The sequence below is a fragment of the Antechinus flavipes genome, chromosome 1, assembly GCF_016432865.1.
Source record: "Antechinus flavipes isolate AdamAnt ecotype Samford, QLD, Australia chromosome 1, AdamAnt_v2, whole genome shotgun sequence".
NCBI lineage: Eukaryota > Metazoa > Chordata > Mammalia > Dasyuromorphia > Dasyuridae > Antechinus > Antechinus flavipes.
This window is the reverse complement of record NC_067398.1, coordinates 138,470,620-138,542,708: the sequence shown is the minus strand read 5'-3', so window position 1 is coordinate 138,542,708 and position 72,089 is coordinate 138,470,620. Positions and strand designations below refer to the sequence as shown.

The 72,089-nt window shown below is 35.4% G+C and overlaps 1 protein-coding gene across 1 annotated transcript; it reads right to left on the bottom strand.

Annotated features, from left to right (window-relative positions):
• Window positions 1–25,950: 25,950 nt before the first annotated feature.
• IL31RA (interleukin 31 receptor A) lies at window positions 25,951–71,751 on the bottom strand. The gene is made up of 15 exons (XM_051990841.1): window positions 71,673–71,751; window positions 70,327–70,398; window positions 69,929–70,046; window positions 60,055–60,221; window positions 56,859–57,010; window positions 54,584–54,740; window positions 53,244–53,326; window positions 50,210–50,426; window positions 46,652–46,834; window positions 43,292–43,393; window positions 39,260–39,406; window positions 35,945–36,082; window positions 32,733–32,826; window positions 29,981–30,059; window positions 25,951–26,715 (listed from the first exon to the last, which is right to left on the bottom strand). Exons 1-15 carry the CDS (start codon window positions 71,731–71,733, stop codon window positions 26,230–26,232), a joined length of 2,256 nt encoding a protein of 751 aa, XP_051846801.1. The 5' UTR covers window positions 71,734–71,751; the 3' UTR covers window positions 25,951–26,229.
• Between the last annotated feature and the right edge of the window lie 338 nt (window positions 71,752–72,089).

The following is a 72,089-nucleotide window of genomic DNA, read 5'->3' as shown; positions in this document are numbered from 1 at the left end:
TAAAATTAAGAAAGTAGTAATCAGGAGGGGACAGTTAAAAAGTGTGAGACATAATTTCTGGGTAATTATTAACACAAGAGGTCAGTGACACTTTCACATGTCAAAGATCATCATGGTGGGGAGCCCACTCTGCCCTTGGAAAAATGGATGTTCCAGAGATTGGCAATCAACTTTAATTGATTAATAATAAGAATGGACATTACAATGAGGGCCTGGACCTAGTCTAATGAACTCTGATTATTTGGTTTACTTCTAAATTACCTGGCCTTGTACAATCTATTCAAAGAATTTATCCCCTCCCCAACCTGTGTAGGGTACAGTAGATTTCCCTATCCTGGATTAAGTTCCTTGTAAGGTTTGGTGGGGTTTGACCACATTTGAGAAGAAAATTAATTCCAACTTTAGAGACTGATCTTAGAAATGAAAACTTAGGAAAGGAGGGAGCTCTGGATCTCCCCAAATCATTATTAATAATCACTTCTCTCCCCTTTCTTACCTGACCTTATGTCACTGCCCATTGAACCCTCTCTGTTAAGAAAGCCATTTCTGCAAAACAACCAAGATTGTTACTCTTTTCTGACAACACATAGCAGATTCCACATTCTATATCCCATATTCATGGCCTGTCTTTCTACTGTCACTATTTCATCACTTCTCGGACCAAGAATGGTCACTTAAGTCCATTGATTTTATTGCCTTTTAATGCTTATGTTTGCATTGCTGTAATTATTATATTCATTGTTCTACTTCATGCTGTTTTTCTTCCTATGTTTTCAATTCTCCAGATTCTTATTTCTTATGGTATAATAATATCCATAATATTCATATGCCACAATTTGTTTAGAAATGTTTTCTTTAATGTGTGGGTATCCACATTATTTCCGGTTATCTTTTCTACAATAAAAAGTATTGTTATGAGTATTTTTGTATTTGTGGGAGATTGACTTCTGACTTCCTTGAGGGTAGAGACCCAGAAATATGATCCTGGAAACGTGGTGAAGCTATTCTCTTTTATCCCTTCCTATCCTCACCATATCCCTTGAGATTCTTAATTTTTTGTTTCTCCAAATGAATTTTTATTACTTTGTCTAATTCTATAAAGTAACTCTTTGACAGTTTAATGTTTCATTAACATCTCCAAATTCCCCTACACACACACACACACACACACACACACACACACACACACACACACACACACACACATACACACACACACATATATATTCTACTTCAAAGTTATCACCCCTTTCACTGTGTTTCCTCAAATGCCTGCTTCATAGGTAATACATTTGTTTTCATCTGAATTTCTTTCCTTCCTTGTGCTATAAAAGATGATGAATTCAATGATTTTAGAAAACATGAAAAAACTTGCATGAAATAATGAAGACTAAAATAAACAGAACCAAGAAAACATTGCATATAGTAACAGCAACATTTTGAGTTGAGCAAATAAACTATTTTGTCTATTATAAATACTCAATGATAAATAACATATGAAGAAAGATCCTATCTGCATCCAAAGAAAGAACTGATAAACAGATGGATATATAGAATAATTTTATATATACATGTTGTATGTTTGTGTATACACACACACACACACACACACACACACATAGGAGTGGGGAAAGGGAAGGGGAAAAAATTTACATGCTAATTTTGTTGTATATTTGAAAGGAATAGGAATTTGTGTGTGATAGATTTACAGTTTCATATATAGTCATCTTTTTTATTGTACTGTATCATGGAAATGCATGTTCTCTTCCATAAATTTAAAAATTTATTTTAAAAAATTTGGTAGGAAGGGGAATATGGATAATTGGAAGGTAGGTAGTGATGGTAACAAAAAAAAGAAAAAGAAAGAAAGAAAGAAAAACTTTTCAAGTATTTTTAAAATATCTCAAAGAGAATGACGGAGAGTTCAGAAGACAAACAGGATAGCTTCTGAAGATGTATAGTCTCAAACTCATAAAAAATATTATGATAATTATGTTACTGTAGTATATGTTAAGTGTCAAGATGTGTTGTGAGTTTTTGTGTTTTTAGCATTACTTTTGTCGGCAAGAGATAAATATCTGTCCTATGTCTGAAAAAAAATCCTCACTCTTCTCAACTTCTGGCTCCCTCCTTATGACATAGCCTCCCTGGCCTCCCTTTTCAGAAGTAATTACATTTTTAATTACATTTTCACTTATTTCCCCTGACTAACTAGTTGAGGTGAAGAGAATTGGAACATCCCTCGCCCCCTCCCCATGTGCCAGTTCCAGGTTCTTCTATCATCATCACTCATTCCAGATCTATTACTGATAACTAATGTCTACTGACTTCAGGACACCTCTTTTCCACACTGAATTCAGTGGCTGCCTACTCACTGCCTTGTCCTTCAACTCAACTCCTACCCCATCTAGGGACTTCTAACATACTTTCATTGATATTCCCTCCAAACAAGTTCAAATCCCATCCTTCAGCTTTCTTATTCCCCAGGACCCCCTCCATCACTCTTTATCGACACACAGAGTTGGTCGTGCCCTTGATCTTGTCATCACCCACAAATACACCACTTCCATATTTTTGGACTCTGAAACTCCTTTATCTGGTATATGGTGGTTTTAGAGCTATTTGTAGCTAGAGAAAGACGAGGCAGAGACAGAAATAAATACAGAGACAGAGAAATATATATATGTATATGTATGAGTGTATATTTATGAATATATAATAAATTATACATATTATTTTCAGAATTGTCTTGCTTCTGAAATTTATTCTGTTCTTTTCCATGCATTTTTAATGTTACAACTGATCGTGCTATTTTATTTTGTTTTATAGAAGTAATATTATGCTGCTTTTGCCAAACATGCTACTCCTGACTTTTATTGTTTTGCTTTGTCAGTGTGATCGATATATTGTTTTATTACTGCAATTTGATTGCAGTAATCTTACTGCAGCTTTAGTTGCTTTATTGTTATAATAGGAGAAACTAAATAGTAAATTTATGAGATGAGTGATAACATAAGATAGCCTTTTGATTGGAAGGTGTCCTGCTTCAAGTTCTTCTCTTCTCCAATCCATTCTCTGCAGTGGCCAAAGTGATTTCTCTAAAGTCCCAAGTCTGACCATATTGCTCTTTTCCTTAATAGATTCCATGGCTCCCAACAGCCTCTAGGAACAAGTATAAGCAGCCTCCCTTGAGATCTTAAAGTCCTCACAATCTGGCCCCCAAATGCCTTTTCAGGCTTAATATACATTCTCCTCTTTCCACATATAATTCATGAAATAAATTAATATATAATTTATATATAAAATATATATATTATCATAAATATGTATATTATATATTATGCTATATATTAATATATTATATATGTTATTATATAAGTTGTATAAATTCAATAAATAAATATGCAGGGTCCCCCTCCTCTCATTGAATATACAGTCCCTGAGGGCAAAAATTATTTTATTTTTGTCTTTGTATCTCCAGTACCTAGAATAGAGTTGGCTGGCTACATATCCCCTTTGGAGGTCTAATATACTGCTGAGATATTGGGGCTGTTTTTCACTAATCTAAGAACTCAAACACTCTGTTCTAATATGTTTCCCCCATTGTCAACTACCAATGATTAGGATCATAGTTGATTTTAACCAGTAATATCTATTAGCTTTTATGAATGGATATTTGCTCCCAAGATATAGTAAGAAAGGAATAACTTTCCCCACCCAACACATAAGGATCTCACTCTTAATTATACCCCCTCAATCCTAAGGAAAAGGGGACAAAGACTTAAATCATTGCATTGTCCCTATCAAGTTCAAGTGTCTAGGACAGAATATGAGTTCAGATCTTCCTAGCTTCCTTGCTCTGAGGCAGCTAGGTTATTGTTGTTTATCCTTCATTTTTGAAGAAAACCAATAAAGAAGACCATTCACTAGGCCATGTCTTGATTAGTGCATAAATTGGATTTAAGTGAGATAAAGATACCCAAAGTCATCTCTCTTCCAGAGTCATCAAAGTCTAGTGACAAAAGTTAAGAAAACTGGTGATGGCCTTTCTACTCTCAATGTCTCACCAAATTCTAAGTGCTCCACAGCGACTGCTTTTATGGAAGAAATTATTTTTATCTCTATGGAGAGAAGTCTTCACATACTTGAGATACTGCCCCTTCCAACTCACTTAACGGTTTTGAGGACTATTGCTTACTCTCAATCTGGTTTAGCCCATCTGCCAAGATTCTTTTATCTGTGGCCACTGTACCTGCTGCAGCTTCTGGTAGCCACAGGTGAGAGCTGAATGTCAGGTGATCACCAGTGGCGGATGAGCTGCACTGAAAGTCTTGGCAAGCCCTCACACCAGAAGTGCTGGTCCCCCCTGAACACCTCATACAATAGGAACCATTTTATTTTTGTCTTTGTTTCACCAGTGTCTAACACAGGGCTCAGTGCATAGTAGGTGCTTGTTGAATTGATAAAGTAAAAGGTATTCAGAAGAAAGTGACCTAGCATGAGAGGACAGGAAAGCATGATATATCAGTTCAATGACAAGATGTAGGGGAAGTCATGCTAGTTGTCTACAAGTATTTGAAGGGTCACAATTTTGAAAATAGATTGGATTTTTTTTGCCTTTTTGGACCTATATAGAAGAAGCAAGAACAAAGGGCAAAAATTGTAGAGAGGCAGATTTGAGCTCAAAGTAAAGAAAAGCTTACTAACACTTAAAAAGGCCAAAAATAGAATCGATTGCCTCAGGTGATAGTAAGCTTCTCATCATTGGAGGTCTTCAGGAGGAAGTTGGTTGATCCCTGGTCCAGAATCTAGTAGAAGAGGGTTTGGGTTTGGTTGTAGATCTTTGTAAAATTGACATTTCTATGATTCTATGATTTCAACTTCAGGGAATAACTAACAAAAATTCCAGATCTATTTCTGGGCAATCTTGGGCAAGTGACAACCTGTCTGGGACCCAATGTCTCCATTTGTAAAGTGAGGGAGGCAGAGTAGATCTCTTCCAACTCCTATGACATAGTAAACCATGGCCTAGGCAGTTGGGGAGCTTTACTATAAGCTGGCTGTTTGAGGTTGTTTCCAGCAATTTTGACTACAGACACAAGAAATCTGTTGGCAGCTTTTAAATCAATTTATATTGCTCCTTTTAATTTCCTGGATTTGGCACAATGGTGCAAAAACCTTACTGGTCAGGTGAAAGCCCAAGGGAAGGAATATATACATAGAAACTCTTAAAGCCAACTTTCTGACTCAAAATTTGAAAGATGGATTGTTTTATATTCCCATTAAAAAAAGACCAATGCTTCTCTCCCTCAACTATTGGTTTCTGTTTTGTACTTATGCCCCTTTGTCCCAGAACAAATAGAACCCCACGTCTTTTGCACTGCTAGAGAGTCTTTTGTTCGAAAGATAATCTGAGAAAGAAGAAATGCATATGGTACCTGGAAAAAAACCCTTAAAAAGCACCCCAAACTAGAGAGACAAGAAAACAAAGATAAGCCCTGTTCTTGGCTGAAGCTTACTTAGTCTTTTCAATGGAACATTAAGAGTATTGGTTATTTCCAATTCTAAATCTATAAGGCTCTGGCACATGCAAATTTCAATAAGAAGCTATTATTAGCTTTGATGTGCAAAAGAACTGGAGGCTCAACTTAGTTCTGGGACCAATTAACAGATCCAGCAGGAAAGTTCCTAAATAATATGGCCACCTCAGGCCTTTTAGAAGTGATTACCTTTATGTAGAAATGGCTCCTGTATCAAGGGTGCCCCCTAGAATATCCCAGTCTTATATTGTCCTCCAGCTTCCACCATTGTCTCTTTCAAATGGTACATTTCAAGGAAAAACTTCATTCTATATTAATTTTGTCATATTTAGCTTTTGAATTGACCATACATTTTTAGAATATCAGCTGCATCCCTAGTCTAAAAAGAAAGCCCCACACCTTAAGAGGAATATAAAATATGACATAATATGATATAACATAACATAATATGATATGATATATCAAATATAAAATTACAATGTAATATACAAAATATACATAATTATAGATCACATTCCAGTATTTTTGCCATTTGATCAGGAATCCAGTGAGCTATTATAGTGAGGTCTGGATTCTCTGTCCCTGCTGCCTCCTCTTTTTACTTCTCACCCCTCATCTTCAAACTACTTCTGCCCACTGAGGTTCCAGCTCCATGAGCTGCTACTATCTCAAATACCCACCCACTCTGCTGGAGCTTGGGCTCTGGTCCATATTCCAGATGCGGGGGAAGCTCCTGAGGGCAAACTTCACTGGCTCAGCTCCAAACTGATTTTCTCATTCCTCTTCTGCCTCAGCATCCAGTGTCTGTCTGTTGATCTTTCAGTGGAGGAAATAAAAAGCTTTCCTATACCTGTTCTCCCTTATCACTGAATATTTTTGTGATCCCTTTGTAAGGAGACCCCAGGTATGAACCAAGATAATTAAGATAATTTTCTATGGGGCTCCAGAAGGGGGATATATAGAGCCAGCAAGTGTGAGAAATAAGAGCCTGACCCTTCTCTTTAGAGTAGGCTCTCTTAGGACTGGGACCAGTCTTTGTTTGAGCCTCTTATTTCCTCCCAGCCTCCAAGGCTCAGTGGGATCTATTATTACATAGGATTGAAGCAAGGCACAGGGAAGGGGTCAACGTGCCCCATACACTATGGCTAGACTTTAGTTAAAATAAGAGACATATACTCTTCAACCTCTCCTATTTCTCTGACCCTGGAATTTGTTGGAGGAGAGGGATTACTTTCTTCTGAGAAACTTTAAAAAGTCCCTTTTGAAAAATCTCAGTCTCATCCCAGCTGAAATTAAGAAGGATGAGGTATACCGGGAGAGGTAACATGGACAAGTACAAAAATCACTAGACCTGGATTACTGCACATACAACTAACTATGAGACCAAGAGAAAGTTATTTCATCTCTCTCATCTAGGCAGCTGGAAGGGAGGGGCGGGGAAGGTTAGGATGGAAATACATAGTGAATAGAGTTTGCACCTGGAGTTAAGAGTTGAGTTTAAGTTTTGACTACAGACACTCTTTACCTCTGTCTACCTCAGTTTTCTTGACTATAAAATCAGCATCATAATAATAATACCTACATTCCAAGTTTATTGTGAAGATCAAATGAGATATTATGTATAAAGTACTAAACTGGTGCTAAATAAATGTTTCCTTCTCTCTTTTCTTCCTTCTCATCTGCAAAATGCATAATAACATTTGTCTTATTTCCTTCACAGGCTTGTGAAGAAAATGTTTTGTAAGGATTATAGAAAGTTTAGCTCTTAATCAAAGTGTTTTGTACTTACCTGGGTTAAGAAAGAATAGATCAGTGTTAGGGCCACTCCAATGTGATGGTATATATCAACAATTGGTTCAGATTCCCATCATGCAATTGAGCACCTAGGGCTTCTAGAAGATTTAAAAATTTAGGATAGGAATGGTGAAGTGTAATATTCTCTCATATTAGGAATAAGAAAAATAAAAGTAATAGTCCTTTTTCTCCAAGAAATTACATTCTACTACTGATGACCAAAGGAAGTTTCCAGCAAGGACAAATTTTCTAGAATTTAAATATTTCAACCTATCTATTCTTCCATTGGTGCCAATTACAATCCTTCAAAATCTTTTCATCTAGTATGATTCTTGTTCATATTCCCCCATAGATTCTACCCAGGAGATGTCCTCATGCTAGAAGTCTTCCTTTAGGCCTTTTTATATTCTGTGGGTTTCTATCTGTTGCATCATTCTGTATGACTCAGGCTGCCCATCCATTAGCTTTCCCTAAACAAATGGCCCACTTTTCTTTCCCAATCATACATTTTTTGAATGATACCCTTTATTCTAACTACTTTGGTTACATAGGTCATCATTGAAAATACATTGCAGCCTGTTTGCTCCATGCATGTGACTGACTGTCCACTAATTTGGGGGCAATCTCCAAGATTCTTTCTTTAAATACTGTGGTACTCTGAATGAATATCATACGGTATCAATAAGGGAACCTTTGTGCTAAAATTGTGAGCTTTTTGCCAGGGAACAGGCTGGGATTATTAAAAGGATGGCTCAGTCTCCCAAATGCAACTCAGCCCACACTTTTCCTCCTATTCAATCTTAAATCCATCTCTTCATCCATCACAAAGCCTGTTTCAGATCCATGTAATGATGTATTTATTCAGAATCTGGTTAAAAGGACATTTTTTCCATCCATTTAATTTTTACTGAATGGATACTTTTGAGAAATCATGGCTTTCAAAGACCTAGCAAACAGCACATAATCATGTACATGTGAGAGCATGTGGAGAACTCACCATTGAGATTAAGCAAGAAAATCAATCTCCAGTTGTCGTTTCCTCCCATGTCTATATGAGGATTTTTTCATCTTCTTCTTGTTGTTCAATTGTTATAGTTTTCTGATCCTTCGTGACCCAATTTGGAGTTTTCTTGCCTAAGATACTAAGTAGATTACCATCTTCTTCTCCAGTCCATTGTACAGATGAGGAAACTGAGGCAACCAGTGTGACATGACTTGCTCAGGATCACACAGTAAGTGTCTGAGGCCAGATTTGAAACTAAAATGAGTTTTCCTAATTCCAGGCCTGGCGTTCTATCCACTGAACCATCTAACTTTAGCAATTCACAAAAAATAAGACTAAGTGAAGTTTTCCCTTTGTAATTGTTAGTAATAACTCTACATTTTTTCCAAGTCCCTTATGCTTCCTTTAAGTGTTTTTATTTTTGCATTCAGAGTCTATTCCTATAATAAAAAAGTCTTCTTCATATCCCAATACCTATTGCTATTTTTGTATCAGTAGTTATCAGAGGGTGGTATGAGGAGCCCATGAAATCAAAGATTTTTTCATAATATTGCTAAAATGATTCCTGTTCTAGTACAGAAAAAAATATCAAAAAAACATAATTCATATAAGAAAAGATCTCCTCACAAGAGACCCTGAGATTCAAAAGTTTGAGAACTATTGCTCTATATAATTTTTCTAGAATCTCCACTTCAAGCTCATCTTCAAGTTAAAAATTCATTTGGCAATATTGTAATGTCAATGCAAGTATACAAATGTTTAGTAACATGATAGTAACTTTTGTTGATGTTATTCATCCATTGTATATAACAACCAATGATATCACGATGTTGGGGTCAAATTAGAGCATTCCGACTGTGGCTGATCAGTTCAATACAAGCTCAGAAAGCTCTACCGCAGGTCAGGCACAAACATTCTATTTGAATACTTGAGAGTGAAAATAATAAGCAATAAAGAATGGAGCAAAATATGTATACCATACACCAACAATAAAACATACAATCACATGCAATAGTAATGAAAAATCAAATAAGTCACTACCTAAGTGCAATTGTGTAATCAATAACACAGTATGTTATTATATTAATACAAAGATGTCAAGGTATTAATCATTGCTACTGTGTTAGCTACAAGTGGCAATGATTAATACTTTGACATCTTTGTATTAGCTACAGTAGACAATAGACCTTAAATTATTACCAGTTGTAGCAACATCCTGGCAATCAAAATCACCATGCATTTGAAAGTCTATATTATACAATCTATTATATTATACAATGGATTAACCATGATAACAAAGGAAAATCCCAAGGGAATTTTCAGAGGGCAGCATCAAAATCTATAATGAAAAGAAATAATTTTAATGAGGAAACAATATCAAATTTAAATTAAATAATAAGTAAATAATATAAATATATGACTGAATAAAAATAATAAAAATTTCTAAAAGAAATTTTTTAAGCATTCTCAAAATGAAAATTGGAAAAAAAATTCATTTTTCAAGGACTTTCCAACTCTATTCAACCGAAAGGGAAACATGTTTTGGTCAAACTTTCAAAAACTTCAAAAATAGTTATGAGCATCTGACTCACTTAATTCTCACTTGATCCTTTTTAAATAGTGTTATAAAGAGAACTAGCTCAATGATTGTTTTTTGAGGTTTGTAGTAACTCATCCCTGTAATATTTCTTCTGGACACCAGATGGCACCCAAAAAGAGGTTACAAATTACTTATTTGGCTAAAGACTTTTTTTTTTTTTTTTTAACAATATCTTCTAGTGAAGAGGGAATTAATATAACCACAGCACAGTATTTTTCTAATAAAGAAATCTGGGAAAAATGCTTCTCATGTAGTCTCTTTTTGGTTGGGCCCCTGGAAGAGTCAAAAGGCAGAGAGAGAGAGAAATAATCTTCCCCAAATCACAGAAATCCACAAATCAATATCTCCCCTTAAAAAAAAAAATAAATTGTCCTTTTAAGGCATTAGCAACTTGTTTGAATAAATCATGTTGAAAATTAATTGATTGTAAAACATGTGTTCTATTCATCATTATCCTTCCTTCTAAATCAGATGCTTTGACCTTTACTCTCATTAGTTGGTAGTATGAGTATACAGTGGATTGTCATCCAACGGATACAACTCCCACAGCAGTAGTGAATCTTATCCTAGCCAATGTCCTTATCACTCTCTCTTTAAAGATAGTAGCCATGATATAGAGTCCAGAGGCTTCTGAGTCATCTATAAGCATTTGGCCTTTTTCTCAATTCTAAATCATATTTTCCACTGTTTTTCTTTTTTTCCCTTCTTTCCTTTGATTGTAATAGGTCTTTTGCACCTCTTCATGTGAATTAATTGTCCCATTGTACCTTCCCTTTTCTCTTTTTCCGATACAGACTTTTTTTCCACCTCTTAATATCTTTTTCTTTAATGTCATCACATCAGAGTCCATTCACAACCACACTTTCAGGCCATGTGATGACCTCTCTGCCTGCCTCAGTGACAGATATAGCTCTCAAGAGTTACAGATATCATTTTCCCATCTAGGGATGTAAACAGTTTAATCTTTAAATAATATATTTTCCCCCTGTTTACCTTTCTATGCTTCTCTTAGTCCTGTGTTTATAGATTAAATTTTCTGTTTAGTTCTGGATTTTTCAACAGGAATGATTGAAAGTCTCTTAATTCATTGAAGCTCCATTGCCTCACTTGAAAGATGATGCTGAATTTCTCTGAGTAGTTAATTCTTAATTGCAACCCCTAGGTCCTTTGTCTTCCAGAATATGGTATTCCAGGTCCTCCAATCCTTTATTATAGAAGGTGCCAGATCCTGGGTAATCCTGACTATTGCTCCTTGATATTTGAATTGTTTTCATCTGCCATCTTGCAGTATTTTTCCCTTGATATTATAGTTCAGGAGTTTCCCAATAATGTTCCATAGGGTTTTGCTTGTGGGATCTCTTTCTAAAGTTGATCAATAGAATCTTTTAATGATTATTTCCATGAATATTTCACCCTCTGTGTCTAGGATATTGAGGTAGTTTTCCTTAATGATCGCTTGAAGAATGTTATCCAGGCTTTTATTTTGGTTATGGCCTTCAGGTAGGCCAATAATTTTTAAATTGTCTCTTCTGGATGTATTTTCCAGGTTGGCTGTTATTCTGATGAGATATTTCACATTTTATTCTTTTTTTTTTCATTCTTTTTAGTTTGTTTGACTGATTCTTTCTGTCTTACCAAGTGATTATCTTCTATTTGCCCTGTTCTAGTTTTTAATGTGTGATTTTCTTCAGTTAGCTTTTGTGTCTCTTTTTCCATTTAGTTAATTCTACTTTTTAAGGAGTTGTTTTCTTCAGACAATTTTTTCCTTTCTTTTCCAAGTTGTTGACTCATGTATACCTCTCATTTCCTTTCTTATTTTTTCTTCTCTTGTATTTGCCTTTTAAAGTCTTTTATAAGCACTTCCAAGAAGCCTCTTTGGGGTTCAGACCAATGTATATCACTTTTTGAGATTTCTTCTGTGGACATTTTGTCTTCAACTGAGTTTATATTTTGGCCTGCCCTGTCATCATAGTAGCTTTCTATGGTCAAGGTTCTTTTCTGTTTCTTGCTCATTTTCTTTTGGTATTACCTCTTTTTTTTACTTTTAAGATACAACTCTACTCCTGGGATAAAGGGGGCACTGTTCCAAGCTTCCTGTGCAGCTCTGAGCCTTGGTTTTGAGCACAGGGACCCCTTTTGTTTTCAGGGGTTAGCTTTGCCTGTTCTTTTCAGGAAAAGCCTGTTCCCAGAGTTTGCCTTCTGAGCAGGGACTAGAAGCTACTCCACTGATTTTCTCCTCTACTGAGCCAGGACTCGAGGGGCTTAGTTGCTGATTTGCTGTGATTAAGACCCTCTCACCAGCTTTACTGGAATCTTCTCATTTGGGCTGAGCAACCTTTTACCCCAGTGAGATTGACCTTTCTTGAAGTTTTTCCAGTCTGGCTTGAACTGGAGAGTGGTTTCATTCTATCAAACTGTTCAGAGACTTGGTTTCATACAGTTTTTGAGGGAAACTCTCACAATGAAGTTATCAAGCATAAAAATATATTGGGAACTTCTTAACAATTCCTTTGGAGAAAGTCTCTATCTTTTCACTCTTTATATCATATATTAGTATATAAATCACACCCTTTGCTTATAATGATTTTGATCACTGCAATGCAAGGTGACAGAATACCTTATAAAAAATGTTTCATTTTATCTTTGGGCACCAGCTCTGCCAGGTTTGTTCAGTAGCTCAGATTTGGAACCTAAATATAATAAAACATTTGAGAACCATAAAATTAAGTAAAAACATATTGACTTACAAGATTTAATCTCTAATTCAAATTCAAATCAACCATACAGGTCTTTGCAAAGTAGGAGGAAGTGAGCAACAAGGCCCTCTCCCCAACCTCATCCCTGACCAAGTTGGATTATAAAAACAATTTCCACTACAGTATAAGTTTCATTAAACCTTGAGCATATCATCTCCAAGGGAATTGGGCTTTCTATATCTGAGGTAATAAAGATAAGACAAGAATTCAGACTCTGGTCTTCGGGACCAAATGAATCCCACCAAGTCTATATGAAATAGATGTCACTCTTTCAAGAGGGCACAGGATGAAACCAATATGCCTATTCCTCTGTTTGCCTTTCCTAGGAGAACCTATGAGTCATCCTTCCATTAAGCTACATTTTCCTTTTGTTCTCTGGTTTCATTTACTGCAAGAATGTCCTAGTGCTATTCTTCTTGTTGCAATAAACTTCCCATACTTTCCCAGGAGCTCTTCTGAAGAGCTACATCATGTCTAAGGCATGTTTTCAGTCAGTTTTCACTAAAATCAGAATTTATGACTAACCAGAATTTATCAGAACAACCAATCACAGGACTTTGTTGTTCGGTGATTCAATCATTCAACTATTTGGGACCCCATTCAGAATTTTCTTGGTAAAAATACTGGAATGGTTTGCCATTTCCTTCTCCAGTTCATTTTAAAGATGAGCAAACTGAGACAAAAGGGTTAAATGACCTGCCTAGGGTCATGCAGCTGTATGTGTTTGAGGCTGGAGTTGAAGTCTTCCTGACTCCAGACCCAGCACTGTATTCACTGAGCTTCATAGCTGCCAGAGCACACAATTGGTCAGTTACTAACAAAAAGTTAAATCAGATAGGTATGTTTCCCAGATCTCTGACTCTCCTAAATTCACAAGGTTCAGAAGACTTGTTTACCTTGTATTTTTTAATATCAGGAAAGAATAAACACAGCTCAGATACATGTTGAGAGAACCAAACTGAGTTCATTTAGTATCATCTTGTAATTTCAGGAAAACCATTCATTACTGAATCAATAAATATATTTCAGGATGCAGACAGATGCAATTCTTGGAAAAACACCTTAATCTAAAAATAATAATTGTATTTTATTATAAAAAATCTTTGTAAAATCCTTCAAAGTCCTTGTGTCTGCTGAGGGGCCTTGGATTCAATTTGTTCTAAGATTGTATGCATTGTAAAGAATGATATTATAAATAAATTAGAAGAACATAGGATAGTTAACTCTCAGACCTGTGGAAGAGGAAGGAATTTGTGACCAAAGAAGAACTAGACATCATTATTGATCACAAAATAGATAATTTTGATTATATTAAGTTAAAAAATTTTTGTACAAACAAATCTAATACAGACAAGATTAGAAGGAAAGCAATAAACTGGGAAAACATCTTTATATTCTGATAAATTCCAAAATATATAGAGAATTGACTGAAATTTATAAGAAATCAAGCCATTCTCCAATTGATAAATAGTCAAAGGATATGAACAATTTTCAGATGAAGAAATTGAAACTATTTCATATGAAAAGGTGCTCCCAATCACTATTGATCAAACAAATGCAAATTAAGACAACTCTGAGATACTACTACATACCTCTCAGATTAGCTAAAAAAGATAATGGTGAATGTTGGAGGGGATGTGGGAAAACTGGGACACTGATACATTTCTGGTGGAACTGTGAACAAAGCCAACCATTCTGGAGAGCAATTTGGAACTATGCTCAAAAAGTTAGCCAACTGTGCATATCCTTTGACCCAGCAGTGTTTCTATTGGGCCTATATCCCAAGAGATCTTAAAGGAGGGAAAGGGACCCACATGTGCAAAAATGTTTGGCAGTCCTTTTCGTAATGGCTAGAAACTGGAAACTGAGTGGATGTCCATCAATTGGAGAATGGCTGAATAAATTATGGCTTATGAATATTATCCATTATCCAATTATCCAGCAGGATGATTTCAGAGAGACCTGGAGAGACTTACATGAACTGATGCTAAGTGAAATGAGCAGAACCAGGAGATCATTACACAGCAATAAGAAGATTATATGCTGATCAATTCTGATGGATGTGGCTCTTTTCAACAATGAGATGATTCAGACCAGTTCCAATTGTCTAGTAATGAAGAAAGCCATCTACCCCCAGAGAGAGGACTGTGGGAACTGAGTGTGGACCACAACATAGCATTTTCACTCTTTCTGTTTTTGTTTTCTTGCATTTTTGTTTTCCTTCTCAGTTTTTTTTCTTTCTAGATCCTATTTTTCTTGTGCAACAAGATAACTGTATAGATATGTATACATATATTGGATTGAACATATTTAACATGTTTTGGACTACTGCCATCTAGGGGAGGGGTTGAGAGGAAGGAGGGGAAAATTTGGAACAGAAGATTTTGCAAAGGTCAATATTGAAAAAATTATCCATGCATATGTTTTGTAAATTAAAAGATATAATAATTTTTTTAATTTTAAAGATTGTATGCTTTGCTAGTAAATTACATAACTCTAATTTTGTTTCCTAATTATTGTAAAACTGTTCATGACAATGCTAAGTTGGGAAATTCAGGCAGATATGTCACATCTACCCAGCAGCTCAAAGTAACTTCTCTCAAAAACCTGAAATAATATCACACTGTATGCCTGCTCATTTCTGACTTATCTGATCCATTGTTTTTTTCTGTTTTCACAACCGATTAGAAGGCTTTTTCTTCTTCACATGATAACAATGACTCTGAATCATCCTAGCCAGAAATTAGCATGCAAAATTCAACACAGACAGATAGCAGGCAGAAGAAATCTACTTAAGTTTCAAAGACTGAATCTTCCATAAGCAGACAAATTACTCCTATTGTAAAAGTAATGTATGATGACTTTTGGACACAATGAAAAACTCAGGCAAGTAAGAAACCTGTTTTATTGGCACAAGATTGTAACAGATGTCACTAAGAAATGTGACATATGCATGCTGTGTACAAAGAGAAGGGTCATCAATTTGTACTTCATATTTAGAGAATATAAGCATTAGCACATGCTTGAAAATTACCTATATTCATCTTTTTCTTTAGGAGATAATGTAAGATTTGTTCAATGTATTTTTCTGATGCTTGATTATTTAAATATTGTTTTCTTTTTAATTTGGACTTTTTATATTTTTATTAATATTTTTCCATTTCTTCTAAGTCATCAATTTGGACAAATATTTGGGCAAAATATTTTCTGATAGTTTTCTTTATTTCATCTTCAATTGTTATGAATTATATTTATTTTAAATACAATTCAATCTCTTGCTTTTAAAAAAATCAAACCAGATATTTATCTATTTTACTAGGTTTTATTTTTTAATCTCCTAGTTTTATTTAACAACTCAATGGGTCTTTTCTTTTTTTTAATTTTATCAATCTCTTGACTTTTCAGGATTTTTATTTAGTATCTTGGTAAATTTGTTAATTTTTTGTTTTTCTAGGTTTGCTTGTTTTTAATTGTTTGTTCAATTCACTAATCTGTTTTCTTTGTTAATGAAAGCATAAAATTTCCTCAAAGAATGGATTTAGCTGAATCTCGTGAGTCTTATTTCTAAATTATTGGTTATATTAAACTTAATTTTCAATGAACAAGTATGTACTTTTCCTCTCATCTTGTCTCCCCACTAAAAAAACAAAACAAAACAAAACATAACCAATGTAACAAACATAAATAGTAAAGCAAAATAAAACAAAACATTGATAATGTCCAAAAATATCTCTTATTCTATGTATTTCTTTTTTTTTCTCTATCAAGAGGTGCCTAGAATTCATCATCATTGGTCCTCTGAAATTATGATTGGTCATTGTGTTGGTCATAGTTCTAAATCTTTCATTTCTACCATATTTTTATAGTATAATTTGTTCTCCTAGTCCTGATTATTTTCCTCTGTATCAATTCACTTATCCCATAATTTTTTGGTATGTTGTCTTATTGTCATTTTCTTTGTTGAAATTCTGTATTGCTTCTTGGAATTGTTTTTATACTCACCAATTCTTTAGAATTATTTTGTCCAAAATTAATTCTTGTTATAGCATTGTCAGAAAAGGATTTCTTCATTCTCTTCCTTTGTTTTTATTCCCTCAATATATGGTCAATTTTGGTAGTTACCACTCACAGTTGAGCAATTTGTAAATATGTTTCTGGTCCCATTTGATAATTACCAGAGATCTACTTCCTCTAATTTTCTCATTCAGATCCTTAACTTCTTTGTAGTGTATCTTTTTTCTTAAGATTTGTATCATTCTGAAAGTTTGAGGTCTCAAGTACTATAATTTTATTGTCTACTTCTTTCCATAATTTGACAAACTTCCTTTAGGTACCAGAACATATATGTATATTAAGAATAAAATTTTTACACCTAATAGTTTCCCTTCTTAAATCTTTTTATTTAAACTATGTCTAGGCTTATTGTTGTCTTAAATGAAATAATTATTGGTATTCCTCTCTTTAGGCTTGTAAACAAGATTTATAATTCTGCTTTCTAATACAATCTGTTATTCTCTTCCATTTTATGAGTGAGTTCACTCCATTGACATTGTTATGATTATTAATTGTTCATTTGCATCTATCTTATTTTCTTGTACTTTTTCCTTGCTTTACCTTCCATTTTTACAAGAAAGAAAGTGATATAAAAGAAAGAATATACTTAATTCTAGTGATCTATAATTTAAGTCTTATGGTTTTTTATTCTTCTCTTCTCCTCCCCTTCCCTTGCCCCCATCACAGATTTGTACTCTTTCTTTTATTTTAATTCCTCCTCCTTCATATCCTACCTTTCAGCAGTGGAGTTTGTTCTGCTTATAAATACTGTCTAACCTATCCTGCTCTTCCCCTCATCCCTTTTTGCCTACATATTAATGTATTTCTACAACACTCTCTTTGAATACTTTTTGAATGTGTGTATCTGTATGAGTGTATTCAAGCTTCCTTTATCCAGTTCAAGTAAAAGTCAGGTTTTTGGGATATCCACTTTTTCTATTGTTTCATCCTTGTTCACAAGCTTAATCTCATACGTCCATATTACTTCCCCTTCCTTTTTATACTTCCCCATTATTGTCCCTTTTTTTCCTATTTCCTTCTTCTTAGATCATAAAAATAGAAGTGGGTTACTCTCAGGCTTCTACCTGTCTTGTTTAACTCTCTCTAAACTGTTGAAAATAATAGGGTTCTAAGAAGACACTTGTTTTTCCTCATATTATTGTTATATGAACAATTCATTGTCATGTAGTTGGGTAGTTTTGTTCTGTGCATAATATGGTATCCAAGAATGCCAATATAAGAATAGATTTTATGGAGAGGCCAAGAATCCAGGCACTATGCCATACCATAATCACATCCATCTGCAATCTTGAATTCTTTATGCCATATTTTAGGAAGAATATTGATGAACTAGAGAGCATCCAGGAGGTGCTTTGAGATCTTACCATGTACAAATTGACTGAAGGAATTATGTATGGTTATAGAAGAAAAGACTTAAAGAAGGACATGACAGTGGTATAGATAGAGGGATTTGATTTTTTTTCTGCTTGGCTCTAAAGGACAGAATTAGGTGAAGTAGTTGGAAGTTAAGAGAGTTAAAATTTGGGCTTGATATATGGCAAAACTTTCTACCATTTAGAGTTATTAAAAGTTGAAATAGGATGCCATAGAGGCATAGAGGCAATGTCCCATTGGACATATTCAAGTAAAAAATGGATGATCATTGGTATAATGTGTATTTAGTACTTCCCCATTAGAATGTAAGCTTCTTATGAAGCTTTACTCTTAGTATTTGTATTCCAAAACTTAGCACAGTTTCTGACACATAGTAAGTGCTTTTTGATTTTAAGGGATAGATGCTGAGGTCCCTGACAATTTTAAAATTTTAGACTCCTAGGATTCCCTACTACTCATTAAAGGAATTAGATATTCAATTTCTTTAGCATCACTTTGAATATTCATTTTTCAGTCATGTTTAAATCTCAGTGATCCCATTAGAAAATTTTTGGCAGAGATACTGGAATGGTTTGCTATTTCCTTCTCCAGGTTATTTTACACATGGAGAAACTGAGGCAAATAGAGTTAAGTAACGTGCCCAAAGTCACATAGTAAGTATCTGAGTCTAGATTTGAAATAATCAAAATGAATCTTCCTGACTCCAGGCCCAATACTCTAACTACACCTGGCTACCTCACTCAAGTGTTGGAAATAAATATATATACATATTATTATAAGAAATAAAAGTCACGCTAAAATCTATTTATAACTTTATTAAAGAAATCATAAAGCAAGAACTAAATAGGATTACTTCCATTGTAATAACATCTAGTAGCATACATGATTGCATGAGTATTAGGCTTACATGAAGAAGAGTATTTTCAGCAAAATGTTCATGTTCAGTCTTCTGGCTTATTAATGAAGTCAGTGATTTTTTTCATATTTATTGTATTTAACACATCATAATTGTGGTTCCATTAAGGCTCCATTCCAAAACATTCCAGAAAGAATCCTGGACAAAGGTGACATTACTCTACAATTAATTATGAATTCACAATAAGCAATGGCCCCAAATGCTTGAAAATACTAATTTGATCTACTTAAATAACATTTTAATTCTACTCACTGCTAGTTCCCTCCTTTACTCCTTCCTTTTATGGAACCTGGATTACTGGAACAAAGAATTTATGATGTGAAAAGTAGAAGTTTCATTTACTGTGCACTTGGTAAACCCAAACATAAAACTTCAACGTAAGTGTGTGTCTCTAGGCTAGTCAATGCAAATCAAAGGCACTGATTCTAATTCTAATAAATTCTAATAATAATAATAAATTCAAATAAAATACTAATGTCTATGGTAGCTGATTCCCTTTTATAACTCTTTGTCTTTGAACTCCTAGAACATACCTGTAAAATAAATTAATTTGGAATCAGCAAGTGTTAGGGAAAGGAATTTAGAAAATTAAGCTCCTTTTCTGTAGGGATCCTATTTTATAGATGAAGAAACTGAGATACAGAATAGTAATGTGACCTGCACAACATCCAGAAAAATGCTGGTAAATGTTTAACAGCCAGCTAACTGGGGAAGAGAGAAGTTATATTCACAACACACTTTAAGTTTCATTTGCATTATTAATGCTTTCTCTGCCACTTCTTAAGCCTAGACAATCAACAAAATGATAAATCAAACCCTGATTTGTAGCATATGGAAATTACCTAAAACCCAATAATTATCACTCCTCGTCTGAGGATCTTTCTCCTGTGCCAGATTTCTTCTCCACTTCTGTATACTCTGTCATTTGGTCATCTTATCAGCTTCTATTGGTTCAATTAGCATTTCTATGAAGTGATTTCCACATCTATATATCCATCCTTAGTCTTTCTTTTGCGTTCCAGGACCCTATTGAAAATTTCTAACTACAAGTACCACTGACAACTCACAAAATCATCATTTTCAAAACTGAACTCATTCTTTAGCTTCAAAATCTATACCTCCCCCCAAATATTTTATTTCTGTTGAGAATACTACCGTATTCCAGTCACTCATGTTCACAATCTCAACATTATCCCAATGTTTCACTTTTCCTCATCCCACATATTCATCAGTTGCCAAATCTTAGCATTTCTACTCCTCACAACACCATACAACCTGTTCTTTTTCCTCCCAAGGCCATCACTATAATTCAAGTCCTCATCACTCCTTATTGATCATTGCAATGGCTTCTTAATTATTTTCCTGCCTCAAGTCTTTGCCTACTGAAAACCAAAAATTTTTACACTGTAGTTCATGACCCTATCTGGGGTCTCACACCTGAATTGGGGATTGTGAAATTATGATTTATCAGCAAATGTTTTATTTCTATACCTATTTTATACACCTATATGCCCTGGCTTTCATAAAAATTTCTTAGGGAAAAGTAGTCTTGAGTTGCAAAAGAAGGGTTAAGAAACCCTGCTCTAAACTATCTTCCATACAACTGCCAAATTATGTCACCTCTCTCTTTAGTAAACTCTATGGGCTTTTTATTATGTCTAAAATAACCAAAAAGTATTAAAGCTCTTTACAACTTAGTCTCTCCCTGTCTTTCCTGTCTTCCTATGTTTTGCTCTCTTCCATTCCAATCACTTTGTGATTCACCCATATTGGCCTTCTTTCTATTCCTCACACATAATGCTCCATCTTTCCTTTTTGGGTCTTTGCGCTTCCTTCTGAGCTTTCCTGGCTCAGTTCTAACATCACTTTCGCGTAAGTCCTTTCCTCTTCTCCCCAGTACTCAGAGCCTAACTTCTGAAGGATGCAATATTTTTCATGTGTTTGCCTGTACTTATTTACATATGTGTATATGTATGCATATATTTATATATATGTAGTGCATGTGTACATGCAATTGAATAGCTATAGGTGGTAGCTATAGGTATATAATAATAATAAAATTTATATTGGGCATAAATATTGCCTCTCTTATTAGAATATGGGCTGCTTAAGAATAAAGATTACCATGGTCCATGACACATAATAAGTGCTTGATAAATGCTTATCAGTTAATGGCTATTTATACAGATAAGCAAAACATATGCTTATGAGTCAGTTATTCAGAATTATTTATATCAACTTCTAGAAAACAACCTACAAATAATAACTTTTTAAAAATACCAAACTTAAAAAGTACATTGAAAGACCAGTTCTGATTCTACTGAGCCTCTTGGCCTCTAGTAGTTCAGTCACTCAAAAGTCACAGCTCCCTGAAAGTTAAAGATTTTGCACTTCTAGATGTCTGAATCACTTCAGAATTTAAACCCAGGCCCAATTTAACCTCTTCTTCAGAATCAAGAAAAAAAGGGGGAAAAAGTGCTCCAACTTGATTCCAAGGTCAGAATGCACAAAACAACCTAGGGGAAAAAAAAAAAGAAAAGAAAAAAAAACAATTTAAGAGAATTAGGACTTAAGGTAATATTCATCCAAAAGTCTCTTTGAGATCTGTAATATGACAGACACAAAGATGTACTCATGGAAGCAGAGCCCCATCTTGGGTGCCATGATTGCTGATTATCTGTCGATGTATATGTATATATGTATATTCATATATACATGCATAAATATATACTTATGTGCATATATGAACAGGAAGCCAGCTAGCAGAGAAAGTGGGGCCTGAGCTCTCCTCCCCTTCCTTTTTCCCTCCCCTGCCTTCACCCACCAGAATCGTCATTTCCTATACAACACATCAGGACTTGTACAAAGAGTGGGCGGGGGCCATTCTTTCTCCAAGATTATATATTAATAGAGTATGGTCCAATTACTATTTAGCCTCAGTGCATCAACTCAAGCCTCAGCCCATTACATATATGCATGCACAAATATTTACGCACATGTGTGTATGTGTGTGCATATATAGCCATATAGCTATAGATCCTGGTATATAGATATAAATGTATATATAGATATAGATATAAATATAAATATAGATATGTAGATATATCTGGACAGCAGTAATGGAAATTATTTGGGCTATCTGGAGAAAGCTACCTAGGGACAGAAAATTGCTCATTTCCACACATTTGCTAGTAAAGAGGAAACAAGTAATTGACAGTTATACCCCATTTCGGTGTACTAGAAAAAGCCTTCGAGTTGGAATGAGAGACCTTGCCTCAAACTCTGGCTCTGCTACTTGTCTAACTTAAACATGTCACTTCCCCAATCTAGAACTCAGTTTTCTCTTGTAAAATTTTGTGGCAGGGGCAGATAGATAGCACAGTGGATTGAGCACTGGTCTTGGAATCAGGAGGTCCTGACAGCTTCAGAGACTTACTAATGGTGTGACCCAGGGCTATACTTTTCTACCTTTTTCTACCACAGGCATGAGGAAAGTTGATCTGAAAGCCAGAGATAAATCTGTATTCGAGTTTGCTTCTGACACATACTCTGGACAAGAGGCCATCTCTCTGTGCTCCAGGCAATTCTCAAAGATTATAAATTGCAGAAAAGGTGCCAGATTACACTAACAGAGCTTCTCTCCAGGAACTTTCTGGCCTAAATTTCTACTCCTACTTCATTCTTGCTTTGCAATTCTTCTGTCTGGCATTGTTACAACATGGAGGTTCTCTGCTTAGTGTCCATGAAACCCAAAGGAGTTTCTTGATAGATAGATTTCAAGGGGTCCATGCACTCAGACAGAAAAAAAAATTACATCTTTATTTTTGATTCATCTCTAAATGAACTTTAGCATTTCCTTCAATTATTTAAAAACAGGATTCTGAGAAAGGACCCACATACTTCCCTGACTGACAATGTAAAGACAAAAAAAGATTAGGACTTTATGCTATAAAAGAACAGCAAGTTCTTCCCAAGCCTAGTTGTTTGCATTGCTCCGGATGTCCCCATTTATCTCAGAGTCTCTTCCTTTAACCAGAATTCTATGAAAATATGTATTTCAAAAGTTCTTGTTAGACCTAGAGACTTCCTGCTCTGTGTCTTCCTAATCTCTTTGAAAACAAATACGAAGAAAACACAGATAACATATAACAGAGCCTTAATCTCTGAGCTGGCCATTGTCAGCAGGGAGACAGGCAGATGGATAGATTTTCTCCCTCACTAGCTCAGGCTACCCCTTGGTACATGGACATTTTATTTCACTCAGGGACTTATGGGAGCTCCAAAGCTTAAAAAGCAAAAGTCTCTCTATAGGAAGGAGACAGTCACTCCAAAGAAGCTATCTGACCCTGATCTTAGGCAAACATCAGAATGGAGTCCTGAATCTCCTACCAAATTATTTTTTAAAAAACAAAGAAAGTTAACACTATAAGTAATGAAAAAAACAGGAAAAAAGTATAGGAAAGAAGAGGGAAACTAAGAAGATAGGAGAAGAACAAGGAGAGAGAAGGGAGGACAAGCAAGAAATATGTGTACTTAAGAAGGAAAGGAAATAGGCATTTGTTAGGTACCTATTATATGTCAGAAAATGTATTAAGTACTTTACATATATTATCTCATTTTATCCTCACAACCTCCATGGGAAATAGGTACTATTATTATCTTCATTTTACAGACAAGGAAATTGAGGCACACAGGATTAAGTGACTTACCCAGAGTCACACAGCTAGTAAGTATCAGACTGAATTTAAATGTTCATCTTCCCAATTCCAGACTTAGCACACTACCCACTGGCCACTTAGCTTTTTGTATGTAAGGTGTTAGTATTCTACTTCTCAATTGAAATAAAAATTGAATTCTCAATGGCTAAAATATGGTTACTATTAGAATCACTTCTCCTCTCCCCAGGCTAAGGAAGGAATATTCCAACTACCACCAGATTCCTTTCTGTCTCAAATTTTAAAATACTACATCTGTAACCCAGAGAAATTTCCCATATTCCCTTCTCCTACTTGACATCAGGACTGAGTTTGTAAATATTTCCTAGAAAAGAAACTATCTGTCCTTCTGACTCCTCATTTCCGGATATAGAAAGAAAGCTTCCAAGAGACAACTTTACTTTTATTCCCCTCCCTTAACTCTTCTGAACTTCTCCTGGGTCAGCCAAGGACCAAATAGAGCCACAATCCTGTACCGCCCTCCCGTCCCAAAGTTTCTATCCAAGCTCATGAGTAATCTCAACATTGGACAGAGTTAGGACCAATCATGCAGGTTCCCAGTGCCTACAGTGGAATTCTGAATAGGCTCTTTCAGGGTATTTTCACAAATTTAAAGCTAAGTTGAATTATCTCCCTCTTCTACTGGGGGGAGAGGACATAGCAGTATTAAATAAATGTATCTCTTTCTCAGCATATTCCTCAGAAAATGTGAACTGCTAAATTATTCCTGGGAAGCAGACAATCTAAAGATGCTTTCCAACTATGTATACCCAGACTCTGAATCAGGAGGAAAAACCAGCTTCCCTAAAAGCAAAGGCCTTGAACTGTCTTGTTGCTCATCTGTTAACAAAGATGGGCAACTAAGCTGCACAGGATATAGAAAATGAGCTAAGAGTCAGGAAAACCAAAGTTCAAATTCAACCTAAGATGCTTACTAGCTGTGTGACCCTGTTTCCTCAGTTTCCTCATTTGTAAAATGAACTAGAATAAGAAATGGCAAACCACTTCAGTATCTTTGCCCAGAAAACATCAAATGGGGCCAATGAGAGTCAGACACAAATGAAATTACTCAACAACAACAAAACTAACAAGCATGGGACACAAGGTCCAGCCTCCTCCTTGTGTCGGATATTTTCTGCCCTGCAAGAGAAGGATAATGGCTGCTCTTTGTACTGGTTCCTGCTGCCATGGAAAGTAATGGATAGATCACTGGCTTTAAGAGTCAATAAAACTAGGATCCTTGCCTCTGACACATCCTGGCTGTATGAGCCTGAGCAACTCATTTAAATTGTAGAAGCCTTAGAAAGCTCTTTAAAATTCTGATTGCTGATTTATGTTGGTTAAGGGCATTTTCTTGCCAGAAATTTCCTATATCAATGAAATTACACTTTCCATCTGATTCCCCTGCCTTCCCCCAAAAAACACCAAAAATAATCAACCAACTTTCAGGGAATGAGTGACCCCTAGATACCTATCGGGAAAGGCACTGAAATGATGAAGAAAGAAAGACAGATGATATTGTGTTGTACCTGAAATCACGCAGATATAAACTGAAAATGGACTCAGACACTTAGAAACCTTGTGATTGGGGGGAGGGGGGGTGAATCACTTTCTTCCTCACTTTCCTCCACTGAAAAATGAGGAAAATAAAATCACTTATCTCCCAGCATAGTTGTGAAGACCAAGTAAAATAATAATTTTAAATGCTTTGTAAATCTCAAAGCACTATGTAAATGTGAGTTATTATTATCCTCATTATCACTAGTCCTGATGGGATATTAACAATAGGGTTCAAAGTGAGAACAGTAGATGCAAAAAATAAATGAAGATTTCTCATGGATTTCAGCTAAAGAAAAAATAGAAGCCTAGTGCCTGAAAGCAAAAGGAAAGAATTGTTCTACAGCATGGGGGAAAAAAGTCTAAATTTCCTGATGCTTCTACCTTCTCTAAACTCACTGTATATATATAATTATCAACTGAGATACAACTATGTGTACAGACACACTGGAAGGCAATTAATCCTTGAACCCAATAACAAGCTGAACTGGACTAGAAACAAGCAAATACTTCTTTGCTCAAGTCTGTGGCCAATAAGGTGTGGACAAATTCTAATTTTATTTAGTTGTGTCCAACTCTTTGTGACTCCATTTGGGTTTTTTTTTTTTGGGGGGGGGGGGAGATACTGAAGCAGTTTACTATTTCCTTCTCCAGCTCATTTTACAGATGAGCAAAATGAGACAAATAGGGTTAAATAGCTTGCCTAAGGTCATATAACTAATAAGTATCTGAAACCAGATTTGAATTCAGGAAAATGAGTCTTCTTGACTTCAGGCCTGGAAGTCTATCCACTACATCACCTAGCTGTCCCTTCAAACACATTCCTTCTAACTAAGGGTCATTCAACACTGTTATTCCCCCAACACAGTCAAAAATGAGAACCCAAACTATAGTTACATTTCAGTCTTCTTCTTGATTTGGATCAGAAAATTCCTCAGAGGTGAGGAATTCCCTTGTTGTCACTGAATTTTTCAAATATGGATTCAATCCAGCTTCTTCCCAGGGTTGCTGCTCTGGCTCCAGAATTCCATTAGCATTTGGCCTCTGGAAAGTTTTATCCTTGGTTTCTTCATCCAGCCTTTCTGAAGATGGTTCTTGTGTTCCTTTGAGTGAAACTAAGGCTGAAGATAGAAGCCCTTGGAAAGCCTGTCCTGAGGGACTGTAAAAATTATATGGGGCATTCACATACTTCTTCCCTTCCACACTCAAAGTGCTTTCCTTCATCTTCATCAGTTCTACTCCGTGAACCTCAGTTTTGTCCAGAAAGTTCTCAAAGTCTACCACTAACTTGTCGATCAAGTCCCCAGAGGAAAATAAGTATGGTTTTGGAATCCTTTCATCCAGTGTCTTGCCATGGAACTGGACCTCTCCGAGATGCAACTTGGACTGTCAAAAGAAAGAGGAACATTCACCATCAACCACCACCATCAAAGGTCACTTGGATGCCACATGGGAAGTTCTAAAATACTCTCACATAAAAAGATCCCAGACTCCTTTCTCATTCCACCCTCCCCCTACTCCCAACTATTCCTGATCCATTCTATTTATCCTTCTAGTGTAGCAAACATGTAGGTATCATGTGGTACATATATTATTCCATTGTCAAAAGTTATGTACTGTATATCTGTAGGTCAATTCTTCTAAGAAGCCCTAAAAGATTTTGGGAATTATCTTATCTTTACAAAATTCCTTGAGCCCTGTCTTATAGAACATCAAAGTTACTTATGGATCATAGGATCATGGATTTAATTTGGAAGGGCCCTTTTCATTTTACAGATGAGGAATCCAGGTGCAAAGAAACTAAGTGATTTGTATACATTTTCACAGCTACTAAGTACATTAGCCAGCACTTGAACTCAGATTCTCTGACTTCCAAATCTAGCACATTTTGCTCTATCCAATGTTACCTAGCAAACAAGGGTTGGAAATTTGCCCAGAGTCCAGATATCCTGCCTGTCCATCCAGCCCTTTAACTATCAAACCATAATGCCTCTTTACTTGCATCATTTTTTAATCTAATTTTTTCATTATATTTTAAGTTCTGAACTGTCTCTTTCTCCCACCCCGCACTAGAGAAGGCCACCATTTGACACACATATATATAGTATATGTATATGTGTGTGTATATATACACACACACATATAAAATTATATTGTGCATGCCTCTATTGATCAGTTCTTTCTCTGGAGGTAGAATTGACTATCTTCCTTCCTAGGTTCTTTGCAGTTCATTTGAGTATTTATAATACTCAGAATGATAGTTGTTCACATATTTTTTGATATTTAAATTACTAAACTAAACTAAAAGGGAAATTTTGACACTTAAGAAGGGAGAAAGTGGCAATAGAGTCCAGCTTTCAAAACGAAGAGTATCTCTATAGTCAGAGCCTAAAGTCAGGCACTACTAAATTTGCTCTGGGACAAGCAGCAAAAAAGATTCCTTTAAAAATAGCTTCTTAAGATAAATTCAGTGGAAGGCAGCCCTCAGAGAGCAGAGTGGAACTGGATGACACAAGGCCCCAAAGCCTCTGGATCATTCCAAGGCAGTCCTGGGGAGACCACTACTGGCAAAGGGGGAAAAAAATCCCAGGGTTTTCCCTTAGAAATTTTCTAGGGGAAAGGTCATTGAGGAAAGGAAGCACACTTAGTGGTTTCCTAAATTTAATTATTCTTCCTAATGAAGTACAAAGGTTACTTGCTTCTACTAAACTAGAAGAGCTATCAGTATCTTGTGTTTATTTTGGCAAGAAACTGAACTAACAAATTTTTGAAATTTCTCAATAATAATCTAGAGACAGAGTTTTCTGCATAGTATTCAGTTAAGCAGAGAGTTCCACTGATACTTAATTGGGATTTCACTGGAATCCCACTCAATAAGAAAAAAAACAATTCCAGCCAGCAAGATGGTTAATAGTAAATAGAACACCAAATTTGAAATCAAGAAGATGTGAGTTCAATTCTGCTTCAAATGGTTCTTAGTATGACCTGGGAAAGTCATTTAACCTCTTAGCTTCAATTTCCTCATCTATAAAATAATAATCCTTACCTCAAAAGTTTTCTTTAAGGATCAAATGAAATAATGAAACACGTAAAGCATTTCATAAACTTTAGCTTATTGTTCTGTTGTAAATGACTCTTTGTGACCCCATTTGGGGTTTTCTTGGCAAAGACACAGGAGTGGTTGGCCATTTCCTTCTCCAGCCCATTTTACAGATGAGGATACTGAGGCAAACAAGGTGAAATGCCTTGCATCGGGTCACACAGCTAATAAGTGTCTGAGGCTGCATTTGAACTAGGGAAGATGAGTATTCCTGACTAAGCCGGGAACTCTGGGCCTTAGGGCACCAACTAGCTGCCCCAGCAAACCTTAAAGGAATGTGCAAACATTAGCTATTGTTGCTCTAGAATCTTAAAACTAGGAAGGTCATTCATTCATTCCAATCAGGAATTCCATGTACAATATCCCTATGCAGAGGTCATCCAACCTCTGCTTTGAAACAATAGTGTGACCAAATGGGAATATCAGGGAACCTGGATTCAAATCCAATATGTGATGTTGAGCAAGTGACTCTCTGAGCTTTAACTGTCATCTGCAAAATGAGGAAATAGATCAGATGCTCTTTTAAGGTTTGGGGGATTTCCCTCATTTTTACTCCTTGAGAAGATATGAGCCCCAATAACAGGCTAGCCACAACCCCCAAGGAAGCCCGTGTCTCTGGTAAGCAAACTCTGATTATTAAGGTTTGTTTTTGTTTTGGGTTTTTTTTAAATTTTGAACTTTCCATCTGCCTTTCCCTAACTTTCAACCCAACAGTCCTAATTCTGCCCTCTAGTGTCACATGGGCCAGGAATTATAAATTCTCAGAACTAGAGGGAAGGTCATCCAGTCCAGCCTTCAATAGGACAGCAATCCCTGTAAAATACTCTGTAACAAATGGTCACCCAGCCTCTAATTCTGCTTTCACATAACAATTCTTTTAAACACATCAGAGGCTATTGAAGAGAAAGATAATTTAGAGATTACCTAATACAACCCTATCATTCTTATATATAAGAAAACTCAGGAAGAAGACCAAAGTGGCTCTCCCAGTTTCACACAGATCATAGTCACAAAACTAGATTAGTCTCCATGCTATCTCTATGATATCTCTCAACTCTCAATTCTCACTCCCTCCCTCCCAATCTAAGACAATACACTGTAAATTCCTCCAATCTATCTTTTTACGGCATGGTTGGGGGTCAGCCTTCTGTGGTCATGTGTATGCTCCGTTCCCTTTGAAGCCTATGTATTTACCCAGTATTTACAAACTGAGTTTTCACTCTTCTCAAGGTTGTTTGTTGTGTAAGCATTCTTTCTTTCTTTAACTAGGAAATCAAGACAAAATTTTATCACCTTCCCCAAACCACCAAGTTTATGCCCAGATATACATTAGTGCTCAGTAAATGTTGATACATCCCTTCCTCCTTCTAAACTGTGATGTATATGAAAATTTGATTCTGATTTCTCCCAAGTATGTTCCCACTTTGATCCTTGTTATATAAAGTCTGAGCAGATCTCCGCTCACTGCCCCAACCTGCCTTACTCAGCTTCTCCTTCTCTGAAACCCAGACTACTGGAATGATTTTTAGCAATAAACATTCAACCTCTTACTTTGAAATTGTCATCATGCCACAGGACTACATTGCTCTTTGCAGGATTGGGGATTTCTGGACAGACTAGACGTTTCAATCTGCCATTAAGAAAAAAACTTGGTCAGGTTTTGCATTTTCCCCCTTGCCACGCCAACTTACAGGTATAAGTCTTGCATTGAGTCTAGATCAAAAGGCACAAACATTTTTGTTATTCTTATTATATAATCCTGTATTGCTTTCCCTAACAGCTGTATTTTAGTATGTGAATTTCCCCACAACTCTATCAGCAGTAAATTTTATCTCCTTTTCTATCTCTGTCAATGTTATGTTTATAAGGTAGCCTCACAGGCTTTTACCTTATTTTACCTTATTACCTTTTTTTTTTTAACCTTTATTTTTCATTTATCTGATAAGTGAAACATCTGAATACTTTTTAAAATAACTGTTGATGGTTTCTTCTTATAAGAACTGCTTATAAGAATAGTAGTTCTTATAGATGTCTCAATTTGTCAAATTATAAATACTAGATTTTTATCAGAAATATTTAAGGCAAAGATATTCTCATCCAATCTGTATTTTTATCTTCTTATTCTAAATGCATTGTTTTTTCTTCACAAGTTTTTTTCTTTTTTTATTGAATTTTTTTTATTTTCAAAACATATGCAAGGATAATTTTTCAACATTGATCCTTGAAAAACCTTGTGTTCCAATTTTTCCCTCTTCACATCCTCTCTAGATGGCAAGTAATCCAATATATGTTAAACATGGTAAAAATATATGTTAAATCCAATATAGCCATACATATTTATACAATTATCTTGCTGCACAAGAAAAATCAGATCAAAAAGTTAAAAGAGAGAGAGAGAGAGAGAGAGAGAGAGAGAGAGAGAGAGAGAAAATAGAATTCAAGCAAACCACAACAGAAAGTGAAAATGCTATGTTTTCATAAATTTTTAAAAATAATTTACATAATCATCACCATTTATTTTGTCCTTAATAATTTCCTCTTCATTATAGCTTGATTTTCTTCTTTCCACAATTATGAAAGATACATTTTTTTACTATCTTCTTTTATTTTGTAATCATGTGCTTTCCTGTTATTAATCCATTTGGAATTTGTGGTTTTAACATACTAATATACTGCTGGTGGTCTGATCGACATATTTAGTATGCTGACTAAAACACAATTTTCAACTAATTATATCTAATTTCCCTAGAAAATTCTTAATCTACAAATAGAGTCCATGGAAATCACTGATTATCCAAAGCAAAAAGCAATATCCCTACTGGAGACAGGAAAACATGGGAAATGGAATAATTAGAAATTTGTTAAGTTTATATAATAATTAACCTGCTCAACCAGAGCAGGCAGGATACTTGCAATAATTAAAGACAAAGAAACTTTCATTCAATAGTATGTCATAATTTGTTGTATGGAGTTAGGTACTATATGGATCCAGTTAACCAGAACTGGGTCTTCCAAGTGAGCCAGTTAGAACAAATATATGTAAGATGATTTGAGGAAAATCAAAGCAAATAACCTTTCCAATGTGCATTACACATTAATTCTATAATCTATGAATATTTTCACATGAATGAGTTTTCCAAGCCTCAAACCGGACTTTTCAGTACCCTTCCTTTCTCACGCTTGAAAACATCTCACTCTTTCTTGCCTCCATTCCCTACTTTAATTCACATCAGTACTTTAGGGAAATGGGTCAGTGCTTCAGTGATCCCTTCATGCTATGATATACTCATCTCTAAAGATCCTAGGACACCTCTGGCCTTTTCTGCATCAGCCCAGGCTTCTTTGACCCTTATTAAGAGCTATATTACACAACAGAACAGCTTTGAAATTAATATATCAAATTTGTTATACTTAAAAAAAAATAAGCTGTATATACTAAAATTTTGCCATTTCACATGTAAACTTCTTTCTCTTTTTCATCATATACAGAAATGTTCATGTTCTATTATATTAATATACTATAATTTGGCCATTTTCCCTTTGAACTTCCTTTTAGTTTTTAGTTCTTTGTCATCACAAAAGAGCAGCTATAAATATTCTTGTACCCATTAATTATTTCTTACTTTTTTTTATCTCTTTGGGGGAAAGGCCTAAGAGTGGTATTTCTAGGTCAGAGGATATGTGTGTACAGTTTAGTAACTTTTAATGATGAAGCTTGTTATCTACCTCCTGAAAGAGAGCCAATGGACTCAAAATGAAGAATGAGACATTGATATTTGGACAGAGCCATTGTGTGAATTATTTGGTTTTACTATGCATATTTGTTAAAAAATTTGGTTTTCCTAAGCATATTCTTTTTTTTTAATGTAGGAGGGAGGTGAAGAGATAAAATAAATGCTTATTAATTCATTTCCATTGGTTCTTTTCAAGTGCAAAATAGAAAAAAATAGAAGTTATTAAAGCACATTAAAAAAAAGGGGAGGGGGCTTATGTCTGAACTAATTTCCTCTTTTCTAGTTAAACATCTGATGAAACTTTCTCTCTCTCTTTTTTTTTTTTTTAATTTTTTTTTTTTTTTAGCAAGGTAATTGAGGTTAAGTGACTTGCTCAGGGTTACACAGCTAGTAAATATTAAGTGTCCAAGCATAGATTTAAACTCAGGACCTCTTGATTTTAGGATCAGTACTCTATCCACTGCACTATCTAACTGCCCCCTGGTGAAACTTTCTAATTAAAATGATGACAAATAATTTCCTTACACCACCTCCTCTTCTCCATTTACCAAATGCACATAAATACTTACTTGGGTTTGTTGAGACTACAGACCATCAATAGGATACCAAGGGAAAAAAGACCACCTCCAGTGATAGCACCCAAAAGCACAATCTTGATTATACCTATGAGAAAAGGAGAACAATATTTAACTATATCTCCCGTGAGGATTATTCCATTGAGGATAATCTGTTAGGTAAATTAACATAAAATGCTCAAAAAGTTATCAAACTGTGCATACCCTTTGATCCAGCAGAGTTTCTACTGGGCTTGTATCACAAAAAGATCATAAAGGAGGGAAAGGGACCCAAATGGGCAAAAATGTTTGTGGCAGCCCTTTTTGTAATGGCTAGAAGTTGGAAACTGACTCAATGTCCATCAATTGGAGAGTGACTGAGTAAGTTATGGTATATGAATACTATGGAAAATTATTGATCTATAAGAAATAATCCATAGGATGATTTCAGAGAGGCCTGGAGAGACTTACATGGATTGATGCTGAATGAAATGAACGGAATCAGGAGATCATTATACACGGCAACAAGAAGACTATAGGATGATCAATTCTGATGAACGTGGCTCTCTTCAACAATGAGATTAAATTGTGTCCCCTTTAATCTTTGGGGAGGGGACTGATGTAAACTGTGTTTACCCCAGAAGGGTCTGGGGGGAAGGGTGCTCCTGACTCTCAAACCCTCCCAGCCCTTGGGCTTCCCAGACACACTTCCCAGACTATTCCAAGATAAGTAATCTCACTCAGTTGGAAATTTCGGCCTGGGGCATAGTCAAAGTTCTCTATTGAGTTGCTCAAACTGCTCCCCAGCCCCAGGCTAAGACTCATGCAATATATCAGGAGTTTGCCCACTAAGAAAGCTGTCTTCTTAGTGTAAATAAATTCCCTTTTGCCACAAACTTTGGGTTTGTGAATTTTTTCACAACATAGTATTTTCACTCTTTTTGTTTTTGCATTTTATTTTGCTTCTTTTTTTTTCTTATGGGCTAGATTTGACCCTTCTTGTGCAGCACAATAATTGCATTAGATTTAATATATATCTCTACCATGTTTAACATAGATCGGACTATTGCCATTTAGGGGAGGACATGTGGGAAGGAAGGGAAAGTCAGAACACAAGATTTTGAAAGGGCTAATGTTGAAGGATTGTCCACGCATATGTTTTGAAAAATAAAAAGCTTTAATAAAATTTTTTTAAAAATAAACTAACATATGTTCCTTGTTAAATATCTTTCATAACATGTAACACTATCAATCAAGTCTATATGAATCACCCATGTCCCAACTCTTGGCCTAAGTTGAATTTGTTCTTAAATTTAATTTCATCTGGCATTCAAGACAAGCACCAAAAAGGGTTTCATTTTTGCCTACAGTTGAGCAAATACAAAATAATTGTAAAAGTTTTTAGCAAACGGACAAATAGGACATTATTAAATATATCATACTTTTTTAAAGCCAGCTATAAATAATTGAAATTCAATTTTCACATATAGCTCTCTTTTTCTGTTTATTCTTTTTTTTATGGAAATGATCATGTTTGGTGAAGTCTGTCAAGATCACAATTTTTTAAAAGCAAGCATAAGCAGCAATACAGGAATTCCCCAAATTGCCACAAGACGGAGCATGTTGTTCCACAAAAATAGGAAACATTTTTTTCCCTCATAAAAGCAGCTGCAACCCTCTTTATTTACAAAGTAGAAGATAAAACATTTTTTCTCCAATGAAAATGAGAATTGTATTTCCAAGTTTGAGGCAGTAATTTAAAACATGTTTAAGTAATAAAATCCATTATCTGAGTAGTGGCATTTTCAAGGCCTAATGTTAATAAATGAATTAGAACTTTGTGAGAACATGGTAAACAATGATTGCTTCTTTCTTCTCCTTTATCCTGTCCTCTCTTTTGGTTCTGCCTCATCATTAGCAAGAAGGTGGAAATAAAGTATATTTGTTCTGAATGATTATTTTTATTGAATAGAATTTTATACTCTCAATTTTTATTTGTTGAACTGATAGACCATTCTATGTGGTTTTCTCAAAAAAAAATCAACACTAACTTAAATTAGATTGAATTCTCTGACTCAGATTGTATGATATCAGGTATGATGTATTGGAGCTAGATAATCAGCTTTTAAGGCTTGTCTCCACTACTTCCTTGCTTCAATTATAGGCAAATCACTTTCCCCTTTATAGACTTCATTTATCTCATTTATAAAATGAGAGAGTCAAACTAGATGATCCCTAAAAGTCTTTGCAGTTCTTCATTCTACGATAGCCAAAAGATTCCTCATCTTTTCTCATCTTAAAATCAGTGTCTGTGAGAATAATTCTTATTTTCAAATGTTGTTGTTGAAATTGATGTTAAGAATGGTCACTCTTATCTTAAAGAAGGGAAAGGGACCTGTATGTGCAAGAATGTTTGTGGCAATCCTGTTTGTTGTGGCCAGAAACTGGAAACTGAGTAGATGCCCATCAATTGGAGAATGGCTGGGTAAATTGTGGTATATGAAAAATATGGAATATTATTGTTCGGTAAGAAATGACCAATAGGATGATTTCAGAAAGGCCTGGAGAGACTTACATGAACTGATGCTATGTAAAATGAGCAGAACTAGGAGATCATTATTTACTTCAATTATTTACATCAATTCTGATGGACGTGGCCCTCTTCAACAATGAGATGAACCAAATAAGTTCCAATAGAGCAATAATAAACTGAACCAGTTATACCCAGGGAAAGAATTCTGGGAGATGACTATGAATCACTACATAGAATTCCCAATCCCTCTGCCCTTGTCCACCTGCATTTTTGATTTCCTTCACAGGTTAATTGTACACTATTTCAGAGTCTGATTCTTTTTGTACAGCAAAATAACTGTATGGAAATATATGTATATATTATATTTAACATATATTTTAACATATTTAACATGTATTGGTCAACCTAACATCTGGGGGAAGGGGTGGAGGGGGAAGAAGGGGAAAAATTGGAACAAAAGGTTTTTCAATTGTCAATGCTAAAAAATTATCCATGCATATATCTTGTAAATGAAAAGCTATAATAAAAAAAATTATATCTGGGAAAAAAAAAAAAGAATGGCTACTCTTGCTCAATTTGATTTAAGGCATAAAAAGAATTTATCCTTTGAGCCCAAGACATACCAGAATGGCTGTTAACTCCTAACTCAATTCTAAATTTTCCTAAATAATGATTCCCTTTGACAATTACTCACTAATAGATGTCTTGAAATTGAAACTTGTCCCATTTTTGCCTCCAGCCAAGGTATTTGCCATGATCTTAACAGTGTACTGTGTGTTGCTTTCCAGAGACTCCAGTTCATATTGCAAGATACTAGAATCGACTGTTATAGCTGTAAGAAAAAAATATGATGAATTTTAAAAAGAAAGGATGGAGTAATTTGGAGTTCCATCTGGCACTCTTCCAGGGATCCTGTTAATGGAACATTTTGATGACTAAACCAAAAGCATGGACACTCTGGATTCTAAAACAGGTCACCTCATTCCTCTCAGTATGTTCCAACTTTCCAGATTTCCATTGCAGCCCTGGAGATTTTGGAATAAAGGGAGATTAAAGGCAAGAAAAGAGAATTACTGAAAAGAAAAGCAAGCAAGTCTATGAGTGGATTGAGTATAGGCTAGAGTCTAGAAGACCTGAATTCAGACTTGCCTCAGATTCTTACTAGTTTCCTCATCTGTAAAAGAGGGTAATATAAACTGGGAAAATAACAGAGCCTACTTCCCAGGGTAGTTATGTGGAGCAAATGAGGTAATAATTTTAAAGCACTTATGATAATACTGGCAAATAGTAAGCCCCTATGTAAACATTTGTTATTATTATTAATAATAATATTGTAGTTCTACTTGTATCCAAAAAGCCAAGTGATCAATAGAAGTTGCAGATTTAGGCTTGAGGTAAAAGGAAAAAAAAAATCCTGCTGTCTGAAAGTCGAATGGATTGCCTCAAATACTGGGTTCCTCCTCACTGAAGGAAATGTTAGGAGACCAATTGTCAGAGATATATGGGTTAAACTAGATAGCTTGTTCTATAATATAATATAATTAGTATAATACAATGTAATGCAATGTAGTATAATGTAATATAATATAATATTATATACTATATGATTCCTCCCCCTACTTTAGTCAAATTCAGTTCTGTAAGGAAAAGAAAAAGGAGGGGAAGTGTTCATTAATCCTCATGAGATCAAGTTGGTTTGGGGACTGTTGAATTCAATTCCATTCAACAAGTTTTTATTTGTTAGGCTAAATAAATACATATTATTATTATTATTATATTCTATACAAGGCAGAATAAGCCAGAGGATAGTAAGTACTAGTGATACAAAAACAAAATTTTAAGTCCTGCCCTCAAGGAGCTTATGTCATATTCCAGATTTATTTCTAAATAAAACAAGTGACTTGAAGATACTTGGCCAAAGAAGACCCCCTCAAAAGAATGATTGAAAGTTCTAGGTGTTCCCAGAGCAGTTCCTGCCTCTTATGATCCAGTCAGTGTCCTGAATCCAGGACTTGCCTTTCTAGATTCATCTTCTCAGGAATTGAATTGGAACTAGAGGGAGAAATAAGAGTTTGGGCAAATAGTATTTGTTCTATTGCTATCTGTTGATGGCTATGAATTAATTGTTAGACAGAAGAGGCACTGAGAAGAAAAGAATCATTCATCTAAAGCTGGCAGGAAATGTGGAGGTTTGGCAGAGAAAGAAACACACCCAGGCAAGTTAATTTCCCTGAGGTAACACAGGCATTAATCATTAGAATTGGAATCCAGATATTTTGACTTTTGACTCTAGAGTCAGAATTCTTTCCGTTACACTACACTGTTTCCAGGGAAATGTCTGTCAATTGAGTCAGGGAGGAACCTGAGAAAGGTAGATGAGACTGCTTTAGGGAATGAAAATGTATCAACTATTATCCAATTGCTATTCCTATCCCTAGAAATGATCTATTGAGGCAGTGATCAAAGTGACCTCCTACCACCCTTATTCATATAAGGAACTAAATGAATTACTAAAATCACAGTGTTATTGAGTGTATTGGGACTTCAGCAAAGGCTGGATAACCAAGGATAAAATTCAACTTCTCAATCCCTTTGTAAATCCCCTTATGGTGTCTTGGATGATAGACCCAGTTGATGCTGGACCTGGGTTAGTGAAACCCTAAAATCTCAACCCCTCCTGGCCTCTGGGAGGGCCCCCCACCCTCTTGGTCACAGGGGAACTCCTAGATGGTAATCTTCATCTACAATTCAATTGGAGATCTTGACCTGGGGTATACTCACCACCCTTTATTGAATTGGAAAATTAGTCCCTCAAATTCATCTGGAGATCTCTCCCTAGCTTCTGGCCACAAAACCCCACATAATGAAAGGATGAACCCCAAACCTTTGCTAATTCCTTTTGGAAGAGCCTCCCTGAGTTGTTTCTCAGTATAAAACATCTTTGCTTTAAAAAAAAAACAAAAAAAACCAAACCTTTCCTAAAAATCCTTTCAGGATTTAGCCCACTGAGAAAATTGTTTTTCAGTAATAAACCCATTTTTTGCCACAAACCTCAAGGATTACAAATTCTTTCGCAACATTATGACATTGGCCAGGAGACCCCATTGCTGTCTGGATATCTCTTACCCTCATTTCTCACACCTCAATACAGTGATCCTTTATAGGGATGGGGAAGAGATCACTCACAGATGGGAATGAAATAGATTTTTAAATCTCAATTAGATGACTGGGTTTTGTTCATGCAATTTAATCTATACAATTTTTTTTAACAAGCTGAGAGTTATAATGAATAGAAAACTGGCCGGAGAGGAAGGAAGGACCACTTTACAAGCTGGTTTTGTGAATCCAGACAATTTCCTAATACCATAAGTTACAGAACAGTGGCTGATCTATATTGGTAGAAGGAGTTTCTTAACCAGGAATTCCTATACCAATGAATTCACATGTCATATTCAAAACACAACCCTAACTAGATATCAAGTTTTAAAATTCCTTTAAAGCTTTGAGTTCTTTGTGCTTCTTCCCATTATACACACAAAGGTAAGGAGAAAATGATCACTATTCTGCTTCAAGTACCCAGGTATCACACCTGTCACCCAATTCAGCTTTAAATTCCTTTCATCAAAATACAAATATATCCTTCTCAAATCTCTTCAAAGGCACCTAGGAATCTTATATACTACCTTGGATTTTACTTAATCTTGTATATGTCAGAACCCATCTACTCTAACACAAGTTCCTTGAGGACAGGATAAGTGTCGGTTTCCATCTTTGTATTCCTACAGTGTCTAGCACAGCACTGGGCACATAGTTCAATATTCCCTGAACTTAAATTAAAATGAATTAGCTAAAGGAGAAAGTCTGTATGTCGTCTAGAAAACAGACTTCCACTAAGAAAAATTTGCCCAAAAAAAGAGTACAATATGATCATCTTAATTGACTTAGTCAAACTATTTGGTTGGAATAAAAAGAGATTTTTTTTTTCCAGCTGAGCCATATGTACACTTACCAAATTCTATTCCATGGTCAGATTTATAAAACACTGTATAGTTACAGATGAAGCCCCTTCTCTTGGTCTTGGGTATCTCTTCCCATTTTATTGTGGCTGTCTGGGTGCTGATGTTTTGGGCCTTAGCCAATGGACCTTCTGATGGAACTTTTAAAAAGACAGAAAGACAGACAATGAATATTCATTCACCATTAGCCCGGCTTTCTATCTATTGCATCTGCTGCCCCCAACCTCCAGGAAAAAGAAAAGCTTCTGATGAATACTCAACTCAGATGGATTAAAGCTGGGTGACAGTGGTACTAGAGTTGTAATCAGGGAGACTTGGTTCCAACGTCAGGTTCATCATGTCTATTAGCTATGTAACTATAGAGCAATTACTCATCCTCTTAATTGTTATTACATCTCTATATTTGTAAAGATTTTTTTTTTATTCCATACAACTTAACAATTATGAGCATGCAGTATAACAACCTCTTTAGAAAGTTTTTATGAATCAAAATTATGTCTGGGCAATTGTAGACAACAATTCAGTCTGTGTTAACTGTCCAGGGCTGAGAACTCCAAGAAATTTTGAGATATATGTTTTTAGTATGATGATTTGTTATCTGGCAGATGTGCTAGATATTAAGCTTCTGATCTATCGTTGTAGCCGCTGAGTCACATCTTAATAACTATGACGTTAGAGTTGTGTTCCCTATGGAAAAATGTTCTGTAGTTTCTAGTGACAATGACCTCAGATTAAACGTCTTCATTTCCAAAACAAATGTGTATGATTCATCCATCTTTCTGTTGTTTCTTCATCAATATTTTGCTGGCTGAGTTTGTGCATGTGGGGAGTCTTTAGATTTTATCTTGGATCTTAGATTTTATTTTATTAGTTCCATCTGGAAGTAACTGTTGATTACATCTGATAAATCCAGTGCTGTGCAACTGTTACCAACAAAGCTTTATCTGTGCAGAGAAGATTTCTGGTTGTTCGAAAAATATTTCTGTAGGTTTGGGGGCCTGATAACATCTTGATCTATAATTTTGGATATTTGATTATATCTTTCTAAGCATTTGTCAAATGTTAAAATTTTATGGAGCAGCTAGGTGATATAATGGATAAAATGTCTGACCAGGTATCAGGAAAGGAGAAAGTGTATTTGTAATAGAAGGATTTGTCATATGTCCATTTATGCAGAATAGTGAGTTTATGGCACACGATTCTAGCCAGTAGATGGATTTTAGATATATGTAAATTACTGCTATTTATACTCTGTAATGATATTTATACAATTCTATCATTATTGTTGTTATAATAACAGTAATGATTACCATTACTATTATTATTATCTTATAGTTGATATAATTCAGATAGAAATGGTCTTAGCAGTTAGGTGGAACAATGGATAGAGAGTTAGGGCTGGAGTCAGGAAGATTTTAGTTAAAATCTGACCTTAGATACTTAATAACTCTAAGATCCTGGGCAAATCACTGTTATCTGTAAAATGGGTATAATAATAACACTCACTTCCCAGGGTTATTGGGAAAATCAAATGAATATGAGGAAGTATTTGTTAAGTTCTCAGCATAGTGCCTGGTACATAATAACTTCTTTCTAAATGCTTGTATCCTACTATTGTTATTTTAGATTCAGCAGATTATCATGCAGATGATTCCTTTGTTTGAAAAAAATACACTTACAACTGAATAAGAGTGTAGAAATATAGGCTCATTCAAAGCATCTTTGAGACGACACCAGTAGGAGATGATAAAATGGTGATGATAATGATATACTTCATCCTAGTATCACTACACAGACATAACACTGATAAGTAAGAATGGGCTCCTAATAAAAATATGACCTTTAGGTAATTTCTAGAAGCAATGACCTGGCCAATTTCTGCTTCCATAAACAGATCAAGACTTGGCCAATTTTGACACTTCTTTGTTGATGCAGTCATTTGAATTCAGGTAGATGTCACCCATGGAAGGCCTTGGATCTTGGTCATTTCATTGATTCCAACCAGAGATAAAAATAAGATTGATTACATTCAATAAGTCCAGTGGCAGGTACTGAGTGTCAGCTTTTAAAATTATCAACACCATTATCATCATCAATCATTATCATGTCACTCTTTTTATCCTGTTCAGTGGAGTACAGATAAAATTATCTAGAGCCAAATTATTATCTTGCTATTATTCTTTTATAGGTTTATTTGTATATGGATAATTATACAGATGGATATCTTATTAAGTAAAATTTTGGGGATGTAAATTCATCTTCTGTTGTTCATTGACACCCCTGGAGCAGATGGGATGATAGAAATGATATACTTCTTGAGCCCATTCAATTCTGATTTCTTCTTTTTGAGTCCTTGTATTTTGATAACTTCTCATTCCATGTCATTTGGATGTTGACTTTTTAATATAGCTACAATTTTTTTAAATAGATTTTTCTGTACACTCATGAATATAATTTCTTAAATGGGCATTTATTATTATATATTTTTAATCTTCCCTGATGTTCTGCTGAACACATGATGTTTTGTTTTGCTTATTTGCCTTTTCTGCTTTTTTTCTATTCTGTTTTTTCTTACTTTATATTTAGTTCAATAAATAAATTTTTTAAAATAAAATTTTGTGGGTTTTTTTGTTTTGTCTTAATTAAAGCTTTTTATTTTCAAAATATATACATGGATACTTTTCAACATCTACCCTTACAAAACCTTGTGTTCTAATTTTTTTCTCTCTTTTCCCCCTATTCCCCTCTCCTAGATGGCAGGTGAGCTGGCAGGTGTGCATATGTTAAACATATGCAATTCTTCTATACATATTAAATAAAATTTTAAAAACTTTTTAAAGATTGTTCTTAAATTTATATAAGCAGTGTTATATTTGGGTAGATATGTATATAGTTTTGCCTTTAATAATGCTCTGATTCTAAAACAACTGATTTTTTAAAATTTAATTTAAAAAAAAAATAGATTCAATCATGCTGCTCCCTGACTCAAAAAGTTTCAAGGGCTTATATTTAGCTACTAAAATTCAAATCCAATCTGATATTCAAGACCTTTCATAATGTGGCCCCAAACAATCTACTCCTCCCCTACAAATGTGCTTAGTCAAACTAAACTATTCACAGCTTCACAACAATCCCCTATATTTTCTTACCTCTGATCCATGCCTCACTCTATTTCTTCTGTCTCTAAGAGCATCTCTTCTGTCAAAATACATACCCATATTGTTTCTCTCATCTCTAGTCTATCCTTCACACAGAGGCCAAATTAACCATCCTAAAGTACTGACATCAATTGTTCGGTCTGTTGTGCCACAGTTCCCTAAATTGCCCTCAGTTTTCCCTAACTGTTCTGCCTCAGTTTCCCTAAATTATCCTATCTCAGTTTCCCTAAATTGTCCTGCCTCAGTTTCCCTAAATTATCCTACCTCAGTTTCTCTGAATTGTCCTGCTTCAGTTTCTCTGATTGCAACTCCCCTTTTCTGCTCATTAGAACTGAGATAATTAGGGCTATGGAGATCTGGCATTCCAAAAGATAAAACTCCAGATGTCCTATTTCAGATACTTAATTGGTATCCTCTTATCCAGATTTCCTGGCTCTAGTGGGACCCCTCCTTAATTCTCAATTTGTTAGAATTTACCCACAACCTGTCAGAATTGGACTGATGGTCCCTGCCTGGAGATTCCCGCTCACCAGAGTTTAGACTTCCACCGGAGCTTAGAGTCATATATATGTCATTGAGAACTCACATTCACTGTTGGAGTCTTGGAGATGATAGTCTCATTCAGCCCTGGGACCAAACCATGGATCCATTTGGTCCCAGTAAGTCTCTCCCTTTCAAATAAAATATTAAATATTCTCTAATTTCTATCTTGCCTCAGTTTTTCCAGCATTACAAATCCAGACTCATAGTGTAGAAGGTTGGACAACAAAAAAGATGATGAATGAGCTATGGAAGAGTGCCATAAAAGGGCCTCAGATGCACACCAACCCCTACAAATGCAAGAGATGCTATATTGTTCATACATACTCCCTTCTTTGAAATAAGCTTGGATGGAATATGGAACACCAACTTCAATCCCCACCATGGGATACACTGAGATGTTATAACACTGGAATGGCACAAAGTTTTCTGTAAAAAGAAAAACACAAATGTAAGCCCGCATATGGCTGAAAAGAGAGATTCCTTTACCAGGAGTTAAGAGACAGAGGAGTTATGTTACTGACTGGCTGATTTTGTGCAAATCACTTAAAGTTTATTGGCTTTCATTTTCCTCTTCTGTGAAGGAGATTGAACTTGATCAATTTTGCAGATAGTAATATTAATATTAATAATAATTAATTATGTGGGATTATATTCTTATATAATGCATGTTATGTTGATTATATTTATATATTGTTATTATAGTATTTATATAGTGCTATATTTATATATAGGTTTACAGAGCACTTTATAGATATTATCTCATTTTACCTTCATACCAATCCTGGAAGGTAGTTGCTATTATTTGCAGTTGAAGAAATTAAGGCAGAGTTTAAGTGACTTGCTCAAGATTACTCAGGTAGTAAAAGTCTTTGAGGCAGGGTTTGAACTCAGATCATCATGATTCCAGATCCCACATACCACGTATTTTAGCTGCCTAAGATAGTGGGTCTTCAGATTGACCCTGAAGCATCTATTGCTTAGTTGTTGTCAGTTGTACTCCCAATAAATCTTGAAGGTTTTATATAAGATTCCACTTATTACTTTTGTTCATTTGACTATTAGTTTTTGTTCATGTATACTAGATTTGTTAGGAGAGGAAATATGGTCTAGTGGAGGGAGAAACAGCCTCAGTGTATACTTGACATAGGACCATGGACAGATCACAACCTCTCAATGAGAAAGCCAGGTTACTTACTCTCTCAGATTATAAATTACAGAAAAAATAGTTACCTATGTGAGAATCATCTAGAGTTCCTTATGTTCATTAAATCACAGGTCTAGTCCCTATCGTTTATTTCACATGAATGCATGTACACTAATTCTACATATCTATCTATATACCTATACACACACACACACACACACACACACACACACACACACACACACACACACGCATTTACCTCTTGACAGATTATTTGCTGTAACGATGAGCTCTGTATTTTCCAGCCCTTTCTGTAAGTGTTCTGCCCATTGCTGATTTTTTGATAAATTGTTTCACTAAAGGAAATGGGCAAAACCTTGTACTTCTGGCGAAAAGGTTTCTTATTTCTTTACTAATTAATAATGTTCTCCAGTTAAGAAGAGAGAGCTAAAACTTCTCAGGACAAAAAAAAAACCTAGGCAGAACAAGAACAACCCATTTTAACATGGATTTGGTTTGGGGTCTCAGTTTATTCACCTGTAAAATGAGGGGGGCTTTCAAAGTAGAAAATTTCTAAGCTTCTTCAGGTCCCATACAGTTCTAACACAGCTTTTACAGACTGACAACTAATCCTTTGATTGACAGCACAATAACCATGGAATAGGTTGATGAGCTCCTGTATTCTTCCTTCCTCCTAGATAAGATCAATGATTTTAAAAGCTTTAGCTGGACAATTAGATTGAATGCATGTGTCTGGTGAGTGACAGACTGGCAGCACTGTTCCTAACAAATATTGCCCTGAAAGTTGGAGACTCTACCCTCCCCTTTGGCAGCCAGTGGCACTGTGGATAGAGGAAGGAGTGTATTTCTAGAAATTAAGGTCTTTATTTTAACCTGAGCAACCATTCTCTAACTCACCCCACCCATATATGAATATCTAATCAGATATATTTATATCTAAATAAAATGAAATTCAAGCCTTTTAATTGCTTGTGATTCCTTATTACCTTCTGAATTAGGTTCAGACTACTCTACCAAGGCATTCAAGACTTTTTATAACTCAAGACAATTAGCTTTTCCAACCTTATTTCTAGTCCCCTTTCATGCACTCTTGCACTCCTTCCTCTGACCCCCCACCTCCAAGCTGCTTGCTTTACTTTGTCCTGCAATAAACTCTGTGTTCTCAGAACTCCATTGTTTTGCTCAACCTGTTTGTCATGTCTGAAATGCCCTCAGTGTCTATACCTGTTGAATTTCACTCATCCCTTACAGAGGAATTTAAGATTATCACCTTTTTCAACAGGCTTTGCAGCACCATGTTTTGAAATTCTTTATTGTTTCCTTGCCTGGGGCTGGGCTAGCTTTCTTGAGGCCCTTCAGACAGGCCTTGGTCTCAGTGTGGGGAGCAGGAGGACAAGCCAGACACCACAAGGCTGATGAAGATGATGGAATGAATCTTTCTCCTTGTCTCTGACAACTTGAATTCCCACCTCCTGTCCTCTGTCTTCTCTGGCTCTGACTCTGGCTGAGTTTGTCCCAGCTTTATATGCTCTATTTTAATTACATCATCATAGGTATGAATCTTGTAGAACTATATAAAGTACTAAGTTCATGTACTGAACTAGAGAACTATTAAGCACCATACTAAACTAGATAACCATTGTCTTATCAATTCCACTGAGTTAGCATCTTGTGAGAATTCTTGTTTTAAGTGCAAGAGTTCTGGCCCATAACATCTCCACTTTCTTTTGTTTTAGAACATAGGTGGACCTTCCCTGACTTCTCAAGGAGGTGAGAACCCCAAGAAGATGAAAACACCCCAAAGATGAAAATTGCCCCAAGAAGGGGAATCAAACTAGATTAGCGGATTTCTGAAGGGTCTCACTTGAAACAGGTAAACATAAATCCATCAACATGGGAGGTGTCACATAACAAACAACATGAATCAACATGAGGAATTATTTATGTCTATAAGTCCTAGAAATAGTCCAAAACCAATCTATTGTCTATTACTTCATGTGTCAGGGAATCCAATGATTCCTGCCAGTTTTGCAGTCCTTCAATAGTCTCAGATATTCACTAGCTGTATGATCATGGGCTAGCCACTTAACCTCTATTTGCCTCAGCTTTCTGAACTATAAAGTGGGCATGATAATAGCAACTATCACGAGGAATTGTTGTAAGGATAAAATGAGGTAATATTTGTAAAATGCTTAGCACAGTGCCTTGCACATAACAGGTACTTAATATTATTCCTTATTCTCTATGATTTTTTTTCCCATTTCTGGCCTAGAGAAGGAGAAATAAAAATTGCCTCAAATTATTCATCAAAACAATACAAATGAATTCTCTTCAGTTCCATGTTGACCTCAGCCTTCAAAGAGTAAAAACAGGTAATATTCACAACTATTTGCTAATGCACAAACTCAGCTGATTAAAATTAACAGTATTTAAACTTGGGAGAAATTGAAAGTTGTTTTTAAATTATTATAATTAACTATCAGCCTGCACAAGGAACTAAAAAGCAAGACTTTAGTTACCTGCCCTTCCTGTCCATTTCCTGGTTTGTGAGACAAATTCCCAGGACCTCTTCAAATTCTCCATCTCTGGATCTGGGTACCACTCAATTACCCATTGGTCAACTTCTGCATTGGAGGTTTGCCACCACACCTCCAGGTGGTCCTGAGATTGATGCACTTGCACAGCCTCAATGCACTGGAGAACTAATGCACAAAATGGAATCGGCCTTATAAAGCATCACTTGCTCAACATCCAGTAAAAGTGTCCCAAAGCATGCATTGCACAAACCAGAAGACATGGACATTAGGGAGGAAAGAAAGCTCAAATTCAGACAGCAAAACTATTACACAGACAAAATAGAGTTTTAATCCTCCCAATTTCTCCTTTCCATTTTTTCTCAAAGGTACCATTTTTATGGTACCCTGCCTCTTCCTCTCCCCCATCTCCCAGTAGAACTAAGTCTTCGGAAAGTAGATATTGCTCCATATACACTAAAATAAAATTGACTTATAAAGCCAATTGTGTTGCCCTCCTGGAGGGTGGATGGGTGTGAAAATGTTTGGACTGAAAGTCCTTTAAGGCTTTTCTACCTCCACTTTATTTTAATCAATAAGTAATGGATATTTGAGGGAAAGGATTAAATTTCTAATTGTAGAATTCCAGGCATCAAATGAGGGGAAAGAAGAAAAGTGATATCCAAAGGGAACTTCCAGATAAAATTATACCAGGTAAATTCACACGTTGTTTACAGGTTCAGCAGACAACACAGCACTAGAGCTAGATTTTGTGCTCCATTTTGGAAGGAAATATACATATGTGGTCTCAAATTCAAGCTGTGGTTTGAGCAGGAAAAATGATTTTCTACTGAAAATATTTCAAATCCATGAAAGCAGAAAGAAGAGAATCACAGCATTTCCTCCAACCAACCCTGTCCCCATCCTCCACTGAAAAATACCCAGCTAGGATTTCCTGGCCAAGTTGTACTTAGAATTAGGAATCATGTTCCATCAACCATGTCCAGGAGAAGCCTGGGGACTTACCCACTAACCCATATTCATGCTATAAGAGAAAGAAGAATCTAAATGTGAATAGAAAAGCTTTTTTCAGCATGGCAAATAGGAAAAGCCTCATGTTACAACAGTTTAGAATCCTGTTCACAAAACACCTTTGCAGTCTCTAAATGTGCTCTTTCCTCTCCGCTCCTATTGGGTCCTGACCTCACTTACTCCACAGCCAGCACATGGCCATGATTCCCCATAAAAGAGAGGTAGAAGATATAGGGGTCCACATAGGGACCAAGGAATTGTGGAAAGAAGATATTACATCCATAAATCATGTGTAAGAGCCCCATGAATCTCTCCAGTAGGTGAATGTGAAGGACCTACTCTTTGTCCCAGATAAGCCTCCATTTCTAGCTCATTTAATCTCTGAGGGACCTCATCCCAACGTTACACTTGTCCTGACAGGTCCTATTCCCAGAGTGAGACCAGCTAAATCTCTGCTTCAAAGCTCTGATTGCTCCTCAGGGCTAAGAGGGTGACTTCCAAACTTCTGAAGCTCATGAGATTACATTCATCATCAATATTGTTTTCATTTTTCTCAGCAACTACAGGGTCACATGTCTGCAGCTTCGTGTTATGTCTAAATGAGAAAAGATCCTCTACCTCTTGGAGATCTGTATTAGCTCATCCTACTTAAACACAGACAGGAAACAGAAAAAAAAAGGAGGGCAAATCTTTTCAGAAGCCATTTGAAAAGCCTTTCATCCATTTTTGGTAAGTGGACTAGTAACGGTAATGCAATACTTTTCCATGCTTCAACGTCCATCTAGGGGACTGCATTAAGTCAATCATAATGCACAATCGCATAAGGGTTGGACTCTCATTTGCCAGTACACTGCTATATAATGCATTTTAATTTAATTTCTTCTACTTCATTGGTCATAAATTTTTAAAAACAATACAGTTAAGTCATGCATATGGACATCTCTAATGTACCATGTTCATGTAGTAAGGATCTGTTGAATGAAAAAACATAAGAAAAGGAAGAAAGTTGAGTTTTGCCAGTGCGTAGGAATCTTGTAAGATTATCACTGAATAAACATCACCCTAAAGGCCAACAGCTACTATCTCCAAAAGTGTACAACTTGGGAACAGAGGTAACTACACTTTGAGAACCCTAGAGATTGGTATTAGTTTTCTCATCTATAAAATGGGTATAATAATAGCACTTACCTCCCAGGGTTGTAAAGTACTTAGCACAGTACCTGGTACATAGTAAGTACTATATGAATGTTAGCTATCATCACCATTACGATTATAAGATAACATATTTGTGTGTTTTAATATACATTTTGATAAATTGGTTTTTCATTCCAAAAATATTCATTCATTCAAGTCTAAAAGATTGAAGTTTATTAGCTTCCCAGTTCATAAATCATCTCTAAAAGCCTAAATTCTATTATGGTGTTCTGTTACATTTGACTCTTCAAGACCCCATTTGGAATTTTCTTAGCAAAGATATTAAAGTGCTTTGCCATTTTCTTACCCGACTCATTTTACAAATGAGAAAATTAAGGTCAACAGGATTATATGACTTGCCCAGAATCACATAGCATTAAGTGCCGAATGTCAGACTTAAACTCTGGTCCAGACCCAGTGCTCCCTCTAGTTCTTGTTTCTACTCCATAAGCCTTAGGGTAGAGGGCTTGTACTAGTTTTTTCAGGCTCCTACCTTGAATGCCTCACCCTAAACACTGTCTCCTCACCTTACCTCCCTTTAGAGATAAAGTCTTAAAATTTGCTTGAATGTTTAATTTTCTGTTTCCTACAAATCAGTTTTCCTGCTTTCTTACCATTGTGGCAAATGCCCAATATAAGGCTAGATAGAAAGGATAGCATCTAAATTCTCACTATTCCAACAGCTTTAGTTCAATATCTATTCTAGTTGGTTTTGATTGGCAGGATCTTAGGTTGTAGGAATCTGGGGCTTAAATCACTCTATCCTAAAATGGATTAATAAATGATTGCTGAATTCTAGTTGATTCTATATCTCTTTTTCACTAGCTTTGTAATCACATCTCCCTCTCATGAAATCATTTTCAGATCTTTTGAGGGTGGGTACCAAGAAGCTCCCTCTAGGCTATCATCCAGGTGTCATTAAATTTAGAAATTAACCCACTCCAATTATAACTCTGGGCAACTAGGTGGTGCTGGGAATAGTGCTGGTCCTGGAGTTGGGAAGATTCAGATTCCTAAGTTCAAATCTAGCCTTAAATACTTATTAACTGTGTGACCCCTTAAGTTATTCACTTAACTCTATTTGCCTCAATTCCTCATTTGTAAAATGAGCTGGAGAAAGAAAGGGCAAGAAATGTACCTTTGCCAAGAAAATCTCAAATGGGGCCACAAACAGTGGTCACAAAGGCTGAACCAATGAATAACAACAATGATAACTCTTCTCCCCATCTCTATCTTAATGCCCCCAAAAGTATCTCCCTTAAAAATAAGTTCTCCTATGGCAATTATTTTGTTGGTTCAAAAATCAAAGTATTTTCTATTCTATTACAAGTAACATACGTTTTTCATGAACAGCCGGTATTCTGAGTGTCGCTTCTGGAGACACACCATCAAATGTACTGTATACCACAGTCACCAGGTAAGCAGCACTTCCCAGATGTAATTTAAATTGTTGATCAGTTGTCATCTTTGTTTCCTTAACAGTGGTCTCATTTTCTGGAAAGTACCAGATGTTGTAGCCAAGTGGTTTCCTTACGTTCGGGTCTGCTCTTGCCTCCTACACACAAATAATACTGAAACTACTACCAAAAATCACACCAGATGTCACTGAAAACAGACATTTTGTAAACAGGGAAATAGTGATGATGAAGGATTTATGGGACTGATTCCACAACCAAGAAATTACCCTTTGAGACTAAATAACACAAAGTGGCTAAAATAGCACAACTCCTTTTAGGATTATAAAACCCTTTGAGGGGATCCCTATTTATGTAAGTGCTGTAGAGATCATAGTACTCACCATGAAACCCAAGTAATTAAGAAGTCTTAGATCAATTTGAACAGCTCCCTCTCTCTACCCTCCTTTCACTTAACTCCATCAATGGTTGATTAATCCCACAAAAGGCTGGTATAGTCACAAATGGATGCTGTGAGGACCAATTCTTGCTTAATATCTAAAGATGACCTTTTCCTAGGCCATCCATAGTACAGAAAAATACAAGTATAGATTGATTTCAGAGTTAACCTATTCATTTAGTTCCACGCTAGGGCAGGTACCAGAAGTCACTAATCAAACCGGACTCTTGAACAAGGAGCAGAGAACTACTAAACAACATTTTGCTCTAGGAAAGCAGAGCAATCACCAGCTTACAATTAAAGAGCCAAAAAAAAAAAAAAAAAAGACATAAAGATGGCTTCAGAGAAATTTGAAAAGATTTATATAAATAGATGCAAAGTAATGGGAGCAGAAGTAAGGGAACAATTCATATAACACCATATAATAACACTGTAAAAACAAAAACAAACAAATTAGGAATTGTAATTGATAGAATGACCAACTATAACTCCAGAGGACCAATAATGAAGTAAACAATTTACCTCTTAATAAAAAGATAATTGACTCAGGGTAAAGAATCAGGTATATTTTTGTTTGTCTAAAATGTAGATTTTTTTTTTTTTGCTTAAATAGGCATTGTTAAGCAAATTTCTTTTCTGTAGGGATATCGTGGAATCACGTATTATAGAATTAGTTCATTAAGACTCTGGGATTTATGTGCACTGGCACAAAAGAAATAGTGTTAGGTATTCTTTTTCTTTTTCCAACGTACAGAAGAAATTAGGAGGAGGAAAGATACTAAGAGTGCTGACTCACAAAAATCAATCAATCAATCAATAGAGATCTTAAAACATTTAAAAGAAATTGCACAGGAGAGGTCAGAAGGAAGTTTAGAAGATAACATAGACAAGCAGGACAGTTTTGAAATTACAGGTTGAATTTATTCTATGTTTAAAAAAATAAAACTTTCATACATAATAGAAATTTATGGTTTCATACGTAATCATCTTTTTCTATTATACTTTGTATATAGAGACATTTGTTAAGTGCAGATTTTTTTTAAATTTGTAAACAAATGAAGGACTCATGAAGTCCCACCTGCTTACAGATATTTTTCCCTACTCCCAGGCCATCCTGCCATAAATCTGAAATTTTCAACATTGGATTCTCCTTCCATAAAATCACTGTTACTTGAGGATCATATTCCTTCATTTAAAGAATACCAACGTCACCTGGGAAAGAAAAAATGATGCATTAACCAGGATCAATTTGTCAGACTATCAGGTTCCTTCAGAAATAGGAAAACAAGGGCAATTTTGACAAACAAAGGACACTCCACAAAAAGGCAATCACTATACAGGATCTGATTAGGGATATATTGGGAAGCACCAGGGGCAAAATTAAAACAAAAACAAAGAAGGAAATAACCAAACAAATGTGTTTTTCATCTAGATCACAGACTGGTCTGGCCTTTCCCTGCTTTTTCTCAGCCTTGGGTTGTTCTGAAATAAGCAGACATGTTGGCATGCTGTTCAGATTTGCAAGAAACAGCTGGGGGCAGCTAGAAGTTTCCCAAAACTATTTCTTTTGTGCCAGTGCACATAAATCCCAGAGTCCCAATGAATTAATTCTACAATATGTGACTCCACGATATCCCTACAGAAAAGAATAGTAAATGCTGGCCATGGATTAGATTTTTACACTCAGTAAAATAGGCAACATCATCCATTGAATGATGATATTTATTTATCCCAGTATCAGGGAAGCCATTAAAGTTGTCATTACCCTCTCTTTCCATTGCTTACAAGTATTCATCTCCCATCTCATTTACTCTGTCTCCTTTCTTCTTTCTCCTCTTTCCCCTATTTCTTCCCATCTCTCTTCTCTCTTTCCTAACTCCTTGTCTCCTCCCATCTTTTCTCTTCTCATCTCTTCTCTTTTCTGTCTCTTCTCTCTTGTAATCTTTCTACCATTTCTTTTCTCCTCTTTTTTTTCTTCATTACCTCTATTCCATCAACTCTACATCTTTATTCTCTCTTTTCTCATGGTCCTTCTCTAAAAGAATGACTTGCTACAAACTATTGTCGTTCTTTTTGGAGAAAGAACTAACTCCAATACCCACAATGATCAACCAATTCGCCTGTTCTTAAATCACTGCTTTTCAAACTGAAAGATCTTAGAGGGAAGTCCCAAGGAGGAAGTCCATCCTCACTTCAATCCAATTCACTTGCATGTCATAACATCACCTACCTCCCTGATGTGATGTACCTTTTTAAGGATAAAAACATCAACAACATTCTAACAAGACCTTTGCTCATGGCATTTAAATTGTGATCTACACTGTTGAATAGATTCTTTAGTATCATAAATACTATCCTTGCAGATGAGTTATGTAGGACTAGATAGAATTCTTTCTGTTTAGAAAGACAATTGTAAACTGTGGAAGATTTCATGATCCTTTTGGGCAAGGGAATATGAAAAAGATTATGAAGTTCTAGTAGACTAGTGGAACCTAGTGTGTGACACGAGAAGCATTACCTTCCATAACAGCTGCACTGTCCTCTCTCCATCAGGCTGAGCTGGCCCAAGAACTCTCCACAGGTCCAAACTGGAATTTGGAGCTGTGGAAAATGAAGCAATGAGATGATTGGTTTTCCCAAGCTACTATCATAAGTTAGGCAAGAAGTTATTGAATAGAAGGATTTAAAAGAATCCACCACGCTACTGCTAAGGAAGATGCCATTTGGAAGCCCTTTGTTGTGTCTGTGCTTTTGAAAAGAGTGAAATCAGAGAAGTGGAAGCAGAGATGACAAGAATAACTTCAATCTGTCAAGCAAAGTGATTAGTTATAGTGACCACTAGTTCTCCAAACACGTGAACAAGAATCCCCTCTCTATTGCTCAAGATGGGATTCCCCCTTGAGGGAGAACAGCTCATTCCATTTTCTGGCAGCTCTAAAACAGGAATTTTTTCCCTACATCAAGCCTGAATTTTCCTCTCTGCAATTTACAGTTTGGAGGTCAAGAATCACTTAAACCCTTTCTTTTATTTGATAACTCTTCAAACCCCTAGTACTTCTTCTCAAAGTCTTCTGTAGACCAAATAGTTTCATTTCCTTCAACCAGTGTTCATAATATGAATCAAGAGGTATAAAGATCCTGGCTACTTTCAACTTATCATTCATTGTCTTTTTTTAAATGTAATGCCCAGAATTGAACAAAATATCCCAGATGTGATTTGACCTGAGTAGCGCAAAATAGGGTTAATTTTTATATTATTTATCTCTTTTCTTATGACTCAACATTTCCTTTATCCATAGAAAATAGTGAATAACCATGTTCTTCAGAGAAAAAAATGATAGTTTAGGGTTTAAACAAGTCCCTTTATCCTGAAGCATCTATTTTTAAGGAGTAACCTTAACTCCAACATCTCTGGATTTGGTACCTTTGGGTCAGTGGCCTTGGCAGGCTTGGAAGCTTTGGAATCACTGGGCTCTGTGCCCTTAGTACCATGATAGCCTTGGAGTCAGACTTGGTGACCTTTGCTTCAGACTGGAAGCTGTGATATCAAGCTTGGTGACTTCAGGGGTCAGACTTGGTGATTGGGGGTCAGTGGTTCCAGGGACCTTAGAGTTGGGCTTCATGATTCTCAGGCCAGGGCATTTGGGGCTGGCCCTCAGGCCTGTGTGCTTGGTGACATCATGGGGCCAGCATTATAGCCAGTATTATAGAACCAGAGAAAGGAAGTGATGTCCAAGGTCACAGAGATAAGTGACAGAGGATCTGATCTTCAGACTCTTAATCCTGTCTTGCTGCCACTCAATAATAATAAATAATGATTAATAATAAATAAAAATAAATAATAAAAGATCAGCTTGCCTAGTCCCTCAGTTGTTCCTATTCTCTCTTCACTCCAGTTGCTCCAGAATTCTGAGGTGATCACCTTGCATTGCATAGAGATGGCATATTGCTGCAGAAGCAGCAGTCCAGTGAGATTATATGGTCTTTCATTTTCCAGTCTTTGGTTGCCTAGCTCCTGAAGAAAAAGACAGAAACAAATTAGAAAAGAAACATAAATTTGCTCCCCCCCCCATTGTATTTAAATGAATGCTAAAAAATTGCCCTTACATGTACTTAGGAATAAAAATTAAATAATATTTTTAAAAAGAAGTGGGTGACATGTTTTATCTTTGGTCCCTTGAAATTGTGGTTTGTCATTGCCTTTATCAAAGGTCTAAAGTATTTCAAAATTGTTTTTCTATATAATATTGTTATCATTATCTAAATTGTTCTCCTATTTCTGTTCATTACATTCTGCATCAGTTTATAAACTTTTTTCTTGAACAGTACACCGTATCATTTCTTATGACATGGTAGTATTCTATTAAATTCATATACCATAACTTGCTTATCCTCCCCCAATATGCGGGCACTCTCTTAGTTTCCAACGTTTTGCCAATACAAAATGTAGTAGCAATATTTTTGTACAAATGGATCCTCTTTCTTTGATCTTTTTGGAAATATGAAGCCAGTAAAGGTATTGCTAGGACAAAGGATATTAACATCTTAGTATCTTTGGGATTATAGTTCCAAATTGTTTTTCAGAATGGCTGGACCAATTCAATGTTCCTTCAATAATGCATTCTTGTTTTTACATAGCCCCTTCAACATTTGCCATTTACCTTTTTTTCACTTCTGTCAATCCGATGGGTATGAAGTGTAATGCCAGAGTTGTTTTAATTGAAGGTTGGATTCTATGGCTTCAAAGGATCCTTTCAGTGCTAAATATATTATCCTATCATACTATGTCAGAATGAAAGGAGACCAAGAGAAGACAGTAACTACATATAGCTTTATCAAGGAGTTTGGCTGAGATTTTTAATTGATTGATTATTGATTTGAAAGTGAATAGAAATATAGGATGTTTGGCTGGAAGGGCATATATAGTAAGAGTTTTTTCTTAAGAAGGGGGGACTTAAGCATATTTGTAGGTAGTAGGAAAGAAACCAATCCATAAGAATAGATTGAAAATTAGTAAGAAAGGAGGGATTGTAAAGGAAATAGAAGGAAGAGGATCAAAAGTTCAGGTAGAAGAGCTGGCCTTGGCACAGAAAAAGGCCTTCTTTTCATCAAAGACTAAAGTGAAAAAGGAATTAAAGGGACATAATGTCAAAGAATTTTAGTGTGTAAATAAGGAAATTTAGGGCAATGGCCTTTGATTCTTTTTTTTTTTTTTTTAATAAAGGCAAGGAATTCAGCTGAGACAGTGGAGGAAGAAGTGCTAGAAGAAGCTTGAGAAGAAAAGAAATCTGGAATAGCCCAGGTGGTGAGTAAAAAAGAGAATCAATTAGGAAGGAAGAAAAGAACTGCACACACACACGCGCACACACACACTATATATATATGCACACACATATAAATGGAAAGAGAGAGAGAGAAAGGGAGAGAGAGAGCTTTGTTGAGAGTAAATAAAATATGTATGCAACAAATGATTTAGTAACACATGCAGAACTAATTCTAAATAATGTCAATATTTCATAAATCAACACAGTAAATAAATGAATTGTCAAATTCACTGGACTAGAATACAGATCCCACCACTTAATTATTAATTATATATATATATATGTATATAAAATACACACATTATATATGTTTATGTAAATATGTGTATGTATATAATACGTATAGTTATTTGTGTATTGTCTGTTCTATTCACAGTTAAGATTTCAAATGACAGGGATTATGGTTTTGCTTTTCTTTATATCCCTCACATTTATCACAGTGTCTGGTACATAGTAAATGTAAGCACTTCATAATGATTATTGAATGCTACACCATTATTCTTATGCCTATAATTGCCTTTATCACTTTTGGGCTTGACACTGTGTTTTTTCAGAATCAAATATACTGATTTAATCTATTCAGATTTACACAGAGGCACAGGTCTCATTTTACAAAAGGTAGCAACAGCATATTTTCACAACGTAAAAAACAAAATAGAAAAATTAGGTGGGGAGGGGGATTTATCATTCTCTGTCAGCTACTTTCAGTGTAAAGTCAGAAAGTTCCTATTATATACATCATTTGCTTTTATTCAAGCTGCCTTTCATTTGATAAGTCTGGAAAAGGAGCTCCATTTCATATAACTTACCCAATTAGTACTATTTACTCTCCTGTATCTCAATTGGCATATATATGACTCTGAAACAGGTACCCCATTTGGTTTTCTCCATGTTACTTGAAGCATATGTTTAACACCTGGGATTGGTTCCACGGTTAGAATGGCAGGTGGCTCTATTTTCACTGAAAATAAGAATAGGAACAAAAAAAATCATATGTACAAAAGGATGAGAAGGCATAGTCAAAGATAATGTAATTCAAACTCAAAAATATTAAATTTGAAAACTAATTAAATCTTAGATGTTTTAGGTCCACTATCAGTATATATTCTAACCTAGACAAGGATAAGCAAAAGGGATTCAGGGAGGAGAGGGAAGATAAAATGCCCACTTTCCTATGGAGCCCCTCTACTCTAAATGATGGGAGACCCCTATAGCTTATAAGTAAGAAAGGAGGGATAGGAAAGGAAATAGAAGAAAGAGGATCAAAATTTCAGGCAGAAGAAATCTGAATGAAATGAAAATGAAATGAGAGGCAAAACTCAAGCAACTCAATAATGGACCGTTATTCTAATCTCCCTCCAACTTCATCCTCATTTCTTGAGATGGATCATATTTCCAGGGAGGTGATTTGAGGCTCTCAATCTCCATTCTAATAAAAAAAATTCCCTGATAAATGTAATCAACCTATTAGCAGTAGCTATTTTATTCTCAGTTTCTAAAGTAAAAATGTCCTAGAGGCCAATCTAACTATAGCTTTAATCATATTGAGGACTATTGTTATTAAGTTTCATGATTTGGTAGAGATAGACCTGATATCCTCTTAAGTTTCTTCCAACTTTAAGTCTAGACAGGAGGGCCCTGTCCCTCTCAGAGAGGAGAATATTATATTGTGAAACAAGAAAAGGTCATCAGTTACATTCTTTCTGACATCAACCATATGGAAAGCCCTGTCAGAAACCTGAAAGGAGTAGCTTAGTCAATGCAAAATTTAACTTTGTCTGATAATATATGAACTAGTCTATTCCTACAATCTGCTGTAGCCACTGCTGCAAAGAATGAAGGGAGATGCATTTTCTTATCTCATCTTCAGACACATGTTTGGCCTTTATATACAGAGATAAGTTCTAGATTTTCTCTTTGCATTTAAATTTAAAGTGTGTGTGTTTGTGTGTGTACATACATATATATGTATGACATGTGTATAATATATGTATTATATGTATATGTAATATATACATACATACACACACACACACACACACACACACACACATATATATATATATATACACACCTGTGTGGATACACACATATACACATTTTTTTCTCCTTGGTTCTGTTTCCTTCACTATGCATCAGTTCATTTAAGCATTTCCATGCTTTGCAAATTCTTCCTATTCATCTGTTTTTAAGGTACCACAATTTGTTTAGCTGGCCCCTAATTCTGGCCATTTACTTTGTTTCCAAATTCTTTGTTGCTACAGAAATGCTTCTATGAATATTTTAGTGTATATATTGGACCTTTCTTTCTTTGACCTCCTTGGGATATATTAATAGCAGTAAGTTCCCTGGGGCAAAAGTTACTGATATTTTAATCACTGTCTTAGCATAATTCCAAATTGCTTTTCAGAATGGTAATACTAATCGACAATGTCATTGAAGTATATCAACGTGACTGTCTTTCTACAACCACAGCATTGACTCATTGACTATTTCCATCAGTGTAATATTTGCCAGTTTGCTGAATATGTATGACATGAAATCTTGAGTTGATTTGATCTATTTTTCTCTTATTATTAATTTAGTCCAATCTTTCACATGGTTGCTTCCAATTGCCAAATCTTTTAAGAAATGTTTGCACCTATCTCACAAACATTTATCCTTTAGGGAATATCACTAAGTCTTACAAATTTATGCTTGTTCCTTAGATATTTTGGATCTCAGATCTTTTTCAAAGATACTTGGTACAAAGACAACCAATAGTTTTCCCTCTCATCTATTTGCTTTGATTTTGTAACTGCAAAAGTTTTTCAGCATCATCATATGAAATTTCTCCATTTTAAGCTTTCATCATCACCTCCTTCCTTTCTCTGGAGTTGTAAGTAGTAATTTATCTGGCCCTTTATGTTGTGATTTAATATTAAAGTTTTATAAACACTCTGAACTTAGAATAGTAATGTAATATAAGTTGAAAGTCTGAATATAATTTCTGACAAACTGCTTTCCAGTTTTCATAATCTCTCTTCTCAGATAGAAAGTTCTTCCTTGAGCAATTTACACTATAAAAATATAAATTATTAATATAAAAGTAGACAATTTTTCAAGCTTCCTTAAAACTTGAAATAACTCACTGACATATAAAAGACCAAATTCATGTGCATATAAAAAAGTAAAATGAATAAGTCAAAGGGGTCTTTATCTTATGCCGAGGTAGATTTAGCAAGACTACTGTGAATAAAATTTAATTAGCTCACTAACAAAAAATTTTAATTTTCTTCCTTAAAGATATTCTATAATCCAGAATTCTCACTGTCCTTTATTCTTATTATAAATGAGACCATAGACCACATGAAAAACTAAAAATGCCAGAGATATTTGTGTGAATAAAATCACTTGTATCACAGACATGTTGGAAGTTAAGAAACATATAATTTATATGAATTTGACACATTCATATTTCTATATTGTTGTTTTAAAATAATAGCTAACATTTTAAATACCAGAATGAAGATTAATTATCAAGAGACTGAGAAAGGCAAAAATTAATGAGAATTTTTCTTTAATTTGTGGCAAGAAATGTTTCATTATGCAAGGGAGAAAGGAGGAATGAATTTAGAAATGAAAGCAATGTAAAAAGCATAAAATACAAATAAATTTAAAGAAAAACATTTAAAAGGACAAATGGAAAGTATGAGAAAGAATGGACAGTTTTACTGTCTTCTTTCTCCCTTCTAAGAATTGATAATTTTAAGCATAATTCATACTAAAAGGAAGCGACTAGAGTCACTGAAAATAGAAAATCTTTTAGGTTTTCTTTCCCACGGGTATTGTCATTTGGCTTTCGTTGTGGGGTCCTTTGTTTTGTTTTACTGACAAAGTAATTTTCTTGTGGTATATATAGTAGCATCTACACAAGACACTCCTGAGCTAGGAATCTATTGGCTCTATAAGTATGCAGACAAACACTTTAAAATAAAACTTTTTATACTACCAGCTCACACTCACCTATGTGTTCCAAGTTCCAAAATGTTACATTAGACTTTTGTTCACCAAAATCATTTTTGGCTTCCACTTCAATGGAGTAAGTATCAGGATAAGTCACATTTGGGAAGAAGAAAGAACATGATGGATGATTCTCATTTCTGCATGAGTCTTTTCTTTTTCTTTTTCTACTTTAAATACAAAAAATGATTAGACATTAATTAAAGTGATTCAAAATTGACTATGTTAATAATAAGAAAAAAACAATTATCAATAGACACAAAAAGAACTTTGGACAAAATATAACATACATTTCTGTTTTTAAAAAATACTAGAAAACAGACAAATGGACATTTCTTTAACATGGTAAATATGATCTATCCAAAACCATGAGCTAGAAGTACATGTACTGGTATTGTTGCCAATAAAATCAGGAGTAAAACAAGAATGTCTATTATCACTGCTACTATTTATTTTAAAGCTAGCAATGGCAACAAGACAAGAAAAAGAAATTGAGGGAGTAACCATAGACAAAGAAGAAACAAAATTATCACTTTTTACAAATGGTTAGATGATGTACATAAAGAATTCTAGAAAGTCAGCTAAAATTAAATAAAGCAATTAATTTCAGTAGATTTGAGGAATATAAATAAATCTATATAAATCATCAGTATTTCTGCATATTTTCAACAATATGGACTAAGAAGAGACAGAAAGGGAAATTTCATTCAAAATAATTAGAGAGACTACAAAGTACTTGGGAGTCTATCTATCAAGATGTACATAGAAACTAAAAGAACGTAATTACAAAACAGTAATTACAGACATGAAGATAGTTACAAAATATTAATTGCTCAAGGATAAAACAAACCAATATAATAAAAATGACAATACTACCTAAGTTAATTAACATATTCAGTTTTATACAAATAAGACTACCTGTGGATCACTTGGAAATAACCAAAGTATGCTATATGAATGTCATAGCAGATTATTATGCTATAAAAAAATTATGAAGGGGACAATTTAAGAAAAATCTGGGAAGACTTGGATAAATTAATGCAGTGAAGTGAATCTTAACAAAGCAGCAAGAAAAGAAATGGAGATGGACCAGAAATGTGGTTAGATTAAAAAAAAAATACCCAGCAATTATTTGGCTAAAAGAAGAGATGTTAAGAGAAGAGTCAAGGATGACACCAAGATTTGCAAACCTGAGTGACTAAAAGGATAGTGGCGACCATAACATAAATAAAAAAGGGTGGAGGGTGAAGGAAAAAAATAAGACATATTAAGTAAGAGATGACAAAGGAATGTCCAAGTGGACATATTCAGAATTGAATTGGTTCAATATAAGGAAAACTATAAATTAGATATACCACATTAATAATAAAAATATTTTAAAACACAATTATATCAATAGATACTTTTAAAAGCTTTTGATGTTATCCATTTCTATTTTTTAAATAGGGATAAATGAATCTTTTCTTACTATAACAAATAATGTTTCTAAACCAAAACTCAACATTACTTGTAATAGAAAAAGGCTAGAAGCCTTTCCAATAAAATCAAGAAGCAATCCAAGCTGTTAAGAACCATACAAAGAAATATTACAAATCACTAATAATTAGAAAAATGCAAAATAGATAAACTCCTCACACTCATGGAATTTGTAAAGATGACCAAAAAAAGAAAATGACAATTATTTTAGATGCTATAGGAAAATAGGCTGATGGTGGAGCTATAAATTTATCCAGCAATTCTAGAAAGATTTGTATGAGCTGATACAAAGTGAGGATAACTAAGAAAATGTATAATAACATTTATTATGTTATTATAATAACAACTATATATGTTATATATATATATACAAAACTATAAAGAAAAACTTGAAATTAAAAAAAAAACTTTTGAAAAATTTTGAAAAACTTAAGAATTCTGATCAATGCAATCAGCAAGAAAAATTCCATAGTGCTGATGATGCAGTATGCTGCCCACCTCCTGAAGGACTGAAAGTGCAAAATAAGATATATGTTTTCAAATATAGCTGATTTGGGAATTTGTCTTGCTTGACTGTATATTTGGTTTGGTTTGTTTTTTTTTTTTTTGGTGAACATCTCACCGCCTTCGATAAACAATGCCCAGAAAAAATACAAAATAATCTCATTACACAAAGTCTGAAATCACAACCAGAAAAGGAGGTCAGGAAATTTACAATTACACTCTTAGCAGCATCTTCCCATATGTCCCTCTCCTGAACCCTAAGCAGGATGATAATGAATGGCCTCCGCCACCTCCACCGCCTTTAGCCCTGCCTTATTTTTGTGTCTATCCAGACCTACAGTCTTCCAAAGGCTCTCTTAATGTAAAAAATGAAATAAGAACTAAGGAAAAGCAGGATCAGAAATACAAAACAAAGACTGCAGCGACACTTGGACAAAAAGCAGAAGGTAATCAGTTACAGTCTTTACCTTCACTTCAAAAAGTTTTGCAGCTGGCTAGAGATCAAGGAAAAGACACAGAAGGGTGGGAAGAATTACATCCTGTTATAGAGGAGGATGACCCTTTTAACTCAGGGCAGAGAAGACACACACATGAACTACTTCCGTTAAAAGTTCGAGCCCAGTTTAAGGACAATTTGAAACAGTCATAGGCAAGATTGTGCCCCAATGATTGGAAAGCACTCGCATGGCCAGTGTTGACTCCAGGCCAGGCAGTGTTCTGGATGAGGGAATTTTTAGAACAGACTCGGTTGACTGCTGCTCAGGTTGCTCCAGGAGCAAGCAGGAAGTTGTGTTTTGAGCAATTTAGCAGCACTAGAGCCCCGAAACCAACCTGGGGAATGATAGCTCAAGTAGGGACAGATATAAATCAGGAATGGAGGAACAGGTTTAGACGCCAAGGGACACTCACAGTAATAAAACTCAGGAGCAATGATTATTACCGCCTACCCCTCATGCTATTTGGGAAGTGCCCATTCAACAGTATCATAGAGGAAAACAATTAAAAATCCTTGTTATAACTCCACTCCTGTCAATAAAAAGTTATTATAAAATAAAAAAAAGGAAAAAAGAAAAAAAAATCCTCCACTCTCCTGGCATTCATTACCTATCCCAGTCATACAAATAAATGAGGAAGTGCCTGTAATTACGATTAACATTGACATATCTTAACAAGGGACAATGTATAGCTCAAGGAATAGTCACTCCATCTGAACTTACAGTTAAAACAGAAGATAAATAATTGTGAGTTAGCCCCATAGATGGATTCAAATTCGGAAGCCACTGTACAAATATATTTTACAAAGGCAATCACACTCACTCAGCCAATACTGATCCTTACTTTGAATAACCAACAGTTTGAAGGATTAGTAGACACTGGAGCTGACAGGACTGTGGTGGCTGCTTCTCAGTGGCCCCCTTAGCAGAAGTAGGAGGCAGTAAGCAGGCTTTGACGTTTGCTGAACCGGTAAATTAGCAAAAAGATGGAAAGACAGGAACCATTTTTCCTTTGATAATAGATGGCGAACATATTAACTTATGGGGTAGGGATATATTACATCAATTAGGGATGAAAATTACCACAGATTTTTAGGAGGGGTCATTGCTGCTATGGTTTTCACCACTCTAAAAATGACTACCAACACACCAGTATAGGTGGAGCAATGGATTCTGTCTAAAGAGAAAACAGCCGCTCTACCTCAATTAGTATAAGAACAATTAGAATTAGAACATATTGAGGAAACAAATAGCCCATGGAACTCCTCTGTTTTTGTTATAAAGAAAAAAATCTGGTGAAAGGAGAATGTTAACAGATTTGAGACTAGTAAACTCAGTCTTGAAAGACATAGATTCTTTACAGGCAGGTTTGCTATCCCCAAACATGATCCCCAGGGAATGGCTCTTATGGATAATAGGTATTAAGGATTGCTTTTACTCTGTCCCTCTTCACCCTGAGGACAGGAATAAATTTGCTTTCTCAGTACTAACATATAATTCTCAAAGACCTGTAGGGCTGGGGACTAACCCAGAGGTGATACGCCAAATGATATATGGCAAATGGATGTTACACATATGGGAAAAACATGCATTCATGTTACAATTGATACTTATTCAGGCTTTGTATCTGCATTCTCTCAAGAAGGGGAAGCTACTTCACATGTAATAAATCATCTATTTCACTATTTTGCCTCTATGGGTATCCCACACACTATTAAGACTGATAATAGATCCTCATATACCTCAAAAATATTAAAACAGTTCTTACAGGAATTCTATATACAACCTATTTGGGGGATTCTTTACAACCCTACAGGACAGGCCATTGTAGAAAAGACTAATCACACTCTCACGAGATTTGTCAAAAAACAAAAACAGAGAAATGGAGGTAGGGTAGAAAGCAGTATATGCAATAAATTACTTAAAATTTTGATTCAAATGATTTAAGTATAGCTATGAAATACTCTATAGTGAACATAGACAGAGAATCACTCAAAGATAACATCCCATCTTCCTTAAGAAGGCCCCCTAAGAACGAGACCATGGTAATGAAAAAAGGTCCTGAAGGAGGGGAGAGACCCTATAGGGTTCTAATGGGGGGCCAGGATATGTTTATATCTTCACAGGAGAAAACCTTCAGCAGTTGATCCCCATCAGACATTTCAAAGTTGTCCGTAGAACTGAAGAGAAAAAGAAGGAAGAAGAGGCGACCGTCCAACAGGAGGAGATGTGCCTCCAAGAGCACTAAATAGAAGTTCTCTGTATATATGGGATTTGTTACACATAATCAGGATTGGCAACAGAGGCCAAAAGGTGGGCTATGGACCCACCATGGTCTAAAATTGTCTCATGGGGGGGTATCATGTGACACATACTGGACATGCAGGGGACATCCTGTCATAGCGACAACCTCATCCGCGGGAAGGTTGCAGCGATGTGTCTACATAATGGATCATCAGGTTGGCCCCTCACAAGCCTTCCTGGGACACATTCTGGTCACTCAAGAAGTGGATCAGCAGTTTGGCACATGGAAAAACATCTTGAGCCCTGGTTCTTGGACAAATGGCACAAGAAGTGAATACTAGTTTTACACTAAAGCCTGTCTGAGAGGGAAATATGCGTTTATGTGGGGAGACTCTGTAACCGTTATCAAAGAAACATTAGATTTTGTTTTTACAATATTACTTGTTGGAATTGTATGCTGAAATTGAAAATCAGACTGTATTTGTGGTCATTAGAGCTCATATATCAATGCTTCCTGTCAAAAGTGAGAAACAGACCTTAAGCCCATTAGAAAAAAGAGATGTATCATTGGAAGTAGAGTTATTGAAACTCCAGCCTCAATTACAACGTGATAAAACTGCTGAAAAAATCAAACATTGGTTTGATAATACCTCTTTCATGATGTTTAAAATTAGAATCACAGATTGCCCTGTATGTTGTTATGTTGCTGTTTTGTTTTTGCTCTGTAATATTAGGATGCTTTCATAGCTCTTTCTCCACCATGCTTTCAGAAGTTGCAGCTCAAGAAAGGACTTTTTATCTTAAAGATAAAATGGGAGTGTTGCAAGGGTATGGGCTTCTGCTAAGAGGGAGTACCAAGGCCACTTCAACCTTTGATGCACAATAAATTTTCTGCCACATTGCAGAAACGCCCTTGTTGAGCAAGGAGCATTGATTTGTGATCATGACAATGGGTGTAAGCTGAGGATCACAGCCAGTGGCTACCCCTGTGAGCGAGCTGCTGAAATGCTGGATCAGCTCTCTTTTCTGAATGGTGATTGGGAATTGTCTACTGTCTACACACTGATCACACTTGCAAAAATGTATATCAACAAGGCTGTACGGCATAATAAACTGGAGCGCTTTTTACACTCTATGAGTCTCCTGACTCATTCATCTTGTCTCTGAGATCAAAGGGCTCACATGCCATGAGCTTTTAAAAGATGGCCACAACACTTTGTCTTTCTGAGATACTTTATATGTCCCAATGGCTTAGTGTCAAATATGCGGTTTTGAATCTAAGAAAATTTGCAAATCAATAGCACCACCCTACATTTCCCAAAATCCAATACACTCACCAGACCTCCAGGACAGTCTACAAAACTTTTTCCACTCCACCCACCCAAATAGCATATTGATTTACAGCCCTTGCCTTGCATAAGATCTACTGCAATTCTCTGAAGAGGACTGGTTTAAAAAGAACAGAGAGAACTGCCAAATGTTTTATGGTTGTTGAACTTCTAGGTAAGGAAAAAGAATGTAGTTATCTTATTTTTAAAAGCCAAGGGACAGATGAAAAAGTCTAATTGACTAGAAGTTTAGTTTCTTCTAGGTTCACCACTGATAAAAATGCATAAAGAAGTTGCTTCTGAGGCTGCCCTCTTGTGAAGACAGTTTGAAAGCTTTATCATATAGTAGCTATTACTATAAATAATGCCAATAATTGCTTTGTCTAGACCAAGTGGATCCCAAAATGCAGTCCAGGCCTCCTGTAAATCCCCCAAACTCATCAAGGGTATGTAAGATTAAAACTATCTTCATAATAATGCTGACATTTTTATTTCTAATATGGGAAATATTGATAGATATAACCCACATAAATAAAAGCTTTGGAGAGGGGAAGAGGAGGTATTCTCAATGATTTTTAAGAATATAAAGTGGTCTTGAGTTCAAAAAATTTGAGTAAGACTAGTCCACACCAAGCAACATTCCAGTTATAGAGATGACCAAAAAGAAATTTCTAGAACCATCTGCATATTAAGAGTCTAATAGTATATATATTTATATTTATATAAAACATGATCATGTGTGTACTTTCATTTTTGGCAAAACTAAATTATTTATTACCTATTTAATTTTTAAAATTAGCAAATTTTAAAATTATATTTAATTAAAACAGAAACAATCTTTTGTTTTGCTTTCTAATAAGATCACTGCAAAAATTTCCAAATTTAAGGGAAGATTTTGGTGCTGTTTTTTAAACAGTTCAAGCTGGGAAGATGGAGCAGTAGATAGAATACTAACCCCAGAACTGGGAGAATCCAAGTTCAAATCCAGCCTTAAGATACTTACTATCTATATGATCATGGGCAAGTCATTTAATCCTGTTTGCCTCAGTTGCTCATCTGTCCAATGGCATGGAAAAGGAAATAGAAAATCACTACCATATCTTTACCAAAAAATAAAAATCCAAATGGGGACATGACTGAAATAACTCAACTACAAAATAACAACAAGAAGCTAGGAAGAATGAGATCGATGATCTCAGGCTTTGCCAAGATGGTCTATCTGTAGCTCCAGAAAGTTTGGGAGCCACTGGTTTGCATGCCTCTGCCCCCGACAAAATTTTAGTTTTCTCCTGAATATAATGTACTGCCTGATAATAAAGCATACAGGCCACTTGGCGAAGCAATAAGATCCCAAGATTTGGAGTCTAGTTCTAACACATATTGTGTGAGCATAGCCAAATTATGATATATCAGGGAGAGACCTGAGATACCACCTATTCCAAGTCTCTCATGTTACAAATGAGGAAATTTAAACCCAATGAAGTGACTTGCCAAAGTCCCAAAAGTAACAGAAAGAAGCCAGATTCAAAATTCAGATCTTGACACAGAGTTTTTCATATATCTTTCTACACAGCTGCCTCTAAGCCTGTGTCAAGTCAGAATAATATCTACCTCCCAAAAGGAAGAAAAGCGGTGAAATATTTTCTAAATGTTAAGTACAAAGAATTGTGAGATGATCAGTAAAGTCACTTCTAGCTAAAACATTCTGTTACAGTTTGTTTCCCCACCACGACTGTGCAAAAAGCGAATGTCAGAGCTGGATAGTAAATGGTAGATAGAGATGATAAGTAGACAGATGATACATAAATGATAGGTGAAAGACAGGTGAGAGATTGATAGATTAAAGATAGGGGAAAGATAGAGCCACAGATAAATGGATGGATGGATATATCCATAGATGAATTGATTAAAGATAGATGACAGAAAGGTAAATAGATAAAAACAGAGAGACAAGAAGAGAGAGAAAAATAGAATATAGAGAAAAAAGAAGAAATAAAAGAGAAGTAGAAATCGAGAGAGAGATAAATATAGATAAATAGATAGATAGATGGATAGCTGGATGGATGGATGATAGGTAGACAAAGAGAAATGATAGATCATTATCTTCCTCATTAGACCGGGAATTTTACTAAGACAGAGGCTGCACCGTATCTAGCTTTCCTGGCATCCTTCAAGACTTAGCTCAATAGGCTGGTTTCAGAAAAAACTATAAAGACTTACTTGAGTTGATACTGAGTGAAGTGAGCAAAATAAAAAGAACACTGTACACAATAACAACAAAATTATGTGATTATCAACTGCAATGGCTCTTATCAACAATGTGGTGATTCAAGGCAATTTCAATAGACCTGGAATAGAAAATGCCATCCACATCCAGAGAGAGAGAACTATGGAGACTGAATGTGGATCAAACATCATATTTCCACCTTTTTTTAATTGCCATTTTTTTTTCTTTCTTTTGGAAAGAAAGATATTTTTCTTGATTTTTTTCTTGCACAGCTGTAATGTCCTTCTGGTCCCTGTTTGGATGCCAAAATGTAGTGTCCAGGCTAGCTTTCTGGAGGATCTTGGGACCAGTCTTAGTCTTAGTAGAGGAGTGCAGGAGGCAGGAGAGCCACCAGGAGGATGGTCCAAGATGGAATGTCTCTATTTCCATTATTCTCAGCCCTTAAATACCTCAGTATAATTACATCATTACAACACATTGAGCACATGTGAACTAGAGAACCATTACATCACCATGCTGAGTACTAAGTATATATGAACTAGATAACCATCATCTCATCAATCACACTGAGTTAACATCTTGCTGTAAGTATCTTTGCTTCAAGTATACTTTTCTCAGAGTTCTTCAATATCTGCGGGTCCTCTACATCATGACAAATAGGGAAAATGTTTAAAAGGATTGCACATATTTAACCTAAATCAACCCACCCCTTTTACAGATAAAGACATCAAGGTCCTAGAGCTAATTGATAGCAGACAGGGTCCTTCAGCCCAATTCAGAAATATTTCCTTGCTTCATGCCCATTATTTCCCATTCCATGAAATACTCAGCCATAGTCCAGCAGCCTTGTTATCCTTTGCAGATTGCTAACTTAGCCATTCTGATTTCCTCAATAGAAAGTACTCCTATCTCTCTATCCTTTCTCTCTTTGGGTATTTATCCTGTCGGGGATAGCACCAAATTTCTGTTATCCTAGTTCCTGACCACTGGACAAGAGGGAGCATGACATAGTGAATGAGGCACCAGCACTTGGAGGTAAGAAGCCTTGTGCTTCCCCTGTCTCTTACTTGCTGCACAACTTTGAGCTAGTCAATTAATTTCTCTAAGTTTTTGCATCCATAAAATAGAGATAATTAATCTGTCAGTGGTATATTGTTACATATTTAACAACCAGCTGTCTAAAAAGAAAGTACACACAGCACACTTTTAAGTTTAATCTAAATTATTAACATTTTCTCCATCGTGTTCTTAAGTGTAGACAATCAAGAAATCAGTGCCTGATTTGTAGCATTTCATTATTTTTGAGACAGAAATGCTCACACTGAAAATTTAACACTCAACTCTTAATAGTGTACAAGCTGGCTCCAGCACACCCCTGAAACCTATAATGGCTACTTCTTGAAGTTATAGTAAAGATCTGATGAAGTAACATATATGAAATGTTATATAAACCACTAAATAAGTCACTTATTCTTATCATGTAGTATCCAGAGCACCAAACAACTATAAAAGAGAAGATGTTTTACATCTCCACAGACTTATAACTAGAATGAAATAAGAACTTTCAACTCCTCTGCCATCATGCAAGCCCATCTCATACTTACTAAGTTCTCCTAACAGTGTATTCTGTACGATAGACTTCCTTTTCTGGACTCCAAGTACAAGTGAAATTTTTCTCATAATAGAAAACGCAGGAAATGTTTTCTGGCTTCCTTGGTGTACCTATAAATCATATGAAAACAAGGGAAATAAAAAAAGATAAATAATGTCACCATTGTGTCTTTTGCTGAAAAAATGTAGCTTGTGCATTTTTTCCTGAAGTGAATGAAACATTCAGTGATGGGTGGGAACTCAACAAAATAAAAATAAAGAAAAGGAAGAAAAAACAAGAGACAAGGCTAAAAACAACTGGGATGAAGAGGACTCTGAATTTTGCTTATTTTTTAATGGGAAGACAGTACCCAAGAATTAGAGAAAAAGGGAGAAAAGCTCTAAAGCATACTTAGGTTCTTCTTGTGGTAGTAATACAGAGAAGACTCAGTCCAAGCTTCCTGGGGGTCCTGGAGACTTCCTACTAAAGCAAAACAACATGGTTCACAGGAGTTGACTATATATATATATATATATATATATACATATTTATTAAAAACTGGAAAAAAGACAAAACTGGAAAAAAGACAATGACCTGGCTCTCTGGCTCAGCTTTTATGTTTCTTTAGATTCACTTGCATGGCACACTCTAAGCATTTTCATTTTTCCAAAGCACTAGAGTGGGTGAGACTAACCAGGTAATTAATTTTATAGTGCATAACTCATTTTTGCTAAAACAAACATACACACACATACACACACACACACACACACACACACACACACAAAACCCTTCTATATAATTCTTATTTCCTATTCTATTCCACATAGAATATAGAACATAGAACTGTTCTAGATCTTTTCTCTTCCAAAAACCCTAATAATACCTCAGTATTTATAGCAGAGCACTGAGATTCTTATTTTAGCAAAATTATCATCCAAAAGGAACTCCCTCATTTCTACTCTTCAACTCCTTAAAACTCAACATCACCCATTCTTTCCTCATTCATGAAAGGCTAGAGTAATGTACTAATATTTTCTATTTCCCAGACATTACCTAAGCCCATTCCCCCAAATTCTGATATCTAACTTCCCCAGGTAGATGCTGTTATTGTTCAGTCATGTCTGCTGATGATGGGTTTTCTTAGCAAAACTACTGGAATAGTTTACCATTTCCTTCTCTGGCTCATTTACAGATGAGACAGACAGGGTCAAGTGACTTTCCCAGAGTCAAGAAGCTAGAAAGCATCTGAGTCCTGACTCCAGGCTTGGTATTTATCTATTAAGCCACCAGCTGTCTCAAGATAGTCTCTTTAGCTACTTTCAAAAGTATAAAATTAGGGAAATATATACATATATACACATATAGATATATATAGATATACACACATAGACACACACTCACCCCCATATGTGTATACATATATATATATATATATATATATATATATAATGTGTGTGTGTGTGTGTATATGTTCACAAACACATACATACAGATATATATAGAGCTCCTAGACACTTCATATTCATCCAATTTCTGCATATAGCTATGAAAACTGTTTTTAACATAGAAAAAAATTATAAGTATTTTGCCCTCTTCTCTCTCTCCTTATTGCTAAAGACTATCTTTCATAAAGCTATCCATTCCCCCTTAAAATGGGACTACATTAAATGGACAAATTGGATAATCATAAAATTAACATTATATCAGAAGGGAAAAATGAAAATCAAATGATCCACCAAAAAATGGCTACATACCCACTAGGCAGAAGTTACCAAGTAAAAGAAACAGTGTCCAGAACAGCATCTTCTCCACCATGATTCAGAGGGACTCATAAAATGCTGAAAGAAAATAAAGCAAGAATTAATGTACTACCTATTTTCAACACAGAGTGCAATCATTCTGTATTCAATAGACTGTTAGTTCCTTGAGGGAAGTTTAAATATTGGCTAGCATTTATATAGTACTTTAATGTTGGTCAAGAACTTTACAAATAAAGAATGTCCCAAAAGTCTAGTGTCATTTCAAGTTTTAAAATTGCTAAATTATTGCATTTTTAAGTTTTAAATTGCATGAAAGTTTAAAGCTTTAAAATAGCATTAAGACTTTTGAGATATCCCATGTTTATCATCTCATTTGATCCTCAGGACAATCCTGAGTAGGTCTTATTATTA

What these genes read in the sequence shown, in the direction of transcription:
- IL31RA (XM_051990841.1), bottom strand. Translation starts at nt 71,733, where the DNA reads ATGGTGGAGAAGATGCTGTTCTGGACACTGTTTCTTTTACTTGGTAAC. An exon ending in AGGAACAACTGAGGGACTAG is followed by an intron (nt 53,327 to 54,583) that starts GCAAGCTGATCT and finishes CATTTTCCACAG; the next exon opens with CTCCAAATTCCAGTTTGGAC. An exon ending in CAATTTCAAGACATCTATTA is followed by an intron (nt 32,827 to 35,944) that starts GTGAGTAATTGT and finishes CTTTTCTCATAG; the next exon opens with GTATAATCAAGATTGTGCTT.